The sequence below is a fragment of the Phaseolus vulgaris genome, chromosome 4 (assembly GCF_051622355.1).
Source record: "Phaseolus vulgaris cultivar YP4 chromosome 4, ASM5162235v1, whole genome shotgun sequence".
Lineage (NCBI taxonomy): Eukaryota > Viridiplantae > Streptophyta > Magnoliopsida > Fabales > Fabaceae > Phaseolus > Phaseolus vulgaris.
The window spans coordinates 11,752,029-11,824,117 of record NC_143501.1 but is presented as its reverse complement, the minus strand read 5'-3'; the positions used below and the strand labels follow the sequence as shown (position 1 = coordinate 11,824,117).

Here is a 72,089-nt window from a genome sequence, read left to right as displayed (position 1 = left end):
TTTCCATATAAATTGGACAGTGGCTTGCCTAAGGACCCTAACACTTTATCTCTCCCTATTTCTAACGCATATAATTCTGCTTTTATTTTTTTTCTGATACTGCACCTCCTGTCGAGCCATGTGCCTCTACTCCTGCACCCAATATTGTCCCTCCACCAGCCTCATTATCCTCTGATCTTCCAACAAATAGTGCCTCTACTCCTGCATCAAACATTGCACCTCCACCAGAATTATCACCATCTACATCTCCAGGAAGCACCTCACCCCAATTTCCAAGAAGATCAATTCGTCCTCACCGACAACCTGCCTATCTTGTGGATTTCCACACTGCAACCAACACTGTAAGTAGTAGATATCCTATTCATAATTACTTGTCTTACAATTTCTTATCTTCCAATTTTAGAAATGTTATTTCCTCTATCAATTATCATCCTGAACCTCGGGCATATAACGAAGCCTCCAAACATGCTTCTTGACAATCTGCCATGCAATATGAGCTTCAAGCTCTTGCTGCTAACAATACTTGGCAACTTACCCCTCTCCCTCCAGGAAAGAAAACTATTAGTTGTAAATGGGTATATAAAATCAAATACCATTCTGATGGCACTGTTAAGGGCCACAAAGCTAGAGTTGTTGCCAAAGGGTTCACCCAACTTGAAGGACTTGATTTCTTAGACACTTTTGCACCTATTGCTAAACTCACTACCCTCCGCCTTCTCCTTGCTATTGCCACTACCAAAAATTGGATTTTAAAACAACTTGATGTAAATAATGCATTTCTTCATGATGATCTCCATGAGATACATGACACCCCCACCTGGCCTCTCTCTTCCTTCTCCCCAAAATGTTTGCAAGCTTCAACGGTCTTTGTATGGCCTTCGTCAAGTTGGTCGCCAATGGTACGCTAAGCTTTCTACTTTTCTTTTATCAAATAATTACTCTATTTTTGCTGCTGATCACTCTCTTTTTCTTAAATATAATAACGATAAACTCACTGTTATTCTTGTTTATGTTGATGATTTGGTCTTAACTGGATGATGACACTGAGGAAATCAATACAATTACTGCATCCCTTCACCATCACTTCAAGATAAAAAATTTAGGTCGTCTCACTTACTTTTTGGGACTGCAAATTGCTCGCAACAGTTCTGGTCTTCATTTAAGTCAACGCAAGTATACTCTTGATCTTCTTCACGAAACTGGCATGCTTGACTCTGCACCTGTGGCCACTCCTATGACTCATACCTCCCGTCTCTCTCTCGATCAAGGCTCCCATCTTGATGCTGATGCAACTTCCCAATACAGAAGACTCCTTAGACGTCTAATTTACTTAACCAACACGCGACCTGACATCGTCTTTGTTGTCCACAATTTAAGCCAATTCATATATGCACCCACAACTCATCATCAACAAGCTGTCTCACGTCTTTTGTGTTACCTCAAGGGCACCCCTAGTGAAGGACTATATTTTTCTCATACTAGCTCACTTCACCTCTATGGTTTTAGTTGCTCTGACTAGGCAACATGTCCTACCACACGCAAATCTGTCACTGGATATTCCATCTACATAGGAGACTCCCTAATATCATGGAAATCAAATAAGCAACCAACTATCTCCCGCAGCTCCTCCGAAGCCGAGTATAGAGCCCTTGCCACCACCACATGTGAGCTATAATGGTTGTCTTACCTCCTTCAGGATTTACATCTTCCTCTCTCCCAGCTTGCAACCCTGTACTGTGACAACAAATATGCCCTTCAAATAGCGTCCAATCAAGTCTTCCATGAACGCACCAAGCACATCGAAATTGATTGTCACCTAGTTCGTGAAAAACTTAACTCTGGTCTCCTCAAACTGCTGCCCATTACTTCTGCCATGCACCAATCCTTTGAAAGGCCACCTAAATATCAAAATAAGGAAACCACTAGAGTTATGGTAAAAAAGGGGCCAAGAGGACACATTTTTACATGTCAAAAACTCTAGTGTAGAATAGTTTTTAAAGTAGCATAGTTTAATTTCTTTTTGTAATTGTGTTGAAACATACAAAGAGGCACCTAGAAGGCTAAATCTTAAGTTTAATTAGGATTTCCTAATTAAACTAAAGTCCAACCCACACATAGACATCATGGAGCGTAAGTTCTAGGCCTTTCCACACATGGAAGGATTCTAGAACCTACCTCCACATGTCTGCTCTCATTTAGGCGCCAACTTCATTTCATTTTGTGCACATTTGCCTCTCATTTGACTCTTCATTTCCGGCCTCCTAGTCCTATATAAGGAGAGCTTGGGTGCTGAAATTGTAATTTTATTTTGAGTAATGAAATGCTGCCAAAATGTGTCATTCTTACTCCTTGCCTAAAATCTCTTAGGATTTAAGTCTTAATCTTCCAAAACTGCACCTCAAAGAGAGTTGGTCGAACCTCTCTCACTTTCACACTCTTCATGCACCTCTAAGGCTTACACAACTCTTAGGAGAGCCTTATTCCACCTCAATCCATGGATGTTTTCGCTAATTCCACATCAAATACGCAAAGATGAAGAGCTCAAGCTATCATTTGGTATCTAGAGCTATGGTCTTCAAGAGATAAGTGTCTCTTTTCATTTTTTTGTTTGAGTTCTTATTTTCGTGTTGTTCATCTCTTGTTCATGTTGTCTTGTTGTTTTTACATTTTTAAATTGATTTAGATGTTGTTCTAAGCATTTCAATTGGTAGAAATTGTTCAAATTGTTCTTGAGCTTCTTATTTTCATTTTTTGTGTAGGAATCTGTGGTGAATAGAGTTGCTGTTTTGTTTTAGGTTTATTTGAGTTCTTATTGCAATTTTGTTCGGTTCATATGATGTATGTTGTGTTCTTTTAATTTTCTGAATCTATATGTTTTGTCTAGTCATGTAATTCCAAGAATGTCAACAAATCTTAGTAGTACTTTTCTTGATTCATTTGTTTCTTGTTTTGATTTGAGTTCAATTTGAATTCTGACTTGATTTGATCCTTTGGTGCATCTTTCCTTTTAGTTTGAGTTCATATTTGTATGATAGATCCATACAAATTCCTATAACATTCACTCCATTGTATTTTTGAAGTTTCTCTTTCTGTTTTTAATTCCAGAATTAGGATTCCTCTGTTTTTACAAATTCTGTATTGGCTGTTTTGTGTTATGAAATTTAAATACGTTAAAAGAAAATTCTGAGATTCTGGATTTCAGTGGTTTGATGTGTTAGAAAAAGAAGAAAAAAGAATTAGTTGAAAAGGAAAAATACAAAAAAAGAGATAAATCACACACAAAAAAAGTGTGCATTCTGGCGCTAAAATTGACGGTAGTTGGACAAAAAATCTGAAAAATTTATCACAATTAATTGGTGCATGTTTTTGGTGTGATTCCAACGCCAAAAGTTTTCTCAAAGATTGAATCGTTTCTGTTTAAATTTTCAAAAGCAAATTCAAAATAGCCAGCTCAACATAAATATTTTAAGTCACGCTTTCTGAACCTTAATTTTCTAGTAGTGCTGTTTTGGTTTTTCAAATCAATTCTAGTGCCTATCTTTAGGTTCCTTTTGTGTGTCAACCTTTGTTGAGTGCCTATTTTTTTATTTGCTTGTCCAATATCATTTTGATTTCCTTCTAAGTTGTGTCATATCATTAAATCCAGTTGTTGTGGTACTTTTCAAATTTAATTTGTTTCTTGCTTTCTTTTCTTGACCTCTAAAATTGTTGGTGGATGAATTTCAATTGGTGCTTGTTAAGTGGAAATTGACTTGAGGAGAGTCTAGCTCTACTTAGTAGGTACTGTTTTGGAGAATTTAATTGCTTAAATCATAAGAGGTTAAGGCAAGGAGCAGCAGCAAATACAAATACCAAAAACAAACCATACACTTTGAAGGGCACAACAAAGAAGAGCAAGTACAAGCCAAAGGAGTGCATAGTTTAGCAAGTTGTAATTAAATTTGTGCAATTCAATTTCTTTGTATTTCTTTGAGTTGTAATTACATTTCACCTTTGTCTAATACACAAGTAAATAAGAATTTCTTTCGTATTTTCTTTTCTCTGTTTTTTTCTCTTTTATGCTTAAGTCATTGTCTCTTTTTTATTTGCAATTAGGGTTCATCAGAACCTCCCTTTCTCTATTGCGATTTCATGTGATTACGTGCGCTTCATTTTATACACCACATCAGACAATGAATATTCATCTTCATTAACGGTAATACATACATTTTTCAAATAATAAATAAAAAATATGTATTAATATTTATAAAATATAAATTACTAAGTAAATATTATATGAAACAAAAACATCGCTTAGCAAAAATACAAGTAGTAGTTATAAAACATAAGATATAAAAACTAGTCCTAATACAATAAGAATATAATAATCTAAAATAATAGTATGTAGAAGAAAGATAAACGTAATAAACACATTATAATATTTTTTATCATAATTAATAGTAATATTTAAAAAATATAAATTATGGTGAATGAATTCCTCTCGACTTATTTTTCTTTTAGTGATCTAGAAGTCAGTTAACTTAGTGTAAAGGATATTATGTAGTGTGGAGTACATGTGTTTCTTCTTATATATAGCTTTCTCTAGTATGAACCAACTCACTGAAATTGCTGAAATAATATTTTCCTTCTTTCTTTATGTGTTCTCTTTCCTTTTTTCTCTCTAAATACACTGTTCACTTACATGGTATCAAGAGTTTAATTTTTTTTCCAACCATGTCTTCTTCTTCCTCATATTCAACCTCTGCGTCCACCGTTTCTTCTCCTTCCGCTTCCTCGGTTCATCTCCATACTTTTTCCACTACTCTTTCTCTCAAACACACAGATGATAACTTTCTTGTCCAAAGCCAACAGGTTCTTGCCAAGGTTGAGAGTCTCAACCTTCTTTCTTCCTTGGAGTCTTCTCTCACACCTCCCCAATTCCTGCCTGAGTCCACCATTGTGAACCCTGCGTTTCTTCTTCATCGGCAACAAGATCATCTACTTGTTGTTTGGCTCCTTGCCTCCATGTCTACCTCTATGCTCACGCAAATGGTTGGGTTACGCTCGACTCATCTTATCTAGGATAAATTGAAGGTCTATTATGCATCTGACACTCACGCCAAAATCTGCAAACTCAAGCTCCAACTCAAGACTCCTAAGCGTGAGTTCAATCTCTACCCATCTTTGTCTAATCTTGACCACTCTAAGCCTTGCATTCTAGGTACACCGTCCACTACACAACATCCCTTATGGTATCCTAACACTGGTGCCACTCATCACATAACTCTTGATAACTCTGTTTTTTCAACCAAAACTGCCTACACTGGTAATGACTTTGTCCAACTTGGTAAAGGTTCAGGTATGATGATTCGTGACTTTGGCTCTGTTATTCTTTCTACTCCTCATTCTTTTCAACTCTTTGAACTACATAATCTTTACATGGGCCTTCTATTAATAAAAATGTTATAAGTGTATCACAGTTTGCTCGGGAAAATGGTGTCTTTTTTGAATTTTTTTGCTAATCATTGCTTTGTCAAAAACCAAGTAACTAAAGAGATAATTCTCTGAGGCAAAGTTCTTGATGGTCTTTATGTTTTTCCGCACTTGCAATGCACTGTGCCACCCTCTGTTAATACTACTTCTTCTAAATACAATGTAAACAACTATGATATCTCTCACAAACGTCATGGACATGCCTCCAGTAACATTGTTTATCATGTTTTGCGTTTACAAAATATTTCATATACTAAAAATGCTAACTTTTGTGATTCTTGTGCTCAGGCTACGTCTCATTAACTACCGTTTTCACCTTCGAACACTATCTACACTACACCACTACAATTAGATTTTGTTGATAAATGGGGTCCTTCACATACTGCTTCCACCACGGGTTCCTTTTAATATTTTTCTTTTCTTGATGCGTGTTCCAAATTCACTTGGGTATATCTTCTCACATCTAAGTCTGAGGTTTCCACTATTTTTCTACAATTCAAACTTCTTACAGCAAATCAAACTAGTTTTTGTTATTAAAAGTCTTCAAAGTGACAACACAAAAGAGTTTTTATCTTTAATAAAAATGTTACGTAGTTTTGGCATTACCCATCGTCTTACTTGCCCACACACACAACAACAAAATGATTCCATTGAAAGAAAACATCGTCACATTGTTGAAACTGGCCTTGCTCTTCTTTTTGCATCTTCTCTGCCTCTCACGTTTTGGGTAGAGGCTTTAGTTTTGTTGTTTATATTATCAACATGTTACCTACCCCTGTTTTAGATTATCTAAGTCCCTATGAAAAACTGTTTTCTACTAAACCTAATTATAGTTTTCTAAAAGTTTTTGGGTTTGCTTGTTATTTGTTGTTGTGTCCCTATAATCACCACAAATTTGATTTTCATTCTTCATTATGTTTATTTTTTGGTTAGGATGCTAAGAGGCATGATTATCTTTGTTTAACGACCACTGGTAAGCTTCTGGTATCACGTAATGTGTTATTTAACGAATCTCTCTTTCTAACAATACCTTCACTCCCAATGACACTTCCACTGATACGTGTGTATCTTCTCCTACACCTCTTACTGTTGTTTCTTGTTCAAATAACTCTACGCTTGTTGCTCTCACTCCTTCACCTTGCCTCCCGATATCACCTCCTCCTCTGGATTCATCTCCAACTACCACTGTCTTTCCTCCACTTGTGCCACCTACTAATGTTCATCCCATGCTTACTCATGCCAAAACTGGTATATTTAAACCTAAACTTTTCACTACCTCTGTTTCTGATGATCTTCTTGAACCATTTATTATAAACAAGCCATGGCTCACCCTCATTGGTTTCGTGCCATGCATTTTGAGTATGATGCTCTCCTCAATAATCACACATGGACACTCACAGCGTTGTCTTTTGATGCCAATCTTGTTGGGTGTAAATGGGTTTTCAGCCCTGTTATCAAACAAGCCACCATTTGCATTGTTCTTACCATTACACTATCTTCCTACTAGTCCATACACCAAATAGATATCAATAACGCTTTTATTCATGGCGAGTTAGATGCTTTTGTGTATAAGCAACAACCTCCAAGATTCTCCTCTCCTGATTCATCTCAGGTTTGTTGCTTGCACGAAGTTATCTATGGTCTCAAACAAGCTCCACGGTCTTGGTTTCATAAACTCTCCACCACGCTTCTTCAAATGGGTTTTCTCTCTTCAAAAAGCAATACCTCATTGTTTACCATGTTTACTCCTTCTGAAACTCTGTTTATACTTATTTATGTTGATGATATTTTGGTTACTAGTAGTTCATCTGTGTTAGTCTAGGATTTTATCCGCCACCTTAGCTCACACTTTGCTTTGAAGAATTTTGGTCGCTTGCATTATTTATTAGGCGTTGAAGTGACTTGGTGTGCCAATGATTCCATTCATTTGTCACGGTCTAAATATATTCATGAACTCTTGCGCCGCACCAATATGCTTCATGTGATACAACCCAAGTAGCTACGACGGTGACTAAGGAAGCAAAAGACAAAGCACATGATGAACTATCATCTCAGTGACCAATTCATAACCCCACCAAGGATCACATGGACCTCATCAGAGGAGTTGAGCATAAACCATCACACCAACTATTCTTCCTTTTGGTCTTCTTATAAGATACAAATATGTTGTAAATAATTGGGCTCACTTTAGGGGTCCAAATAGAAAAGATAGGCTAGAATAAGGTGCCTTTAGCATAATAGGGGGTGTGGGTAGCATTTTAGCTTGTTCTTAGCCCTTTTGGAAGGCATTTTGACCTAGTTTTTAGAAGGACAGGCCTAGGATGCGGGTTTGAATTAGTCAAACCCTAAAGCTGCCCATTTTTCCCTTTTCCCATCCTACCCCTTTAGCTTGTTCTCCAAGGATCCTTCACCTATAAATAGGAGGCCTACCTAGTGTATTTTACAAGTTGAAATTAATAGAAGAAGAGTTACTCTGCACAAATTGTGTGAGGTGTTAGTGAGGTGTAAATTCCTCTTAGCATTTAGGTCTTATCTTGTGAGTAATTGAGAGCTCTCAAGTGGCGGCTAGCATCACTTATCTTGGAGGCCAATCACACTCCAAGTGGCGTGTTCCACTTCTCAAATCCATCAAATAAGCTTTCTCCTTCCTTCATCTCTTCTTCCATTGTCATTCCATTTTACTCTTTGTATCATGTTCTTGTTTTGTTTCCTTATTCCATTCGACAATGCTTCTTTATTTTTCCTTTTCATGTTCTTTAATTCCGCACCTATTAGCATCATGTTCACCTTGTAATTGTCTTTTCCTTTTGCTCTTGTGAAGTGAACCTGCACACTTACTTAACCACTTGGTTAAGTTCGTGTCCAGTGAGGATCTTCTTAGAGTTCTCACCATATTCTTGCTTAAAATCTCAATCTAAGTAATGTGTCACACCATAAAATGAACAATCCTAAAATCAACTCACATCATGTGGTTATCAAAGCTTAGGTTCTTGAGTTTATTTAGCTTTGAGTTGATTGACACTTTACATTTCTTGCAATTTTAATTCCTTGTCTTTACATTCTTTACTTTCAAGCACCTTTAATTCTTGTCTTTAAATTCAAATACCTTTAATTTCTTGCTTTTACATTCAAGCAACTTAAAAATTCAGCCCTTACTTTCTTGTTTTTATTTTTTCAGCACCTCTTTTATTCATTAGCACTTCTATTTCGCTTTTGAATGTTTAAATTATTGTCCAATTTTTTTTTCTTACCTCTTGTGATTGTGTCATATGTTCTTAGTGTTCTAGGTGTCATTGCTTTGATTCTACTTACTTGTTTTTAATTTTGATAGTTTGGGAAGTAATTAGAAACTTGTTTTAGTTGAAGTAGATTTAAGTTCCAAACAAAAGATTTCAAGTGTTCAATTATATTGAATCCCAAAATTTTTGTGAAAAGTCAAGTTATTGGAAATTATGCATGATTAAAACTATGGACATTTCATTTCCATAATTAAAAAACAAGAATAAAAAAAAGTGAAAACGTATATTTGTGCTATCAATTCTTAAAGAAAAACATTTTCTAAATTTGGATTCAACTTGATTGGCAAATTGATTTCAACCATTGTGGAATTTTTATCCTTTTGCTTTAGCAATTTCTAAAGAAAAAGTTTCATTATTAAAAGTTTAGTAAGTATCTTTGAGTCCTTTTTATGTGCCTTTTTCTTGATTGTCTTTCTTCTAGTTTTGTCATAATCTCTTTCTCAAATTTGGTTTGGCTTTTCTTGCTTAAGCTTTTCTTGTTTGTCTTTTATTTCTTTTCCTTAAGTTTTGTGGTGGTTTCCTCCAAGATCAAGAGTTGAAAGGCTTTTACCTTTTTCATTTGAAAGTTTTCAACCTCAAGAAAGACCTTGGTTAAGGGAAGAAAAATTTCTTTGAAGTTCTTTGAGTGTTCTCTTCTAGAATTTCACCAAAAGTGACGCAAATGTGAGGAGTGTTTAAATTGTTTTCACTAATTGTTTGTTCCTTTGTGCAAAAATTATGGGTCATTTGTCCACAAAGATGAGAAAATAAGCCAACTAGCAAAAAGATTGCAAAGACTAGAAGAAGCTCAAGCGAGGCAAAATCAAGAAAGGACATTGGAGCCGCCAAGAGCACCTAGACCATCCATGCACTATGAGAGTCAAGAACATGACTGGCGAGTCCACACTTTTGCAAAACAACACCATCATCACCACCACCAACCACAACATTCTTTTGATTTTGTAAAGTTACCTAGTTGTAGTGGGTCCAATGACCCTACTTTGTATTTAGAATGGGAAGCTAAAGTTGAACATCTCTTTAATGTGTATAAGGTCACCGAGGACCAAAAGGTTAGGTTAGCTTCCCTAGTTTTTTTAGATTATGCCAACCAATGGTGGCAACAAACTGTAATGAACATTGGGCTAAACAAGAAGCCAACTGTGGTCTCTTGGTATGATTTGAAAGCATGTATGCGCGCGGTTTGTTCCTCCTCGTAGGAAGGAACACTTGTTGAAGCTCCAACGGCTTCATCAAGGACCTAGGACGATAAAGGAATATTTTGAGGATTTAGAAACAACTTTGACTAAAATTAATATGCCTAATAGTGATGAGTCAAAGATAACTATGTTTGTGAGTGGTTTGAGGCGAGAAATTCGAGATGTTGTAGAAGTATATGAGTACTCTTCTTTAAAGAACCACACCAAAAATTTCTTCTCTTCGTCTTAGTGCTGATGGCTCCACCTTCGTTGAGAATCCAACCTTTTTTCGTTCCATTGTTGGTGCCTTACAATACGTTACTATCACTTGTCCCGAAATATCATTTGTTTCCTCTCCTACGATGTGCATCACTGGCTTCAAAGACTCTGACTGGGCAACTGACTTGGATGATCACAAGTCAACCAATGGTTACTGCATCTTCGTTGGTCCTAATCCAGTTTCGTGGGTTTTAAAAAAACAAAAAGTTGTTTCTCGAAGCAACACAAAAGCCAAATATAGCAGTGTTGTGGTTGCCCTTGCTGACATCATTTGGATTAAGTCTCTTTGCGTGAGCTCCGGTTCGCTCTTCCTCTACCAAAATTGTAATGTGATAATCTAAGTGTTAATCAACTTGCTGTAAATCCTATCTTGCACTCTCACTCCAAACACTTCAAGCTGGACTTGCACTTTGTCAGGGATCATGTTCTTGCCAAGAGTTTGATTCTCATTCATTTACCATCTCAATATCAAGTTGCAAACATCTTAACCAAACCTATCTCTAGATCATCTTTTCATTCTTTCAAGCGTAAACTTAGAGTGTTTGATCCCTCTTCTCTCCTATGTTAAAGGGGGGATGTTAGTGTAAAGGATATTATGTAGTGTGCAATGCATGCTTTCATTGAAATTACTGAAATAGTATTTTCCTTCTTTCTTTAGGTGTCCCTTTCCTTTTCTCTCTCTGGATACACTCTTCACTTACAAGGTAGAATATATTAATTGATTTTGTTGACATTTATATAAAGGTTAAAAGTATTTTTTTAAGAAATTTATATAATACAGTTTTTATAAATTAATTTTAGTTAATACAGGAATTCTTTTTATTTTAATTTATTTCATTTTACATTTTAAAGAGAGAAAAAAAGATAGAAATATCGCAAAACGAAATTAGGTTATAGTTTGAGACATAACTATACTAGTGTGGACGAGACCAGAAAACCTAGCCAAGACCATGGAAACTTGGGCGAGACAAGGGAAACCACCCGGTCGACCGACACCAACCATTCAAGACTCATCGGATGTATCCATCCTCGAGCCTAGGGGGCAACTGTACTGATATGGCCGACCGACATCATGACGTGTCTCGGCCTCTCTTACCGAGATGACCGAGACACACGTTGACGTGTCTCTGTCTCCCTGGCCAACCGACTGACACACCACGCACGACTAGACCGACTGACACGTATAACCGTTAACGCTCAAACGAAGGTTAGTGAAGCTAAGCCATCATTAAGGATTTGGTAATGCAACCCTAAGTGTGATCCATTCCACTAATCAGGCCCAATGAGGTAAGCCCATTAAAATAATATAAATAACACACATCCCAAGGAGAAAGGTACGTCATTTATTACTATGCACCTACCTGAATACCGATCACCCACTTTATTGACTTGAGCGTCGGATTGCCTTCCGCAGGTACCCCCCATTCGGTGTTCACCCAAGACCGAAAGCCGAAGGAGAAACACGAAGACGAGAAGGACTCCAGTCAAGCACCCAACAACCTGCCCGATCGAAGGAGGAAGACTTCAATAGTTTTGTAGGTCACATCTCCCTAACAGAACAATTCTAAACTTTTCTTTTACTTGAAATCCAAACTTAATTAGGAATCCCATTATTAAACGTGAGAAGAGGTAAAATCGATTTCTTTAGCTCCACTACTAAAACAATTGCAAATTGATCCAAAACCCCTATAAATTACAGAAAATAGAAAAGAAAATCATGAAAAATATAAATAAATAACAAGAATCCAAAAATTGTAATCAAGATTAAATGTTTATATAATTAAAACCTAAGATCTGTTAATTTTGGCAACAGACTTACCAAATTAAGAAGCAGGTTGTGTTGTGTGTTAAATACTCCATACTTACCTGAAAGTTGCTGCAACTTATCTCCAACCAAGTAATTGAAAGAAAGAAGCAATTGTACCTTCATTCGCTGTTTCTGGCTGTGTTTGCTTTGGTCATCTTTAGTTTTAGGTTTTGATGTCTCTTTATTTCACCAATAAAATTATGGTCATCGTTAGTTCTTGTTTTTTAAGGAATAAACAACTTATTCAGTTATCTATTAGTCCTTTAAATTAAAAAAATATATATAATCATTTAAGGATTTTTTCTAACCCCCTGAAATTATATATTCTTATTATTTTATTCTAAGACTTGAGATGATGATAATAATTATAATAATAAAATGTTTAGAGATCAAAAAAAATTTTAATATTAGAAACTTAATTGAACCCTTGTATTTTTAAAGAACTTTGATTTTCTTTAGTTTCAAAAACAAATATAACAAAAGTATAATCCCAAGAATTAAATTGCTCATTTGGTCTAATTGAAATATAAGAATAATCTGTTATAAAAATATGGCATCACAAATTGTAATGATAGTCAAACAGAAAGATAGATCAATGTCATACAAAGGGAAAACAATTATGCAAATCCCTTAGAATGGATTAGGTGTAGAAACAAAAGAAAAATGCATGGATATATCTAAAGAATACATGTTTTTTAGTACCTAACAACATAGCTAGTCTTCGAATTCGTAGGTCCCAATTTACAATTTTGTAACCTCACCAGTAATACATTGGAAATTAATAGCTAAACTGTCTGGCAAAAACCACTATCAAGAATAAAACTTCCGTACATTTTTTTTAAAATTTCAATTATGCAAGCAAAAATTTACAATATGTATATATACAATATACAACAATTCTTTTATCCTTTTCTTCCCTATTACATGAATGCTAACAGAGCAAATAAATTGAATTATGATGGTTTCGTATCTCAGCTATTCCAATCATAAAATAAAAGGAAAATCAAGGGAAAAAATGATACCGTGGGACATCCTTTGACTATCAACAACCTTTAAGGGCTAGGAGGAACAACTGAACTAGTATCAAGCAATTTCCCAGCATCTTCATCCATTGGGATCTTGCTCCAACCAGAATTTCTCATGGACAAAATTCTTGCTCGTTCAAGTCCGTTACCTCTGAATCCAGTCATTCTTGATGACATCATTGGCATCACAAGAACTGATGAAGCATTGATGGTATCCTCCCCAAAACCAAGAGATAGTGCGCAAGAAGTCTGCAAAGAGATAGCAAGAAGCTTGAAAATTCATTTATCATAACAAATGGTACAATTCGCAATTAATGTCAATGCACCTAGTAACAATACCTTTGCCTTGACCAACAAATCTGCAATCTTTATTAGCACTGCTTTGACAAATGATCTTGGGTCTTTGTTTTGTGCTTCTTCAGGAGACACTACCAGCCTATAATATACAGGCAATATGCATCAGGGAAAGCTACCAACATTGACAAGCGAGTATGATACTCGTGAAGAAATAAAGGACAAGAAAATATGGTGATATATAATTCTATCAACAAGTTTTAAGTCACCTTTGGCTGTTTTAGAAGGTCCATGCATAATTTATAATAATATATTACAATCTTCTTAACTTTTTTGTTCTCAAATATAAGCAAATTTTTAGCTCCTTTTACTTTATTTGTTGATCTCTTTCCTAAAATACTTAAATTTTAATTAATGTATAACTTTTGGTTACACCATCATAATATGTACTGTGCATTATGATAAGGGCATGAATATTAAGAGATTAATAAAATTTAATACAGTTAACTGGTTTATTTAATCAGTCTATGTGATATTAGTATTTTTTTTTCTTATAAATGAGGATGGAGGTAGTAATTTTTTATGTGGGATATTGTTAAGTTGAAACAGACCAACAGAATAAGTGTAAGATGATACCATTAAGTAGTAGTAGTAGTAGTACATCAATCATTTTTGCTATGATAATACAAAGAGATTATACTATACCTGTTCACTTCTGTTGAAGTGGCAGAAGACACCATGGAATCCAAAGAACCATCTTTCGGCTCAGGACCTGAAAAAAATAGTTACGTATTATCTCTGCATACTTTGAATTATATAAAACCTAAAATAACTATAAATTTATATTACCTTTTGATTCATCTGGTGCCAGTAAAGAAATGCCAATAAATACACACATCATTCCGAGTATAAACATTGTTGTCCTTAATGCATCAAATACCTGCTTTCAGGAAGGTAAGTTTTACATGACACCTAAATTCATTATGTAAACACATTCAGCATCATCAAAGTAATGATACAAAAACTCACCATACCAAGATAAAATTAAAAAAATACTAGTGATACAAAAGCCAAAGCTTGAGAAACATTTACTTCTAGATTCTAGAAGGTACTAGATGACTCTGTCTACATACTATATAGACCAGAGATCAGATAAATAAATGAGACAAGTTGCAGTTATCAGCTGCATATCTCAGCATTTGGTAGAAATTTTCGCAAATAGCTGTATTTATATTCTTCAAAAAAATTTCGTCTATTCAATTAAAAAAATAATAAAAGCAACTGGTTTCAAATTATTGAATAAAACCTGAAATGTTGAAATCAGTTTATTCTAAGGGTAAGGTAAGTGAGAAACACCAAGGGAATAATTCAAACCAAATAACACTGAATCTGATAAATGAAAAAACAAGATTGGACCCTTCAGGCGTGGTTAAGCAACATTTAATATTATTGGATCCTAAATAGTTCAGCTTCTATCAATTATAAGATACTCTGCCATATTTCTGTTTGAACATTTTGTAGTTTGATCACATTGAGCGTTTTCAATCTATTATTGGACACTGATGGTCTTTAAAAGGAATTTCTAAATCTAAAGCTACTCTGCTCTATAAATTCCTTCGTCTTGGACCAGAGTTGTTACATCACCAAAATTTTACACCAGATTTTTATCACAAATTTAGAGAAGTACAGGACGGTTTCAGTAGATATGCAACTTCATATCTCTAGAAGCCTCACTTTAGTGTTTCTTTCCCACTGAAGAAGATATCCATTTGTTTAAGGGTTTCTTGACATAGCCAACGTCCTTGTATCCGTTCCATTTTCCTTCGTATTATGAATGTCTCTGGCTGCTTACAAACCATTACAATTTTTATGCATATCTTCAGTCTTTTCTAACAGTTATGTATATATATATATATATATATATATATATAGAGAGAGAGAGAGAGAGAGAACAGCTTACAACTTATGTAAAAGAAGCTTAACCCTATTTCTTTCCCAATTAAAGAAACAACCTACATATAAGTCTTCTTCAGATGAATTTCTCCATAAACACTTAACGAATAAAATAAATAAATTTGCATATAAACTAAAATTATTTTATACATAAGCTCATTTTAGAAGCTTTCTTATATTAGCTTCTCCAGTAGCTGAATTTTAAATTATGCATTAGTTAATTTTAACTTTGAGAAACTTATTTCATTTTGCTTCCTACATTCTTTTGCTATGAATGTTTACTAATTCAATAAGCACGTAATTAAATTGGATACCCAAGCTTGTCCAAACATACCCATAGTTCACCATCCCATGGTGCTAAGATTGTATTATTTCGTATTTATATGTTACAATTTGTATTTTGCACAAGGTTTTCAGTGCCATGAGCGATCTGGATCTCAGTTGCAATTTGGTGAGATTGGGTGACATCACAGTGCAAGCTCATAGGAAAGCTGAGAGCTTGCAACCACACCACCTGAAATAGTTCATTGAGGATTTTGACCTGCTACCAGTGTTGCAACCCAAAATACCCAGGTTCTAAAACCCCAAATTGGCACGTTTTACCCCGATTTTCAGCCATTCTAAGCTGAAAACCCTGTCAATGCTGAATCCCTTTTCCTTCCATCTACATCTCTTCCATGGTTGTTCTCCTCTGCACCTTTGTTTGCTGAGTGGTTCACCTGTCTTTTGCTGGCAGCTCAGTTTTATGTTTTCCTATTCTCTTCACAGTCTAGATCCCTGGGTATAGGGAAAACCCAGCTGCCGCTGAACTGAACTGAAATGTTCTCTTTCCTTATTTATGAATTTTGTAGGATCTTACAATCATTTTTAAGATCCCAAGATTTGTGATATTAGCTCTCCCAATACGAGTAAAAATTATATTTTAACTACCTTGCAATATCCCCCTCCTTAGTTTCTGTTTTATTTAATTTGCACAGATTTTCATGCATTCTCTGCAGTAATTTTAGAACTTAGAAATTCACATTGCTCCTCGGCAGTAAGCTATGACCCATGGCTCAAAGCTCAACAAGTAAAAGCAGAAGATTAATTCCTTGGGTGTTGAAGTGTGAGAGAAACTTCTATAACCTAGATGGGAAATTTCATTAAATGTGCCAAGTGATTGAACTAACAAGCGTTACACTGTGACATACCCCTTCTTCACAACTTAGAAATGTACATAGAAGCATGATTAAGTTAATTATCTGAGATTGACTTACATTATCTAGACTAGGTCTGGTTTTGTTTGTTGATAGTCAAACCCATGGTGTTTTCTAAACAATGTAACAGATTGGATTTTCTGAAATATATACTCAAGTGACTCCATTCAATCAAAGTAGGAGTTGATATTTAATTATTAATCTTCAATAATATAATTAAAACTTCCACGGAGTGCCTGTGAAAAGCAAACGCTGCCTGTCTGTATCATGTGAAAGAGAAAGTACCTGATATTCCTGAAAATATATAAATCCTGTACAGATTGAGAAGAAAGTCCATGCTATCTGAAACATAGGAACAATAAGAATTGCATCAAACAATGACAGCCCTTCATTCAACCTGGTCATCTGCAGAAATTAGAAAAGGATTGGGTTATTCACAGTTGTCATCACTTAACTTTAAAGAATTGAAAAAGTCAAATAAAAAATCACTACCCAAGAAAAAGCCTTACCCAAAATCCAGCAGTACTAAGAAATAAAAGAAGCATGGAATATGTGAACCAGCTATGCAACTGATAACCATTGGACATAGCCAGTCGTAATAGGTTAGAACTGCAAAAAAGTTAACATTAGGTCCAAATTACATGGCAATTGTGTCTTGTCATGAAGCATGCCAACGTGTTGGAGTAGCTCACTTACAGCGATTTAGCAAACAACACTGAGCATGAACCCACGGCACCTGAAACTATGGCGTATGAGAAGGGCAGTAGCATGCTCCAATAGGGTCTGAGGTCATGTCCTGATACTGCGAGCAGAAGTTCTCCTCTCCTGCATATTCCACATGTTAATTACAAAGAAGAACAATTGTTTGATTAAACTAGCAACGAATATTTAAATCCTACAAATTACTTGTAGATGGAGTGATGCAACGCAACAATTGAGATCAAAGCTAGAAGGTATAGAAGGAATGCAATATTGGTATATTTTTCCGTCAACTGCTCTGGCGTATAAACTGAAAAGCAAGTACTTAACCAAAATTAGTTTGCAACACTGGAATCTATTGAAAGGATTTATAATTGTGTGTAGTGCACATACATGGGTATTCTTATTTATAATAAAGAACAGATACAGTAATAAGGAATAAAATCAATAATTAATACTGAGAAATATTTGCTAAAATATTTCCCTAAACCCTATATCATCCTTTTTCCCTTTTTAATGTAATCAAATCATATCTTTATACTCCCCCTCAAGCTAGAACATGTGTATCATGAGTCACATATCTTGAGTCAAACTTATTACTAATGTGATCAACAGAAGACCTGTCTAGCGAACATGTCAGTGAATTGGTTACTGGAGTTAACAAAGTTAATAATGACAACAGCTTCATGCATCAATTTGGTGGAAGTGTGAGAAGATGACTTGCCAAGGAGCTCATGGCACATGGTGGTCGTTGGCTGTGACCTAAGAAGAACAGATATGGATACACGGACACGAAAATATGATTAAGGGACACGACATATGTAGATATATATAAATTATATATTTGTATAAATTATACAATTATATGTTATATATTTACATGATTATAAGATTATTCAAAAATACTAATCATACTTCATAATCAAAGAAGTTAAGAATTTAAATAAAATCTTAAGAGTTTAATAGGTTTCTTTCATTTTTTTTAATTTCAAAAACTACTAAAATAACAAAATATTGCATTATATATATAAAAAGACAAAGAAGGGCAATAAATGTAAATAAAAGAGGAATCAGTGGGCAAAGGGATATCCAATGGCGGCAACCCACTACCACTTCTTGCTCCGACGACCCCCCCCCCCCCTCCCCCCACCACCACCATGAAGTCCTTGGTCCCTCCACCTTCCCGGACTTTGTCGCAACAAGTCCATTGGACACCTATACTCGGATATGAGGACACCACGCGCACGCCGAGAAAGCCACTACAACAGTGTCTATCGTTGATGACAAGAGGAGTGACAACAGCGCCACTACAAAAGCTCATTGCCATCACTTCTAGCACCGATACAAAGACTCATTACTTTCACGTTCGAAGCCACTACAACACATTCAAGAGTTGGGAAGCATCACTTTCTGCACCTTCAAGAACTAAACCGCATCACTTCCAACATGTCCAAGGATTGGGCTGCGTCAAGCCCAAGTTAAAGTATTTGATACCGTATCGTGCACCCACCCATAGCGTGCCCGTGTCAGCAGCACGTCGAAAGCGAGGAAACAGCTTCCCGTTGATGTGTCCGAGCTTCATAGGTTGTGACTCAGACAGCATGGTGGTTGCCATAAAAGGACAGCTTCAATCATAGGTTCACATTAGAGGTCAGAGGATGTAGCCACCGCCACAGAGTAAACAATGCTCCAAGGACGCTGCAGTGGCTGCCAGAGAGCAAAAAATGTTTGGAGAATGGGTGGCTGCCGGAAAGCAAAAGGGGTCCGAAGAACAACTATCAGATAGCAAAAAATGTTTGAAGAGCATAGCAACTACAAAGGAGCAAATATGGTCGAAGGGCAAGACAATTGCAGGAGAGAAAAAATGCGCAGCATCAGCCAGAGAGCACATACAGTGTTGGCTATCAAGAGAAAAAAAAATGCTTAGAGAATGTGGGGATTGCCAAAAAGCAAAAGTGCTAGATGGGTGCAGAGGCTGCTCGAGAGCAAAAATGCTTGAAAGACACAGCCAGTGCCAGAAAGCGTAGTGGCTCCAGGAGAGGAAAAATGTTGCGGCGAATATTGTTTACCCAAGAGTGAAGAGTGACATAGTCAGGGCCAATGCGTCTAGGAAAAAATCATGACCTAACAACGAATTAGAGACAAAACAGGCCTCGGAGGAGGGTATCTCTCTGATACAGTGATACCAAATTGAAAGGATTACTTGTAATTGTGTGTAGTATACACATATTTCTTACAATGAAGTAGATATACAATTAGAAGGAATAAAATCAATAATTAATAATGAGAAATATTTGCTAAGATATTTCTATATTTGATGCAATCAAATCACTTCATATTTCCCTATTTAATGCAATCAAATCATATCCTCAAGAAAATTGATTTATAATATGATTGAATTGTTTGAGAATGATTGACAATGATTGAATCTTAACATTCAGTAAGCATAGAGAACATATTAAAAAAAAATCAAATTAGGTTGCCACATAGTATAAAATGCTTCTTACCTTTTGAACATACAAAACCTAGTTGCTGTTTGCCAAATTAACAATTTATTTATTTGATTGCAAATAATACTTAATACCGTCTGTGTACATCTACCTATCAGCTTCATATTAATTAACATTGTTTCCACACGTATACTTATAAGTAAAGGTTTAATTGAACTAGACAAATGTTACATACCTGGCGATTGGTGATTGCCAAAAGCAACTAGAAAAACATTTCCAAGAACAATGAAAGCTGTGGCAACCAGTACCCTGATAAAAGTCCACCAATTAACCCACTAAGAATTCTCATCACTAAAATAGATTTGGTGAAAAAGAAAATTAAACTGTAGTCTCAGTTCAAATTTAGCATACTTGACTGTCACCATTTTATTCAAGACAAAGTAAGCGAAGGCAATGTTAGATACAAACTGAACAGAACCAAGTGCGGCAAGAAGTGACTGCACAACACACAGAAGATTAAGAATCAGTAATCACAATAAGTGGAAATACATCCATCAAAATCAAGCAAAAGAAATTGCAAATTTTACTACATCCAACCAAACAAAAGAAGTACAAGACTACTACATACTATCATAAAACTACACAATATGTTACTGAACAAAAAATCCCAATAACGTCATGGGAAACGTACCTGAGCAGCATATCCAAAGGAAATGAAATTAAGGCAATTTCCAAGAAAGAAAAATACGATACCTGCAATGAAAGCAAAAATCAGGAACCAGCCACCCAGATAAAAGGAGCAAAACCCATATAAAAATGCAATTGGAATATACCAATTCTCCAACTCTGGAAATATATAATAGGCTTCAACGTCATCTTTCCATTTACCCCATCACTTCCATGTAAATGTCTTTCTCTCTGCAAAAGAAAAATAAAATTCAGGTTTCCCAAATAATTTGATACTGCAAATTGCAACTTTCAAGAAATAGTAGTACAGATTGCAGGTTAATATTGACACTCAAAGATGTAATATGTCACGAAACTAAACTCTTACACTCAGAATCAGATGGAATTATCCATAAGTTTCAGTGCTTAACTATAATAACGTAAGTCCCTAACCCAAAAAATCATGCATACAATATCCAAAGCAATTATGTAACAAGATACAGATGAATACAACAAAGGTACATGAATATTACTTCAGTAAATATTTATCAAGTCAGCTGAAATCTGAAAAGGAATACAATAGCAAAGCAAATTTATGTACCTCATTAGTCATTATAAAATAGACAGAAACATGTCTCTAAAAAAAATTGACGTACTTAACAAACGGTTCCAACCATAAAAAAGACTTCAACCATACCTCATTGTGCCCTAATTTGAGAAGATTGGTCCCAAAGTTTATTGCAATACTTCCGAAGAGGTTGATCAAAGCTCCAACAGTCCACTCCCCCATGAATAAAACGGTGTTACACCACGAAGGAGAAACCACATGCAGCAGAAAAACCAATTCAAGCACTCTGTCTATCAGATGTTAGTTCTAAACTCTGCACACAATGCAAAACACGGGTAGAAAGGAAAACAGCCTTTCTTCTAGACACCAGAGTCAGGGCAACAATACTCCTGTGTCACCACCAAACACAAAAATCAAACCATCAAATCAAAATCCACATCTTCAACAGTATTATTAACTACTAATACTTCGGAGATCTATGTGCAAAATTAATGAAGCTTATAAAGAGGTGAAAGGAATAAAGGCATAGCACGAAATACATAAACTTCCATCAGAAAACACAAACCCAACAGATTCAACTTCAACCCATAAAAAGTAAGACTAATTTTTGTGCACTGAAAAAAAAAACTTTTACATGGGAACACAAAATCTAACCAATTGAGGGAATGAACGAAACAATGTAACTCCTCGATCTTCGGATCTTACAGCATTTCATTGGGACAAAACATTCCAACAAAACAATGAAAAGGAAAGAAAACCAAAAAAAGCAGCTCCTGACCTTGAAGAACCCAGATCTGCTATGTTTGCAAGAAAATTGAACCCGCGAGACCGATCCAACTAAACCAATGCAAAAAACAAAATTAACTAAATTGAATTAAAGTCCAAATGCAATGTGTAGGAGGGTCCATTGGGAAGCGCGAAAGCTTGAAAAGGGTTGTTGATTACCTGAGAGACAATCAATCAATTTCCTCTTCTGTTGGAACAGAAAATTGAAAGCGCGAGGTTGGACGCGTGGGCTGAACGGGAATAGAGAAGGAAAGGTAGATTCAGAGGGAAGGGAAATAAAATTTAAAATAAAATTATAATAATAAGGGTTGAAAAACACTATACAAATTGAAATTGTGGATAAAAACAAAAAATTATTATTATTATTATTATTGGAAAATATGCGATTGCTTCTGTGTATTCACGTGTTTTTTTTTACTCAAATTTTTACGATATAAAAATGTAATATATATATAAAAATAATTTTGGATAATCAATTTTTACATATAGAAATGATTTTTACATATAAAAATGTAATATATATAAAAATAATTTTGGTTAAGTCAAATTTAAAAAAGTAAAAAATGGAATATAAAGAGTGATTAAAAGTAAAAGTTATTTTATTTTATATATGAGATTTGTATGAAAGTATACTCTTTCGTAATATAAAAACTGATATTAAAAAATAATATTATTTTTTAAGTAATTTATATGAAATTAATTTATATGAAATGATAAAATATTTTATTATATTAATAAAATGAGATATAATAAAAGGTAAAATCAGAAGAAAAAAAATTGTATATTAAAAGATATTTATAATGAAAAAATACCTTATTATTATTATTATTATTAAAATAAGAAGGGAAGTGGGACTTTCGTTTCCTTGGTCCAAAATGAAGGGGGAGATTTGTCATACATTCGAGAAGCTAAGGAAGAAAAAGATAATTATGAAAAATAAAAAATGATAAAGAAAGAAAGAGAGAGGAAGTTGTCGGGTCGAGGTCATTAAAGAGAAACGGCGTGAGACTTGAGCGACCGCTCTTACCGCCCTCTTATATCATTTTAATTAATGACCAATCTAGTTTAACTTTAAAATTTTATACTTCATAAATATACTATATACTATTAACCTAAAATTTTTAGGATTAGAAAATAGTTCTAACATATGTAAGTTTTTTCTTTAAATATTTCAGTATACAATGCTGAGGTGAGATAATCAGTTAAAACATAAATGCTACTATTAATTAGCATATGACATAGTCAATTAAATAAGGAAATATGTTTTCTTTGGATTAAGAACGGATTTGAGTGAGTTGATTTAAAGTGTTTGAAATGAAAAGTAGAAAAAATAAGTTGTTTGGATTAAGGTAAAAAAAATTGAAAGTGTAAAGGAAGTTTGTAAATAATGTGATGGGTGTGATTTAAATTGTATTTTTTTTAATTGATAAAAATGTAAGTTTATAAATTTGTCCTTATATTTAAAAATTGTTGAAAAAATTAATTTGATTTATTATTTGTGGATTATAATTGTTTTTAATTAAAATATTATTTATGGTACTGTGTAAGAACTAACTTTAGAAAAAATATGAATTATCTGAAATTGTCGGAACATATTTATGATTGACAGAAATTTATTTGGTTAAATTAATTATTTTTTAATTGTGTAAAGGAAAGAAACGTTTGTGGAATATTGGAAATGTAGTTAACCTTTTTTATGTAGGAGGTGAAACTTATTAACAAAGTGTGTGCATAATAAATATTAAACACAGTACATTACAATTATGTCATCCTCCTGGTCATCCCTCCCATGTCATACATCATGTACTTGATGGATATTTAACTTCTTCATTATTGTTTTCCCAAAAGGGACCATCCGAGCTTGAGACTTGATTCTAGCGATAAATCGACTTCAAACGCATTCATCATTCGAGTGATGAGCATGACATAAGGAAGAGCCATGTTTTTATCTCGACATTTGATATGTGTTGCATTATATAATGGGTGAGCACACATGAAGTCATATTTCTTAAAGAAAAAGGAGGAGTTTTATCTATCTATAATTCCTTCATTTCTTTACATTAGTACTACTTTACACTAGTGGTGGAAATAAGTTGATTAAGGAGGTAGCGTGAAGGGTAGGCAGTAGGTAAAAGGAAATTGCAATGGGTCCTTCTAAAATAATTGGAGCATCCATATCTGAGACGAATAGCGGGCTGGAATGTCCCATTCCACGAAAAATGACCGAGTTATCTACAATATTAGTGTTCCAACTTGATGGAAACCATCCAGCCTAGAAATTTTTTTATGGAAGACCATCAAGCCACCACAACTTTGGACTACGAAGATAGAAGAAGATAGAGCTTTGATAAGAACATCCATTTCTAATAGTCTTTTACATCTTCTTATTCTTGTAATTTTTATAGAGTATTATAGGTTTATTTTGGCTTGTAAATTTGTGTATGTGTGTTTCGACCATGTATTGGGCTTATATTTCAGCCATGTATTGGCTTATATTTGGGCCATGTATTAGGCTTATTTTTGGGTCATTTATTAGGCCTGGTAAGATGCATCTTCATACTTATTTTGATATGTAGCTTAGTTATGGATTGTTGGAGGAGTTTTGTGACTTCAATGGATGAATTGAATCGTGGAGAATAAAAAGAATTGGAGTATGAAAGTAGAAGCTTAGAAGTGGTGAGGCCAACTTCTAAGAAGTTCCATGCTAGAAACTTCAAAAGTGCAATAAGGAAAAAGCAAAGAAGACAAAGGTTTGCTAAAAAATTGACAGCATTTCTTTATCAAATTCAAAGTTGAATTACATGGTGATTAGCACATTTATTTATAACCTAATTGGTGCCAAATATTCATAATTATTCCTCCACTCGTAACTTGATAAATGACTCTCTAAAATTGAAGCAAATTATCTCCATTCCTAATTTGACAAGTGGCGGTTTTACATTTGAGAAGGATGATTTCAAATAAGGTTTTGTCATGTGGAGATGCACATGTTTCATGCCATGTCCAGTAGTATTCCAACTGGCTTCACATGTCATATGAGTTGATTTAGTAGAACAACACATTGAGTTATTAATTTCACTTTGATTGAGATTTTGATTAACTAATAAGGTGATGAAAGTCTACCCTTGGTTCTCTAGGGAAATGTTCATATTTGGGCTTATAATAATCTTTTGGGGTGGTGGATAATAATATTCATTATGATGAGAACTATACCACCCTTCATTTGAAACTTGGAGTCATGAATCTTTTTTCTATGATTATACTTTTCATCTCTATGACTATACTCCTCATTTGTATGATCCTTGTTCATATTTTGATTTATTAAAAACTAGTTAATCATATCCTTCATATCATCAAATTTTCTATCCATATTTTCTGTTAGTTTTCCCACCTCTTAGACATCTTGTCTTATTTCTCCAACCATATTCCTTACTCAGATCCTTATTACTGCCTCGCACACTTAATGCATGAGAATGATCACTCATTTTGAAAATGCAAAAAATATTCACAAGATTTTTTATTCAACAATGAGTGATATTTTTTTTTCATAAATAGGTTTTAAAAGTTGGAAGTATCTCTCAAGGTTAAAGAGTTAATATTTCTCTCAATTCACGCCTAGGAAAGTGTGGTGAGTCACTAGGACTGCTTAAAAACAAATTTTCTAGATGTGTGTATGTGAGAGTCCTAGAGACCAATGTTGTCAAGATCGCGATCTAGATCTTTTGATCTTACGATCTTTTTAAAATAAAACAAGTTGGATTGGAGGTGGGATCAAAAAATTTCCGTATCGGAGCGATCCGACGATCCAAGGGTTGGATCAGACAATCTCTGGGCCTCAATGATCCATGACCCGACCCAAAAAAATTTGAAAACCCAATAAAATCGAGAAACCCTAATTTGAATACCAAGAAACGCTAATATGAAAACCCAACCCTAAGTTCATAACTTGTGCCTCTGTCGCACCGCCGCCGCTCGTGCTCGCCATTTCGTCGCCATCGCCCGCGCTACGTATTGCCCCTGCTCGCGCGATTCATTGCCTCTGCCACTGCTCCACTTCATTTGGGTGATAATTTATGATGGCAAGTCGAATTTAGTTATGTTATATATTTGGACCATTTAGTTATGTTATGAATTTGGACCATTTAGTTATGTTATGTATTTAGACCATTTTATGAATTATGAATCTATGTTAAATTGTGTTGTGTATTTTGACCATTTCATGAATTATGAATCTATTTTTAATTATGTTATGTATAGTAGTTACTCGAATAGCAACTCTTCCGAGTCGAGTTACGAGTTTTCATACCCTTTTCAATCTGCCTCCGAGTTACGAGTTTGACAGCATTGCTAGAGACCAAAGAAAGGTCAACTATAAAATTTGAGAAATATACCCTAGATATCACAGAGACTTATAAAATAAAAGATAAACAAGAAATTAACAAAAAGAAAGTAAAATAAAGCAAACAAATCTAGACGAAATTCTTAAGTGAATATGTAAGTGACACTTTAAGTCCACTGACACATTTCTACAAGACTAAGTGTTGACTATTACAATGTTTTTTAATGGGATTTCTTTGGAAGCATTTTCCCAAACAAAGCAAACAAAATTACGAATGAAAAAAATTAACACAAAGTACCGTGATAATATGAAAAACAAAAATTTGATGTTTTGATCTTTGTAACTTGTCAATCTCCCTCTCAAGTGTTTATCACTCTTCCTTTCGAAATTCCACTTGATTGTTCTTTAAAGAGAAGTCATCCTTAACTTGATCTTTTTCTTCTTTAAGATGCTACATAGCAATGTTAGTCAACTTTTTCAAAGATCACAACTCGGAGATTAGAGGTTAATAAAAATTCAAAATTAAGAAAACTAAACTCAAAAGATTAGAGATGAGACTAACTCAAAGATTGTCCAAAAGTTCTAGACAAAAAAAAGAGTTAAAAGCTATCTAAAAAAGTAGGCACTAAAAATGAATTATCTAGAAAATGATTCTAGAATGGATTAAAAACAAAAGTTAAAGAATATCAATATTTCAATGGGGCATAAGACCAAAAAAAAAAAAAAATCGTGGCCCAATGTGGTTGGGCCCAAATATTTGACAGTAGTTAAATAGTCTGCTTCTTCCTGCACTTCCATACCTTCTTGTGCCACCCCATACTAAATATGAAAATACCATTTTATCCTTTTTTTTCACCCCCTTGGATTTGAAATAATAAGTCTATGGATTATGTAATCCGGATAAATTCCGGATTACATAATTTGGAAGTCAATTTCATATTTAGAAAAGACTTCCAGATTATGTAATCTGGAAGCTAATAACACATCTGAAAAAAAGACTTCCGGATTACATAATTCGGAAGCTAATCTTATGTATAGAAAAGACTTCCGGATTACATAATCCGGAAGCTAATTTTGAATATAAAAAAAGACTTTCGGATTATGTAATCCAGAATATTGAAAAGGATATTTTTGGAATAAGAAAAATTTATGGGGGGTTGATACAAGAAGGTATGGAGGTGCAGGAAGAAGCAACCTTCTCTAGTACGTGCAGTACAGTCCAATATTGTTTTTAGCTCAAAACAGTGAAACACTATTGTTTATTTTTTACTGTTTCTTCCTGTACCTCCATAACTTCTTCTGTCACCTCCATACAAAATATGAAAATATCTTTTTATCCTTCTTTGTGCCACCTCCATAGAGTAGCTTCCAGATTATGTAATCTAGACACATTTGAAAAAAGACTTCCGCATTACATAATCTGGTAGCTAAAAAAAATTTACGAATTATGTAATAAAAAAACTAATCATGCATCTGGAAATATTATAAAGGAGTATTTTTGAAAATACAAAAAATTGTGGAGGTGAGAGAAGAACATATAGAAGTGCGGGAAAAAACAATCTTGCTTTTCATGCTCTTCTGGTTTCATTAGGAGGCTAGGATTAAATTTCAATTTGACTATAATCATGGGCCTACCACAAGATTGCAAAAACAAAATCCAGCATCTCAATTGTTTTTATAAACTTGAATTACTGTTTCGTGCAAAACTTGTTCCAATTTTCACAAACGGACCCCACCAATAATCTCCAATGCAACAAAAATATTTGTCCAGTTTCTCTGCACCTTTATTTTCGATTTTGTGCCAAGATTCAATCAATTTCACCAACTTCACTGGGTCTCACTAGAACTCTACAATTACTAAGATTTTCACCTCAATCACGTTCACCAATTTGACAATTTCCAAATCATGGACCCCACCGTGTCAATACAAAAATTCCATCAGCTTACAATGTTCACGCCAATTTGAACTTCGAATTCAAACTCCAATTTCACTTCAACCACTTGTTGCACTTGCACGGTTTTTACAATTTCAATCACAATCCAGCACCTGCCAATTCTATATTGTCTTTTCTTTTAATCAAAACCAGTGAACGTCCTGCACCAATTTATTTCTAACACCAGATCATCCAAAATTAACTTTGCCAGTGAAATGCGTTCCAGCCAAAGCACTGTTCCACAACTAATTCAACTATTTAAAATAGGTTTACAGAAAAACAGTGTCAACGAAGCTATTGTTGGGAAAATTCAGAAATTAATTGTCCAAGCAAAATTAATAAGCAAATAATAGAAAATAAAGCAAATAGAATAATGACAGATAGCATTTTTAATGTGGGAAAACCTTTCTCAACTTGAGAAGTAAAATCCACGGTACTTAGTTCAAAAAATTCCCCTACTATGAATCCACCACTATGAAACAACTATGAAAGTAGAATTACAATATTTGTTTCTTCCCACTATGAGGATAACACTCAATCTCATCCAAAAAGATGAAATACAACATCTCTCTAATATCTCACTAGGATTTCTAATATCTCACTAGGTTTTCTAATCTCACCATCATGGTGTATATCTATTCTCTCTTTTTCTCTATAGGTTGCTTCATTACATTTTCAGAAGAGAGTTACAATTTCAAAAAAACTTTTAAATGATCATCTTAAATATATTCTATGAATCGGTTACCAATATTAATTGGTCACAATCTCCCATTAAATTAAGGAAAGATTCTCAATAATTCTTCTCCTTAACGGATTTAATTGAGAGTATCAATAATTCGGCTTCCTCACAATTCTCCCCATTAATTGACTTAATTGATGGTATCAATAAATCAACTCTCTCACAACCATGTTACCAATATTCATTGGTCATGATCTCTCATTAAAAAAAACAGAAATGCCAAGAAATTTCAACTGTGAACAATCAACCTGCAAAGTACTGCACAATGTTAATTTGACAGTTCTAATGTAAACTGTTTTCAGATTTATTTTTTCAAGCACCAAACCAGAAAAATTACTTCAGCTGCTACCAAAATTTCTCTAAACTGCACCAGCAAATTTTACTTCAAACAACAGCACCAAAATCAAATGAAATTCAGAACCACAGTTCCAATTAGAAACTGCAACAGCATAACCAGAAAATAGTTCCAGCAACAAATACATTGACTGCAGTTTCAAAAAAAAAAAAAAAACTACACAGAATCGAAACTTTTCATGTTGACGCACTAAAACTGTTTCAATCAACGCTACGATTCACCGTTTAAACAATTCCAAAACCACTCCACCGTTACACCAAACAGCGAAAAAAATGAATAATGTTTGCACAAGAAGAATTTTAATTTTTAGTTTTAGAAATTTACCAAACCATACAATTTTAGAACAAAAAGCGTTCTGCTTCAACGAAGAACAACAAAAATTTTCCAGTGAAGAAACAACAAAAACTGTTTTCCCCGTCTGAAGGCGAACCACAGTTCACTTATTCTCCGCCGCTGAGATAATTTCGTTTCGCACTAGCACCAACAAATTGCTTCAATGCTTCAACGATCCAGTACAGAATCGATTCAAATCATAGATTTCCAAAATCGCTCCAAAAATAATGAAGAACAAGATGAAGAGCACAACACAACAATCTCAACCAATAATTTCAGAACCGAAAAGGAAGCGGAAGAGGAATTGTTCCACGAAAATGAAGAACAATGAATCGGGAAAAGAAACCTCACAAGAACTTTTGTAAGAAATTTAAAATAAAACAAGATTCGAAACTACTATTCACACCACTAAATTCTTCTTTTTCACCACAGATCCGATGAAATTCACAAACATATCCGTTTGATATTCTCACCTCTCGATTCTGTGTTTTGCACCACGAAATTTTTTTAAAATGAATTTTAAAGAAAATGATAATGAAACCTAACTTTAAAGAAAATTTCTAACGATCTTATAGAAATTTAAGAACTCAAACATGAAGATATTTGAAAAAAAATTCAAAAAGTTCAATTAGTGGAGTTTATGACAATTTTGGATTAAACATAACTTTAGACAAAACATATATGACTTTAAAATCAAAACACTCAAATATAAAAAAAAATTCTCTGAACAATTTTGAAGAATTTAAGTGAAGTTAGGCCAACATTTAGTTTCTAGAGTGAGGTTGGGTCAACGCTACTAGGAGGAGCCTAAGCGAGATTAGGTCAACACTTAGTTTTTAGAGTGAGGTTGGACTAACACTACTCGGAATCTAGAAATTTGTTTAGCAAGAAGACAACTCTAGAGATAACTTGGATAAGTAGAAGTGTCTCAAAAATTGGACAATAATTCTTTATTGAAATTAAAGTTGAAAATACATGTACAAGAGACTCCTATTTATAGGAGAAAGTGTATCAAAACCTCTCAAATGAGAGTGTGACAAGTGTCACATCCTTATTGGTGCAAACTCTCTCCATTGGGATAGTGACCAGGGGCATGTCTTCATTGGAAGAAAATCCTCTCCATTGAGGAGATCACATGATACAAACCGACAAATAACTAAGGACACAACAAGAACTTCCCAAAAGGGTTAGTCATCTCAAGATACAAAGTCAAGCCCCACCAAGCCTCAAGAAAGAATCAACAAAAGAAGAAGAAGCTATAAACCTGAATATCAGAAGTTCTTCTTTTTGGTCTTCTTAAAAAAAGATAATATGTTTGTAAATAATTTGGACTCACTTTAGGGGTCCAAATAGCAAAGATAGGCTAGAATAAGGTGCCTTTAACATAATAGGAGGTGTAGATATCATTTTAGCTTGTTCCTAGCCCTTTAGGAAGGCAATTTGACCTAGTTTCTAGAAGGACAAGCCTAGGGTGCGAGTTTGACTTAGTCAAACCCTATGACTGCCCATTTTTTCCCTTTTCCCATCCTACCCCTCTTGTTTGTTTTCCAAGGCTCATTCACCTAGAAATAGAAGGTCTACCTATTGTATTTTACAAGTTGAATTTGTATGAAGTAAAGAAACTATGCACAAATTGTGTGAGCTCTTAGTGAGGATTATGTCATCTTAGGTTTGAGGTCTTATCTTGAGTTATTTGGGAAGTTCTCAAGTGGCGGTCAACACACTCATCTTGGAGCATATCACCCTCCAAGTCGCGTGACATTTCTCACCCACCACCATAAGTTTTCTCATTCCATTTTCCTACCATTCCTCCATTCCATTTATGTTCTTATCTCTTTTTCTCTTAATTGTTGTTCTTGGGTTTCACTCATAATCATGAGTATGGTGCATCATTTGGGAGGCCATGACATGTTTACCTTGTGCCCATTTCAATTCTGTAATTGAATCTCATCCTCACCATATCTTGTTTTTCATCTTTGCATATGTGAAATGAACCTTCACACTTACTTAACCACTTGGTTAAGTTCGTGTCCAGTGGGAATCTTCCTTAGCTCCTCACTCTTAATTGTTAAAATCCCAATCTTAAGTAAAAGTGTCACCATAAATGAAAACATCTAAAAATCAACTCACATAAGCACATGTGGACCTTCATGTCATTCTTGCCTTTTGTACTAGACAAGAGTGCTCGTGTGCTCGGGACCTCGGTCTAGGTATCTAGGTATGATGAACTCGGCTTTGGACCCAAAAGCGAGTCATGGGCTCGACCCAGTTTCGTTGGTAAGCCCGGTGGAGAATAATTAAAATAGAGAAAATAATAATTTTGGTCATATATTAACATAAAGTTGTTAATTAAATATATATGTCGATATATATTAAGTTGTTAGAACGAAATATATGTGAATATATGCACAAAATTGTTAGTTGAATATATGCACAAAGTTGTTAGTTAAATATATGCATTAAGTTGTTGTTTGAATATATAAAGATGTTAAATAAGTAGAGAGCACTCGAGAATAAAAGTGCACTTTTTTCTGTTGTTAGCACCGTGAGTAAAGGTGCATGCGAACATAATATTTTCTTGTTGTTAGCACCCAAACATGAAAGGAGCACGTGAGCAGGTGATTTTCTGTTATTATTTTATGCTTTCACTAGAGATTATATTCTCGTGAGTGAAAGTTGTTAAAGGAATAACTATAAAAGGGGCTTGAACCACAAGTAAAGGTATGTTGTTTCTGAGTGTTAGAGACTGAAACTGATTATTGTTTTGTATGCGCTCACTGACTTAATCGTCGGAGTGTGATCAATAGGTAGAGTCCCCTCTGTCTCAGCGGAGCGTTGTTCCAGTGCACAAAGAATAGGCACATTAGAAGTGGAGGTTGCCAATCCAGTCAACCTGAAGGTCAACCGGTGAGAACATTTGGCACCCACTGTGGGGCCCGATAAAAATTGATCCCATCCACATTCGTGTTTGAGCTTTTCGACGTGATGAGAAACACTAGGCAAGGACCACAAGGATCTGAAGGAAGCGATGCCCCCACCTTACAACAACTCACGGAGACCAAGAGGGCTCTCCAAGAGGCCAATGAGCAGTATAAACAAGAGCAAGAACGAATCCGAGAGGAAGCCAAAGCTGAGCAAGCACTTATGCAGAATTGGATGATGGCAGAGATCGAGGCCTCCCAGATAGCCAAAGAGGAATTGTGCAAGTCTAATGAGGAATTACATAGAAATCTATACCAACGTGACCAACGTTCCACCAGGGAACGAGGTCTGAACTTGCCTTTTAGAGATAGTCCCAAACCATTTTCGTAGGCGATCATGGATGAGATCGTGCCAGCTTATTATATCACACCCAAGATTGCCTTTGTCATAGGGGTAGAGGACCCTGAAAATCATCTCACGACATTCAATGCCCAGATGATTGTCTCTGGAGGAACGAACGTCATCCATTGTAAGATGTTTGTGAGTACTTTTACAGATACAACCTTACAATGGTTCAGTGGGCTTCCCGATGTTCACAACACCTCTTTTGTTTAGTTCTCCAAATTGTTTAGAGAACAGTTCTCTGTCAACCAGGTCAAGCCTCCTAAGTTGTATGACCTTTTCAATGTAAGGCAGAGGGAGGAAGAGTCGTTGAAGTATTATCTGAATAGATTATGGGCGCTTACGGTAAAACTCCAAGCGCATGATGAAGACGTGATGATCACCGTTTTTGAACAAGGGATCGCGGCAGGACAGTTCAGCGATTCGTTGATCAGAAATCCAACGAAGACATTTTCTAAGATACGAGAATGAGTTGTTTGTGTTCTTACCGGCTGACCGAGTTGCTGGTTGACTCGAGGTTGAATTCCCCCTCCTGAATCTACCTCTTCTGGAACCGAGTTCGTGAATCTTTGTCGCACTAGAATAAGACTCAGTTGAGACAGAGGGCGCCCTACCTGTTGATTACACTCCGACGATCAAGTCAGTTAGAGCTCACCAAAAGTAACCAGTTAAGAAAGTGCGTAAAAAATAGCATACCTTTACCTGGATACTCACTCCCCTTTTATTTTCGCACATGCAACATGCAACCATTCTCTCTGGAGATAAGAAAATCTTAAATGAAAATATTCTAAACACATTAATCTTTTACCTGTAACAGAAAAACTACCTACCATGGTCACCACTGATCTTCAAGTACCATCCGCAGACCCTCTTTTGTTACTACCGCATAACCCTATTTTAATAGGGTTACAATAACTAGCCACGTGCAACAGATATGCAACAAAAAATATGTAATGGGAAATATTGCCATATATCCATAACAAACATGTAAAAATAACAACATTATATTTACCGTCCCAAATAAAATCTATAAGTAGGTGTATATATAAAATTACTCTTCATAACAACCCTATCACGTGCTTTGGGCCTTCCCTAAAAAGGGCCATCTGCACAGGTCTCATCTAAGGCCAACGACCGAGCTAACCTCTCACGCCTCAAAGAACCGAGCATACAAAATAGTACCGAGAGCCGAGCATAAAAAATAGTACCGAGAGCCGAGCACTGGTCAGTACAATTTGTGTCAATTTTTTTTTCCTTACCTATTTTTCTGGAGTCTTATGTTCTTAGTGTTCTAGGAGTCTTTAAATCCATTCTTCTTATTTTGCTTTTAATTGTGAAGAACTAAAAGTAATTAAAGTTTATTTAATTGGAAGTTGAATTAGTTCCAAACAAAGAATTCAATTGATCATATGAATTGAATCTCAATCTATTTGTGAAAATTTGAGTGCAATTCACTTTTCAAGATTAAATAAAGTATTAAGAGGATTATTTTTATGTGGCAAATTGTTTTCACATTTGTGGAACTTTATCCTTCTTACTTTTACACTTTCTAAGAAAATTAAAACTTCATAGTTAAAAGTTTGAGTTTCTTTGAATTTTCATAAGTGTTTTTCTTGTTTAAGTTTTGTCATCATCATACTTCCATTTTGGTTTAGCTTTCTTTCTTTAAACTTTTCTTGATTGTCTTTAAAATTTTCTTAAAGTTATGTTGGAGTTCTTTGTATGAGCAAGTGATAAGAGTTTTGACCTTTTTCACTTGAAGTGTTGCTACCATGTGTAAACCCTTTGGAAAATATGCAAAACCTTCCTTGAGTAAAGTTAACCTTTTTCCATCCTTTACTAAATAGCCGAGTGATACACATGAGTGAGTGCGTCAAATTGTTATTTTTCACTAATTTTTTGCTTCCATTTTTGCAAATCATGGCTCAATTGTCTTCGATAGAATCTTCAAAACCTCTATCTCCTCAAAAGACACGTCTTTTGGGGGAACTTGAGGATACCAAGAGGAGCTTGGCCCACAAGGAAGAGGAAATGTGGCAACTAATTGAAAGAATGCAAAGTCTAGAGGATACTCGAGAGAGAGACAATCTAGAGAAAGCACGCGGGAGCCTAGAAGAACCACAAGAAATTACATGCGCTATAGAAGTCAAGAAGAAGAAGAAGAATGGAGAGTGCATAATTATGAAGCTAGGCACCATTATCAACATCAACCAAAGAATTTATTTCCTTTTGTAAAGTTACCTAGTTTAGGTGGGAAAAGTGACCTTAATGTGTACTTAGGATGGGAAGCTAAGGTAGATTTTTTTTTTAATGTGTATGAGGTTGAATAGAACCAAAAAGTTAAATTAGCTTTCCTATATTTTTTAGACTATGTCATGCAATGGTGACATCAAACTATAATGGACTTTGGGCTAAACAAGAGGTCATTCGTGGTCTCTTGGAGTGATTTAAAGTTATGCACACGCACGCGGTTTGTTCCTCCTAATTATAAGAATGAACTCTTGTTGAAGCTCCAACGACTTCATCAAGGATCTAAAAGTGTAGACGAGTATTTTAAAGATTTAGAAGTAACTTTGACTAAAGGTATAAGTTTGGACAATAGTTGTCCTCTCTTGATTTTGTGTATGCTCAAATATTTTCCAGGATGGTTGTCTCTCAACTTCCAGACCCAAAACCTGAGGCCCTGGTCCGGGTGGTGGTCTTCTTACTTCCAGATCTAACATTCAAGGTCCTCTCCCGGTTTCGAGCATGGCTTCGGCTAGTTGTCGCTTCATCTGGTCTTTTTGTTCTCGAAGGACTTGTACGTCCTCCTCGTTCTTCTGGTGGAGGGCCTATATCTCCTCCATGTTCTTCTGATGCATTTATGTTATCTCTCTTTGCAAGGTTTGGAGCATAACTGCTTGCTCGGCCTCTGTCACTTTCTTGTTCATCATCTGTCTTGTCAAAACCATTTGTTGCTCTCTTGAATTTATCTCGATCTCACGGTGGACACCAATTGTACTTGTATAGACTGATAGGGCCTAAATAGTATTTGATATCGGCTGGAACAATTGTCTTTGATTCCTCAGTCGCTCCTTCGTCGCCTTCCTTCACGTACTCGCTCCTTCATACTCGATCTCTCCTCTTTCCTCTTCTCGTACTCACTCCCTAGTACTCGGTCGGGAGTTAACCTGCAAAAGGTTCTCCAACGATTAAGTAAGTGCTCTATATAAGAGTGAATGATGTATTGATAAAAACGTACCTTACTCTTGTGTAACAATGCTTATTTATAGTGTTAATAATAAGTTATCTCACTTATGGGATGTATCTAACACTTATCTTTAATAAAACAATATTAGCTTATTTATAGCATGGTTATCAAATTTATAGGGTGTTAATCAAATTTATAGGATATTACCGGATTTATAGGATGTTATCGGATTTGTTGCATATGTCTTTCTTTGCTATTTAATATAATCAATTTTTTCAATCGATCGATCACTTATATCGCATGACGTAGTTCGTTCGATTTCGACCGGTACATAAATGTATAAAAAATATTATTATTAAATTATAAAATAAATATGAAAAAGATGTTGGATGCTAACGTATCAAGGTTCATAATGTTATTTTTGAACCTGATGTGCTTGCGGGGTCTGTTGGCCAATCCAATGTCATTTTTGGTGAAGCATTCCTTCCCCACAGATTGCGAAGAAGCGACAACAATAAGACGGAAATCGAACCAGAGAGAGAAGACTTTGCCGTATTTTTCCGACAACTATAAGTTTTTAATTCTATCAATATCAATTTAATTAATACTATAAAATACTAACCGTCTGAAATTCAAATAATTATAAAAATTAAATTATTAAATTAATAACTACATTTATATGCCTATTAATTTTCATCCAATAATTATTATTACATATATATCTATCTGAATTATTAATGTTTTATCTATCATAATTCTATAATAGAAAATAATTAAAATTAAATTACAAAAAAGCTTATTTTTATCATCATAATATCTATTATAACTAAAATCTTAAATTATATTTATATGCTTTATCAAATGAATTATCATATTAAACAGTATAAACATGATATAAATTTATTACAAAATCTAACTTATCACACACAAAACATAGTACAATCATGTTTATTCTCCATACATGAGAATATCTTTATTCCTTAAATAACACTAGCACATCTGAAATCAGTACACATTCAAATCTTTATTCTTTAAATAACACTGATTGGTGGTGATTGACGGGCTTTACACATAACTTCCAATGGATTTTTTCTTGATATAGTGATGCCTTTTGCTTCAGACATATCAACTTGTTCTTTACCAATTCGTTTCCACTCAAAACATTGAATCAATAAGGCCAAAGATAAACCCACTGTACGTTGAGCCAAGTTTGATCCAGGGCAAGCCCTCCTCCCTAATCCAAATGAAAGTAAACTACTTGCCTCACTTTCCTTCTCAAACCTTTCAGGCTTAAATTGTGTTGGCTCACTCCACAATTCTGGATCATGATGAATAGCCCAAGCATTCACTAACAGTATTGTTCCTTTTGGGAGATTATATCCTCCTATGCTGCAATCTTCTGAAGCCAAATGTGGTGACCACAGTGGAGCAGCAGGATGCAATCGAATTGTCTCGTGAAAAATGTTTTGAAGATAACTAAGTTTTGACATATCAGATTCATCTACCAGACGATCTGAACCTACATGACTGTCTATTTCCTTTTTTGCCTTCTTCATAACTTCTGGATGATTTAATAAATTAGCCATTGCCCATTCTAAAGTTAAGGCTGATGTATCTGTTCCTGCAAGAAGCATACTCTGTAAAATCCAAAACAAAAAGTATTAGTACATCTCATAAGGAAAAATATCCTTCTCAATTTCTTTATCATGATAATCTTTATTTTTCAAGAATGAAATAGTGATATGCATTTAAAAATAAAAAGATATATTTATAGAAATAATTACCATGCAAAGTCCTTTGATGATTTGATCGGTGTATTGTTGAGGTTGTGATCGTTGTTGAAGTAGGAGTTGATTTATCATAGTATTGTCACTCTTATTTGCAATACGACTTTCGTCAATGAGTGATTGTAAGAATGCATCGATTCTCTTACCAATGTTTTTCAGCCTCTTCTCCAAATTATCGAAATCAAACCACCTCATGAAAGACAAGAAGTCTCCACGATTATTTACTCCTGCTAATGCCACCATCTCTCTAAGAATATCTCTGAATTCTTTTGCTTTCTCCACATCACTCACATCACAATCATCACCGTAAAATCTCTTTCCCGACACGATCATCATCATAGTGTTAAACGACGTTTCCATAAACCTTAATTTAGAGATGTTATTTATACATTAGGTCATGTATATAATAGGACTAACCCCCCATATATATATATATAAAATGTAAGAAATTGTTTTGCTAACTAATTGTTGAAAAACCAGAAAATATAAGTAGTTTCAAGAAATCTCAGTGACTGACCAATATAATTTATCAATAAATTTAAGTTATTTCTTAATTAGTATTACAGGAATACTAGTTTACATTTTCCGAACATACTATAGGAATAAAACTATATAAAAAAATGCTAAAACACATGTTTAGCCCTATATTACTTTTAATATATAATTTTAACCTCTTTGTTTCGAAATAAAAAATATTTAATTTGAATTTCCTAAAATGGGTTGTTTTTTGTTGACTTCTGTATAAGCTTGTTTAAAATTGAGTGATGCAATATATGTAGAAAAAGCTTATTTGACTTGATAAGAACTCACATGGTTTTGAGATCGACTTTACAGAAGTCATTGCGCGAGACGTGAGCGAGCTTCTGCATGAGCTTCATGAGCTCGTCCCTTCGGATATCGTAGGAAGCGTTTAAACGGTTCGTTGAGACAACCTCCAGGGACAAGATACGGCGGAGATGGCGCCAGTGCTCGCCGTAGCAGGAGTGAAGGATGGTGCTGTTGTTGTAACTGATGTGCTTGCCAAGGAGAAAGTGGGGTCGGTTGGCCAATACGATGTCGTTTTTGGTGAAGCATTCCTGCACCACGGATTGCGAAGAAGCAACGACAACGAGACGGGGACCGAACCAGAGAGAGAAGACTTTGCCGTATTTTTGAGACAATTGAGTGAAAGTGCGGTGGAAAGGTTGTTGGAGTTGCAGGAGGTTTCCTACTATAGGGTAAGAAAATGGTCCTGGAGGAAGGTTTCTGAACTTTCTTGTTGGGAAGAAGAGCTTAAGAGAAAAGAGAAAAAGCACAAATATGAAACTGAAATACAACAGAGCCATATTGAACTTCTGCTTCTTCTATTGCTGTTCATTCTGATCTCCCATACTTCTCAATTTATAAGGCTCGAGAAATTATGAGAATGGCAGGATCTGGTACGCTAAGCCGGAAAGTGAAACAAGTGAGCTGGCCTGAATTATTTCCAGTTCTTTAAAAAACATGCGCGAAACGCTTATGGTAATTAAACTAAATACAACTTAATTTATTACTAGTACTTTAAACGTGTTTTAGAAAATTACAAATAGGTAGTATTATAATTCAAATTAGGTTTCAATAACAACCTCATTAAATATGTTTTTTATTATTTATTTTTTAAAATTAGTTTTTTTCCTGGTTAAAATCTTATATATGTGATATTTATGTTTTTTTTTTTCCATGTACTTTAAAGCAAATTTTTTTTTTCGTGTGTATAGTTCAAATCTTAGATATATGTTAAATAAGTAATGTACTTTAATGCAATTTTTTTTTTTTTTGTGTATGTAGAGTTGAAATCTTAGACATATGTTAAATAAGTTTTTCGTCTTTCATTCCTACATTTTTAAGCAAAATTGATTTTTGTCTTTAGTCCAAACTTTAGACCTCTTAGATACTTGTAGTAAGAAAATTATTAAAATAAGTTATTACCAGTTTTTTTTATGATAAACTGATTTTCAATGCGAACTATGATGTTAAAATATTTTAAAATGACTTATTGTTGACGTAAATATTATAATATTATATTACAGTTCACAGATAAAGTCGTTTCTTATTAAAAAAAACATTGGTAATGACTCATTTCAATAGTTCGCTTACTACAAAGTCTATTGTTTAAACTCTAGGAAAGTAATCAATTTTACCTATAGTAATGAAAAAACATATTTAATCCATAATTTTATAGTAATGAAAAAATATATTTAATCTATAATTAACATGTAAATAACAATTTTTCAATTTATCTATACTCTATCAATTCACTCATTGTTGGAAAAACGATCTGAACTTCCTTGAATATGAAGGACAAGCTCGCGTTCTGATTTATTTTTGACGACCTAAAAGCTGGGGGAGGCAAAACATATATGACTAATCCATTTTAACAATTTTGCTCTTTTTCAGATACCCAAACATAATTTAACCTTTTATAAATTATATTAAATATAAATTAATTGTAATTTAAAAAAAAAAAAATTTAAAAACAAGAAGAAAGAACAAATTTCTAAATAGATCAGGTAATGGGTTTTCACGTAAATACAATTTTAAGGGATCTGAAAAACATAAAAATCGCAGTAAACATGTTACTTCACGTGGACCCGATGTAGTGCTTGCATGAGTGAAATCGGTAGTGAGATTTCTTTAGCTAACAATAGCAAACACACTTTTGCACGTTGGCTTCAAGTGGTGTATGCATTAATGGAGTCGTTTTTAAACATTTTTTAATATAGTTTTTTTATATTTTCTTGAATCATCATTCGAACCATTTGTTTTTGGTTAGCATTCGTCATTGAAGTTGATACTCTGTATTTCTTTTATATTGTTGACATTGAAATGATGCTTGATTCTAGGAATTTCAATCAATCGAGGACAATGTATGAATGTACGTAATAAATTGGAGCCGATAAAAAAAATGTAATAAATTGGAGTTTATTATTTCATGTCGATATAAATTTTTAAAAAAATAATAATTTAGTTTTGTAGAAGTAAATATATAATTTAGTTTTTTCAATATTGAAGTAGGTTGTTTTTATCTATTTTTATGTTTTTTAATTGTGCGATTTAAAATAATTTAGTTGGTACAAGGAAATATTATGTAATGTAAACTGTAAAATTATATGTTTGAAATATTTTACAATAAGGGGACTAATTGGGAAAAAATTATACATTGATATGTAGATATAAATTATAAGATTGAAAAAGTAATGTTATTTGAAATATTAGTACATAGGAGTAATTACTTTAAATAATTTAAAGCATAAGAACAAAATTGTTCTAGATCAAGAAACTATCAATGTGTACTCCCTAATTTAAGGAGTTCCTAATTTCAAGAAATTATTATGTATTAATTATGTTTAGAAGAGTATTGATGTTAGTCTCCAAAAAAAAAAACTCACAAAAAGACTAAAAGGAACACTATACTCACTCTAATTATCATTTAGTGTCTCCCTTTAGTCTTTGTGTGGGTTTTTTGAGAGATTAACATCAATATTTCTTGTAGTGTGATTAGCAAAGTTAACTCAGTTTCATTGTATCTTCTCCTTCTTAGATGAACTCACCTTTTATATATAAGGAGGTCTCTCTCATTTGTAAACTTACACTATAATAAATTTGAAAATTGTACATAAATTATTACTTAGGATATATGTTTGTACGTAAATTCAGCATTATATACAAATATTATTTATGGATCTTTATTTGTCAGTATCGTGGATAAATTCAATATACATATGAATTATTATTTACGGATAGAGATTTATATTACGGTTAACTCAGCCTATGTTCAAGTTAGGAATGATACAGTTGAGGAGGTCCCTCTAGTTTACAGTAAGTTGTGGAGGTGCAAAGCCTTGCTTTCTTCTTTGTTCACAGCTTGGAGGGTGATAGAGAATAAGGTTTCTACTAGGGTAAATCTGGAAAGATGCGGGGTGCTGATTGAGAATCCCTTGTGTTGTCTGTGTGGGATGGTGGAAGAGTCGTCGAGTCATCTGTTTTCCGTCTACGACTTTGCTTGGCGTGTCTGGTGTCTTTGTTTTAAGTGGCTAGGCGTGTCGTTCGTTATTCATAAGGATCCTTTGGCAAACTTTTTTACAGTTCAGGTTAAGTCAAGCTTCAGATTCGGTTAATGATGTTTGGGGTGCAATTTGGGTTGGAGTTGTGAGTGGTATTTGGAATCATAGGAACTGCGTGTCCTTCGATAGGGGGTGGTAGATGCGCTCGAAGTATTCGCTTTGGTACAGGTAAAGGTTTGGTCGTGGATTTACGCAAAGTCCCGTTGTGCTTCCTTCAAGTACTCTAATTGGGTTTTGAACCCAGTGAATTGTATGAGGATGGTTGTTTAATGTTTTTCTGTGATTAGTTTGGTTGTTCCTTAGATAATCAGGTAGGTGTTTCATGGTAGGAGTATGATAAGGTGTTTTGCTCTTTATGTATAAGGGTTGAACCACGCCTGAAGTGGTTCCCCTATTTATTTTTTATTGCCCATAAAAAAAGTAAATTATCTGCAAATTTATATCCATGTAAATTCAACAACAAGAACGTGCACCTTTATTTTCGGGTACTATTATTATTCAGATTAGTAATATTAGTATTATTATATATTGTTAACAATATCAATATTATTAACACTACAACTAATATTATTATTATAACTAATGATAATAATTATATTAATATTATTATTCATATAATTATTAATATTATTATTCATATAATTATTAATATTATTATTATTATTCATATTATTATTAATATTTTAATATTATTATTTATATTATTAATATTATTATTTATATATTATGAATACTATTATTGATATTAATAATATTAATATTATTATTAACTAACAAAACACATATGTGAGGCGTTGTCCCACACGTGTTTTGAGTTTTTATTAGATTAAAAAATATGTATTTTTATTATTTTTAATGAATAATTAATTAAAAACAATATAATTTAAATGTATATAATTTTGTATAAGTAGTATTAAAAAAGTTGTATAGTCATTATTATTAAAAATAAAAGTTATTTAATTAAAACAATAAAAAATTATTTTTAATTTATTAAAAGATAAAATATTCCAATTATAAATAATTTTTCTTATTTTTTAGACAATTTTTCTCATTTTGAAGGTAATTTGTTTTATACATATAGCCGTCCTAGTTTAAAAAACACTTATTCAAACAGTAAAACAAATATAAGAATTTCATTTATTAATGTTATAGATATTAATAGTATTAATATTATTATTATTATATTATTATTACTATTATTAATATTATTCATGATCCATACAAAATTTATCTATAAACATATATTCGTAGGTAATTTATTTATAACTTACATATGTGAATAATTACTAGTACAAAATATCAATATAACAATCCTATATAAAGACGATTTTTATATAATCATCGTTAAAAAAAGTGTGGTAGCAAACTTGTAATTATTTTGTGTTTGCAAGTCAAAATAACGACGGTTCTAGCATGAATCGTTGTTATAAGTGTGACTGAGGTTTTTAACGACGGTTTTAGCATGAATCGTTGTTATAAAAGTGGCTGGGAGTTTCTTAATTGGTCGGTTTTTTAATCTTGCCTTCATTCTCGTTTGCACCTTCACTATTTGCTTTACTCCTTCATTCTTCCGCGCCTTCAGTCTTATTCACTCCTTCATTCACCCTCTCATTTCTTTTTCTTCTCTTCACTGCCTCTTTGTTGCACCACCGTAAAGCACTCACCCATCGCGCTGCTGCACCTTGCGACAGAGCCACTACGCTGCTTCCTTTTTTGACAGAGCCACTGCACCATTGCTCCCCGTGATCGCACCGCTCCTTTGTGCCGCCAACGACCGCACCGCGCGCCAACACCATCACCTGTCTCGTTCGCCCTTCGCCCGCAGCGCCGCCAGCAACCGGCGGCTGACATGATATTTCTCACAGAGGGTAACTGGGCATGGTTACCGAAGCATCTCATGAAAATACATTTCACCTTACTAAATGTGGAGCGTACACGTGGCGCACGCATCGACATTGGGAAAATCCTACCGTTTCACCTTTCCTCTTTCAAATATATCCTTCTCTTTCTCTCCAGAACCATCGTTGTGCTCAAGCTTTTCTACCTTTCAAAAACTTCTCTTTCTTCTTCGCGCCACCACACACCACCGTCTCTCACCGGAAAACCAGGTATTGACTCTATCCACTCGACTCCGTTGGGCAATTATCGTTTATTTTATTTATTGTATCTTGAAGAATGTATCTTAGCTTACATTGATCTGATTCATTCAACATATTCCTCGCCTTGAACTGTGTTTCGTATTTAGTTGTCTTCAAGGATGGATTATAGTTTTGCGTATCCCTGGGCTAAAATGGAACTTCTTAAAGAGACCTCCGTTTATACCACCCGTTTGAAAATTAGAAAGCTTAGGGAATTGGGGGGTTGTCTAAGCAAAAAGCATGAAAGTTTAGTAAAAGTAGTAGAGTGTAGGGAAGAGGAGCCTATATGTAGTGACGATTAGTTGGACCCTGATGCTCCATTTTACTTCTTCTAGGCCACATTCTTCACCAAAGTCGTACTTCGCCTTCCCTTCGAAAAAAGATCTATTAACCAAGCTGAACGTGGCACTCACCCAGCTACATCCGAATAGTTGGGCGTTCATCCAAGGTTTCATCATTTTCTGTTCCCAGCTCGGCATTTCGTTGACTTTGAAAGTCTTCCTCTATTTCAAACATTCTAGTTGTCAGTTGTGAGTTTCTCTAAATCGTGCCCCTGGGAGAGGCCAGCTTACCCTATTCCAGTCATCTTATAAAAAAATTTAAAACCGTTCATCAAAGTCCACGCCTCGGCAGGAGATCCATCCCTACTGGACGACTTTCCTTTGTATTGGACACCCAATCCCCAGTTCCAGAGTGCTCGACGCCTAAAAGACCTACCCTGATGTGAGTTGATTTTTAGATGGTTTCATTTTATGGTGACACTTTACTTAGAGTTGGGAGTTTAGCAATTTATGGTGAAAACCTAAAGAAGATTCCCACTGGACACGAACTTAACCAAATGGTTAAGTAAGTGTGAAAGTTCACTTCTCAAAGGCAAAAATGAAAATCAATACAAAGTGGTAGATGGAATGCAATGAAGAATGGAAATAGCAATGAGGTAAACATCAATGGTGGTCATGGCCGAACCAAATGATGAACCATAAGCATTTAGCAAAAGCAAAACAAAGACATGTATGAAATGGAAATGAATTGAAAAGAGTGGAAGAACAGTAACTTATGGAGTGGTTGTAAGAGGGATTCACGCCACTGTTGTGAGAGGGATTCACGCCACTGTTGTGAAAGGGATTCACGCCACTTGGGGTGTGGTAGCCACCAAGATGATTGAAGGGCCGCCACTTGAGAGTCTCACACCACTCAAGATAAGATCTAGCCAGGAGGATTCAAACCTCACACACTTCTCACACAATTTGTTCAGAGTAACTTTTCTCTTCAAAATCCAAGATCCATACATGGAATAAGGCACCCTATTTATAGGAATGGGTGCCTTAATGGCCAAGAAAGGTAAGGGTAGGGTGGGAAATAAGGGAGGGGCGGCCTAGGAGGTTGACTAAGGTCAAAACCGCACCTTTAGGCTCTCCTTCTAGAAATTAGGTCAAAAACCCTAAGTCTAGGTGTCTTGTGTTGAAAAAGTGGGCTTAGATCAAGCCCATTTCACTATGAACACTCATATTTATGCTAAATGCACCTATTTTATCCTATCTTGCTATTTGGACCCCTCAAGTGAGCCCAATTTATTTACAACTTGATTTATTCTTAAGAAGACCAGTAGGAAGAACATAAGATGCTCTGGTTTGTGTCCATTTCTCCCTCTGATGAGGTCAGTTAGATCCTTGGTGAGGTCTTCACTTGATTGTTGGGATGACTTCTCATAGTGTGCATCCTTGGTCATCTCCTTGTTGGCTTGGTTTGTATCATGCCCCCAAGGGACCAAGGCATTTGTGAATTTTTGGAGAATTTGAAAGTCGTTTTTGATACTCCGACACTGACTAAAGAATATCTCCCCAGTGCTCTCAAAGCCTATAACGGTACATCTCCTTTCTTATCTTGAATGGAAATCTTAATCCATAACCTCTAAGTATTTATTCGTTTTTTAAGATAGCATGCTTTCCAACATTAGCAAGACTGAGCTGGCTGAGCTCACCAGGAAAATGAGGGCAGCTGCAAGCTTGCACAAGGATTCTTTACAACAAAAGAGGAAAGTTTCAGCTGGTGTTGCTTAAGTCCAATTTGACCAAGACGAGCAGACCACCTCAGGTTTCGTCTTTAAAAGGAAGAGATTGGGAGACCCTCCTACCGAACATTCTCACTCGAATGGCCAAGCCCCCAATCAGAAGGTCATCACCATCCAAGAGTGCGAGGCCGAAAGCTCGTAGAGGGAAAGCTTATGGGACCCCAATTTCGACATCCCAACTCATGGTGATTCGTTGATTTTGCCTAGAGAGGATAAGGCTAGACTAATGGCTCATGACGAAGACCACCTCCGTCACAATGTCGAGAGACTCCTCGGCTAAGCATTTGCTCTGACTTGCCTAGCCAATTTCAAGGTAAAAGATCGGAAAAGAGCTAAGGACCAAAGATTTAAGCAGAACATGGTACTTCATCAAGAGGTGGAACGCCTCCGAGACAAGGTTAACCATTTGGGTGTGGCTTTGACCGACAAGACCCAAGCGGGACTAGTCTTGGCCGACGAGAAGAGAAAACTCTCAAAGGAGATTGAAGACTTGAAGAGAGAATTAACTCGCAAAGAAGAAGATTTTTCCAAGGCCACCAACTCCTTCAAAGAAGATGTTGCACAGACCTACCTCATTGGGTTTGAAGCTGCTTTGGAGCGGCACACAATGTGCTTCCATACAAAATATTGACTTTGTGAGAAATTATTTGTGCAACCGACTCAACTTCAATCCACTTAGTAAAATATTCTATGGCGACGATGTGATAATTCATCTGGAGTATCGCTAAAGGGAAAAGGCTCAAAATGTCTATCCCCTACGTATGGAAAGGTCATGATCTATAAATCGATTGCAACTCTTCAGCCGGTGCATGACACCAATCAACGTGCTTATGACATTGTTCACATCGCTGGATATATTTCCCGCAATCTTCCTTCATTGTCGGCCAATAGTACCATGCTCGGACGATTTTCAACGAGAGAGCTCGTCTACCAATGTGGCTGCCACAAACACCTTCGTGAAGCTCTTACATTATTTGGGTGCATTGGTCTCCACTTACATAGGTGAGGAGTGGGTGAGTATAACCGTAAGGAAATAGGTTCCCATCTATCAAGGTATACTGACCCACGTTTCTCTTGACAATTTTGGCCTCTGCGGGCTCGAAGGGAAGTAATCCATCGGCAATATACCGCTTATAAGGTGTTAACCAAGTATCTATGGTGTTGATCTGTAAGACCTTAAAAGGTTAATGTTTGGGCAGCTCATGAACGGTTATTCTTGGGACTTTCAGGGTTTCTTGGATCATTGATCGATACTTTCTCCCTTTTCTGGGTGATCTGTAAGACCTCCAGTTGGTCAACCTCTGACTGCCCTTCTATGGTTGTCCTGGGAAATTTCAAGGTCTCCTGAATTACCGACCTTTGCCGACCTTCTTTTCCCGAGCTAGCCAACTTAGACAACAGGTCTGCTCGACAGTTTTGTTCTCTGGGGACATGAACAAGATCGAATGCAGAAAAAACCGATCTTAAGATCTTAACATACCTGAGGTACAAGGCTGCGGGTCCTTGGCCTGATACTCGCATGTGACTTGCTCGGTTACGAGCAATGAGTCACTTTTCACCAACAAGCATTGAGCTCCCAATTCCTTAGCCAACAACATTCCTGTTATCAAGGCCTCGTACTTAGCTTGGTTGTTGCTTGCCTTGAATGTAAACTTAAGGGCTTGTTCGATTAAGAGCCCATTTGGTCCTTCTAGAATGACTCCAGCTCCTCTCCCTTGTAGGTTGGAGGACTTATCAATTGAAAGGACCCATTGGAAATCATTAGGGTCAGGCAGGGAGTCCTCGCGGTTCGTACTGTATGTCAAACTCAGACAACTCAACCGCCCAACGCACCATCTGACCTGCATTGTCAGACTTTTGCAAAACCTTACGGATGGGCAGATTGGTCATTACAATCACAGTGAAGCTTTGAAAGTAAGGACAAAGTCTTCGAGCTGTGAACACCACAACTAGATCATCTTTTTCAATAGCTTGATACCGAACCTCTAGTCCTTGTAGAACCTTGCTTACGAAATAAACTGGCTTCTGGATCTTCTCCTGCTCTTGCAAAATGACCGAGTTGATATCCCGATATGTTATTGAAAACTATAGACGAATAGGGATTCCCAAAGTCAGTTTACCGAGAATTGGGGGACTAGTCAAGTATTCCTTTAACTTGGCGAAAGTTTTTTCGCATTCATCATTCCATGCAAAACGGTTATTTTTCTTAAGACATTGGAAATAAGGATACCCTTTATCTCCACTGGCTGATAAGAAACGAGTCAAGGCGGCTATGCATCTAGTTAGTTGTTGCACTTCCTTCACATTAGCCAGACTTCTCATTTCTATAATCGCTACACATTTATCGGGGTTTGCCTCTATACCTCTTTCGGTTACCAGGAAACAAAGAAATTTCCCTACTTCTACTCCGAAAAAGCATTTATCAGGATTAAGCTTTAGATTGTACCTTGTTATAGTGGCGAATAGTTCCTCTAGGTCGGTAACATGCTAGTCAACTGGTTGTTTTTATTAGAAGTTTATAAAAACAACTTTAGAACAAATATAATAGAGATTAGGGAAAGAGAGAATCCCACAACCAAATCTATATTGGTTCACTCTTACACCAAGAGCTACATCCAGTCCCCAGAAACCACTTGTTATTCCACTATGTAATCAACCACATATTACAACCACACACACAACAAATAAGTGATCTTGAACTGCTCAAGAACACACACTTCCTTTGACAATACAACACACCACAGATCAAAATACCCCCTGACTCTGTGAATCACAGTTCTTTATAGAAATACAAAGATTAAAAGAATAGGAAAGAATACACATGGATCAATTCACAGAACTAGTTTTTACCATGTGATTTTAACAAAGAAATTCAACAAAATCAGTGTGAAAAACCAGTATAAGTAAGATGCACAATCAGAGTTTCTGCAGCAGCTTTAAACCAAATTTAAAACAGTTATAAACCAGCATACAAACCACATAAACTGCAATAGTACAAAACTGAAAACCAGATTATTCTCCGCCTATTTGGCTTCACAAATAGAGTAAGAAAAGGGATAAAAACATAAGGGAAGAAACTCATTTCTTAAGAAGAAAACCAGAAAACCAATGTGTGTGGCAGCACCATTGCAGCAACAAATTTGTGATACCATATCAGAATTGCAGCAGAAATCTATAGTGTATCAAAGTTATGGCACCAGTGGAATTAACGCACCATAGAGCCCACAATTTCTCCCCTTTCTTTTCTTCATTCAGCAATTCTCTTTCAAGATAACAGTCAATATCTCGACCCTTTTCCTTTGATCTGGAATATCAATTTGAAATGCTTGAAGAAGACGTCAAAGTATTGTTTCATCAAGTTCCAAAATGTTGTTTAACTTCATCAATGAATATGATGGCAGGCAGCAGTTTATGACCTAGGCTAAATATGGCAGATACAAGTTTGGGCATCTCCAAACCACTTGGTCATCAAGTTTGATATCCAAACATTAATAAAAACTGATCCAGACAATAGCTTTGGAAAGCATGATCTTCCCCGTGTTAGGTGGTCAATAGGACACTCTTCTGTAAAACCTTACATCTTGGTCCCCAATATCAAAAGCCATCTGCTTTGCTGCAACAAGTTCAACCTCACTAGAGCACACACCATATGCAGTACCAGCAACAAAGCACTTCAAAAAAGTTCATCTTCAAGTTGGTCTTACCATCTAAGTTCATATTTTCCACACAGCATATTATCGTTTTGCACTTTTAGCACATCCCCAACCAAGTACACCCAAATCTTTTGAACCATCAACAAAATATAGTTTTGACTAGGAAGCTGGTATAATATTTGCTCAAGCAGAAACTGAATTTTGTAGAGCCACATATATTCAATTGCAGTAACTGTAACAAAACCACTTATCCTCGGGCAACTTTTCCAACTCACAACTCAATGTCCCGCAAGCAACCAACATAATAAACCCAAGCAAGATGACGACTCCAAATGTAATCACATTTACAAAAATTCATCAACCTCATGACCACTAATGTGATTGCCATACATAAAAAGCTTTTAATTTCCAAGAAAACAAAGAATATATCCCTTGATTATCTTATTCAAAGGCCTAATAAATGCATACTTGACACACAATGGGTTTGGAAAAAAACAAATAGTTGTAACCATGCATAAGAATCATAACAGCTTTATTCAGATGTGTCAGAGGGAAAACAATCGGTTGTTTCGTGAAAATAATCAGTTGTTTTTGTGACAACAATAAAATGTTTTTCAAATAAAATAATCTTTCAAAGTGATGGGAAATGCATAATGAAATACATTCATACATTTGCACAAAGAAAACCTCAACAAGTTTAACCAAGAGAAACATGTTTAGAAATTCATTTGCTCATATGAGGCCAAAAGCATATGATGAACATAAACAACTTACTTCACATAAGTCATGAATTTTTTACCTGTCAAGAATCTGAATAAGGTGTATGCTTCAGAACCATAATAATAAAAATCACTTTGATGAGTTCACCAGAACACTTCTTCTTCAACCCAAACTTTTCTTGATTTTCAAGAGTACCTTTCTTGTTGTTCCCATATTTCTCATGATTTTCTTGCTTAAGGAATAAATTTTACAAACTTGCATTTATCCTTTGTTATGTGCTTTAGAACAGCCACAATCCAGGTATCATAAGTTCTAGTTTGGTGTCAAAGAAACCTGCAAAAAACAAGATCAAGTAGCAAAATTTGGTCCCCAATTAAATTTGGGTCCATGGGTATTAGTAGGAACATTAGGAACCTTAGAATTCTTAGGAACCCACTTTAAAATACCTTTGGGAAGAGAAGTTTTTTGAATTTTGCAGTACCGAACAGAGTGGCCTCTTTTCATACAGTAAAAGCATGTAACAACCGGTTGTTTCGACTTTTCAATCGGTTGTTTTTCAAAAAAGTAGAAAAAAAGGTTTTTGAAACTGATTTATGCTTGCTATGATGATTAAAATCCAATCTAGCTTTACCAAAGACACATTGTTGAGAAGAAAAAATGTTTTCAAAGTTAGATTTGCCCTTGGAAAGCTTATCCACAGTTTTAACAAGATAGTTAACCTTCTTTTCAAGAGATTCACAATTTTCACAAAATCTTGAGTCACATTCACAAGAAGAATTCTTGTAGATCAACTCTAGATTTTCAAAATCATTTTTAGAATTAAGAAGCTCTTCTTCTAATGTTTTGACCCTGTTTTCCAGCCAATTATTAAAGTCTTTCAAACGGTTGTTCAAAAGAGCCAATCTATTAGCTTCTTCATGAGTTTCTTTAAAAAGCCTCAAGAAGCGGGCTATAGTTTTCAAAATTTATAGAAGCGCTTGAACTTACACTGCTAGATTCGGATTCTCCTTTAGCCATAAGACACAAATTTTCCTTCTCATCTTCACTTGATGAAGAGTTTGAAGAAGAAGCATTATTATCATCCCAAGCAATGTAGACTTTCTTTGATTTTCCTTTCTTTTCAAATCCCTGCTTGATTCATTATTTTTTTTGTCTTTGTTGGGATAATCAACCTTTATATGCCCCTTTTCACCACACCAAAATCAAGTATACTTGTTAATGTTAAAATCATTAAGTTTCTTGGTGTTATACTTGTTTGATGAGTGACTTTTGTTGTTCTTCTTCTTTAGGAATTTACTAAATTTCTTGGACAACAATGTGAGTGAACCTCTTCTAAATTTCAGCAAGGGTTTCCCCTTTCAGCATTCTGAACATTTCATACTCTTGTATGAGAGTGTGCTTCCTTGCTCTCTTCACATAATTTGTTCCCTCATGTGTGACTTCAAGAATGTCCCACATTTCCTTTGCTAAGGCACACAGTGATACCCTGAAAAATTCATCAAAGTTAAGAGCAGATGTTATAATGTTCTTGGCAATCCAATCAAATTTAGCCTTTATACTTTCAGACTCAGTCCATTGGGACCAAGGTTTTTCAACAGAAACATTATCTTTTTCAATAATTGGAATGAAAGGACAATTTTCAATACCATCCCAAATCCATTTATCTAAGATTCCACAAAGATTTTCATTATAACCTTCCAAAACTAGTAATTCAATCACAAAACAAAGGTGGTATGTTAATTGATGCACCCTCCCCAAAGGGTAGTTTTTTATCCATGAAAACAAATTTTAGGATTGAAAGACTTGAGTAAATTTCCAGAACTTAGCTTTTGATGCCAATTGTTAGAATTGTAGGCCTAAAATAAGACGGGGTGAATTTTTTTGAGACGTTTTTTGCAAACTTTGAAGGTATGGAGAAAGTCAATGAAGAGTCAAAGACAAAGGAATGAAAATGCTCAAGTTGAAAAACTGTTTTAGTTGATTTCCAGAAAATCAACCGGTTGTTTTTGCGATTCAACCAGTTGTTTTTATCAGCAGTTTATAAAACCAACTTTAAAACAGATATAATAGAGATTAGGGAAAGAGAGAATCACACAACCAAATTTATACTGGTTCACTCTTACACCAAGAGCTACATCCAGTCCCTAGAAACCACTGATATTCCACTATGTAATCAACCATAGATTACAACCACACACGCACCAAAGAAGTGATCTTGAACCCCTCATGAACACACACATCCTTTGGCAATACAACACACCACAGATCAGAACACCCTCTGACTCTGTGAATCATAGTTCTTTATAGAAATACAATGATTAAAAGAATAGGAAATAGTACACCTAGATCAATTCACAAAATTGAAAAAGAATCACAACAGTCATATTCCTCTTGAAGAAAAGTCCAAAGCCATAGGCAATATTGGAAAACTAATTTAAAAATGCAATTTGAGTCTCTTGTCAAATTACTTTCAACTAGGAGTTTAAAACCCTTTTTATAGACTCCAAGTAGCTATTAAACTTGTTAAAAACAAAAGCAAAAGTAGTTTGAAACCCTGGCAAAACAGATTTAACAGACTTAACAAAAATCTGTTAAGAAATATCAAAAACCAATTGGTTGATTTATCGAAACAACCGATTGAATTGGTTTGACAGCAAAGTCAACCAAAGTCAAATTGTTTCAACTCTTTAAAAAAATTCTAAGTGTAAAACAATAGGTTGAAATGATAAAACAACTGGTTGTTTTTCCACTTCTCTTTGAAAACATATCTTTTTTAAAAGGTTTCAAGATCAAATGACCTTGGATCAATTCTTGAAGTGGATTACAAATTGAAACACTACGAAATACCCAACTAAACAAGCAGTAGCAGAACTCCACACAATTCTTTAAGATTTGGACTCATCAAAGCTTTGTTCAACACTGGCGACCATTCAAGTCGTCTTACTCTCTTCTTTAGGGTGCATTCGGATCTGGTTGTACCCTAAAAATGCATATAAAGGTTCAACAAGTGACATCCTGAGATATTGTCAACCAAGGAGTCTATGCTTGGTAAAGGATAGGATTCCTTGGCACAAGCCTTGTTCAAATCAGAGAAGTCAACACACATCCTTCACTTCCCATTCACCTTTTTCACCATTACAACATTTGCCAACCACTCAGGGTATTGGATTTCCCTTACGTGGCCAGAAACTAGGAGTTTCCGAGTTTCTTCTCGGATGGCGAGACGTTTTTCTTCATTGAATTTTCTTCGTCTTTGAACCACGAGTTTAACCTTTTCATCCATCGTTAGCCGGTGGCACAAGAAATCTGGATCTATTCTAGGCATATCCGCGGATGACCATGCAAAAGCGCTCATATTCCCCGAGATGACGTCGGTTATCTTATCTTTAGCTCCTTACAAAGTGAGGCGTTGAGCTTGAATTTTCTTCCATTTATTTATTGCTCTTGAACTTTTTCAGCGGGCCCAGGTTGCCTCTCGTCATTGATGTCAACCTCAACTATTCATTCTAGCTCTTCTGGTTGGACAGTAATCGTGTAGGTACCCCTACGTTTTTTCAAACTACTCTCGTAACACTTTCGTGCCATCTTCTGATCGGCTTTTATCATGATTATCCCTCCTTCAGACGAGGGCAACTTCATCTTCATGTGAGTGATTGAGGTCGTTGCACCCAACCTATTCAAGGAAGGTTTCCCCAAAAGTAGGTTGTACGCGGAAGATGCATTGACGATGATGTACTTGACAATAATCGTTCTGGCTGCACCTTCATCAGAGAAGGTCATCCTTAGCTCGACATATCCTCATAGTTCCACTTGGTCGCCTACGAAACCGACTAAGCAACCATCATAAGGCCTTAACTGGTCAGGGGATATTTGCAAATTTGTAAACATTCCCCAAAGCATCATGTTGGTCGAGCTTCCTTGATCATTCAGGATTTTGTGCACCTTTCATCCTACCATGATAACGAATATTACTACTGGATCATTCTCATGGGGAAAGACATCTTCCAGGTCGGCACTTGTGAAACAAAGGGAAGGCTATGTGGGATGATCAAGCTTCCTTGTATCTAGGGACATCACTGTTTGGGTATATCGTTTGCATTTAGAGGCTAAGTTTCTACCTCCAAAGAATCCTCCTACGATGGTGTTCAAGTCCTCATGAATCAGAGTTTCATGTGTTTGTGTCAGGGATGTAGCTTCCCCTTTTGATTCCTCCTGGCCGACTTCGAGATATTCCTTCAAGAAACCATCTTTGACTAAATTAGCTAGTTGGTAACTTAGAGCGATGTATCGTTCAATGTCGTGCCCATATGCCCTTTGAAGGTTGCACCAAGTATCTCTTCGCGATCCCAAGAATCGATCGGTCTTTTGTGGGAATTTTAATCTATTCGTTACCCTGCCATGCCTCTGAGTGCTTTACAGGGTACTCAAAATTTAAGCCTGATCGTCGTCTCCTCCCTGGACTTTGTCTTAGGCTCGTTATTTTTGACAACATACGAGACATACCTTGGATTTGTTCTCTTCTCGGTGGATGCTTCATTGCACTTGGCAGAACGATATCGGCTGTTTTCCTTGGGCCTGGGCTGTTTCGAACGTGAGCTGCCATTTTTCCTGAGCACGGCTTTTTTAGCCTCGGTATGGGCTGTAGCTCGTTCACGCACCTTAGATAACATTTCCACTGGATTCCTGATTAATGAAATGAATGGGCTTGTTGTCATCCCTTGTGCGAAAGCAGCTACCACCATCTCTTCATCCTGAGTTTGAAGTCTTACTGAGAGTGCACAAAATCTATTCAAGTATTCTTTAAGTGATTCCCTTTTCCCTCTATTTGACATTGAAAAGATCATACAATTGTGGGGGGTTGACCTTATTAGCCGAGAACTGCTCCTTAAACATTTTAGAGAACTGGGGGAAAGAGGTGATGTGACCATCCGAGATTCCACTAAACCATTGCAGAGTTGTTCCTGTGAATGTACCCATGAACATCTTACATAGGATTGCATCCGACCCCCAGAGATGATCATTTGAGCCTTTGAACGCCTTGAAATGACTCTCAGGGTCCTCTACTCCAGAGAAAAAAAATGATCTTGGGTGTCATATAATGGGGCGGCACAGGCTCTTCCATGATTTGCTGAGAGAATGGCTTGGGGTCATCTCTCGATGACAAATCTAGGGAGCGCTCTCGGGTAGGAGTCGACCATGATGGTTCATGTTCCTCCGCAGTTCCTCGTTGGCATGTGCATGTTCTTCCATAGTTCTTCGAGAGGCTTCAATCTCTGCCATAAGGCGTGCCTGGTTCAGTTGTGTTTCCTCACGAAGGCGCTCCTGGTCAGTCCGAGCTTCGGCTTGTAGCCACTCCTGTTCGGCCATAGCCTCTTTCCGAATTTGCACCTGCTCACGTTGGTATTCCTCATGTGCCTATTGGAAAGCTATCATGGTCTCCATAATTTGTTGTAAGGCTAGGGCCTCGCCTCCTCCGGATCCTTGTGTTCCTTTTCTAGTACTTCTCATCACGTAAAATTACTCAGTTATAAAGCGGGTGGGGTCAAATTTTACCGTGCCCCACGGTGGGCGCCAAATGATCTCGGCTCCTAGCCTTTGTCGGACTTGGAAGTGGGCTCCGAGTTGAAGCGAGTTTGCTTGGTATGGTTAAACCGAGATGCTAGCACTTTCTGACGAAGGGGGCTCCACCTGTTGATCATGTAAGAATTAATGTCTTAAACAAGAGGGGGTGAATTGTTTATCAAAGATTTTCGCAAAGATTGATTAAGAATGAAGCTTTAACACAATTCACAAATAGAGCAATCATTGGAAGCAATCAAACAATGATTAAGAAAATGTTTACAAAATTTCAATCGGTTGAAAATACGTTTTAACCGGTTGTTTATAGCAGCAGCAAAAGCAGAATTAAAACAAATAGTTATAAGGAGTGAGAGAGAGAGAGATTAACTCAGCCAATTTTAAATTGGTTCACTCAACCTTGAGCTACATCCAGTTCCCAGAACAACCACTGGGTTCCATTAGTAATCACTCACAAATTACAAGAACACGACCACAAAAAGGTGATCTTGAAACCACAAGAACCACTCACCCTCTTTGCAAACACACACCTCTAGCCAGAACAACCTCTGACTTTACAAGATTTCACACACACTTACAAGTTTATGAAAGATCAAATACAAGAATCATGAAAGGAACAGAATACACCTGAGTTTACAAGAATCAAAAAGCTCCTATGATCAGACCTTGAACCAGTGCACAACTAAACAACAATCTTGCAAAACTTTTGAAAAACTTATTTCAAATCAATCTCAATCTCACTGGGTTTGATATAAAACTTTTGTATTTTGTTTTGAAAGAAAGGCTATATTTATAGCACACAAAACTAGTCGTTCAAGGCAGCATTTATTAGCCAAAACAGTTTTGATTCACATCCAAAACAGATTAACAGGTTTTTAAAAAGTTGTTATGAAATGTCACAATCAACTGGTTGAAAAGTCGTTTTAACCGGTTGAATTGGTTAGGCAGTTACTTAACTAAGTCAAAAATAGTTTTTAAAACCTTCAAACAAGCCAAGATACAAACAATCTATTATTTCGATAATTCAACCGGTTGTTTTTCTCTTTGCTTAGAAAAACACTTTTCTTATAAAAACAAATTGAGCAAGCTTGTGCAAGGAACTAGGAAAGATCTTACAAAGATTTTAAACACTCTTAAACTAAACCCAAAACAAAGAGCAGCACAACTTCAAGCTTCATCATGGATTTGAAACATCAAAGCTCCCATGTTCAACACAAATAGCTGAAAAGAAAAGAAAATTAGAAAGATAAAACCATATTTTTGCTCAGTCCCCTTTTTCTAAGAAGTCATCTAGCTTTGTTTTAAAGTCTTCGTTTATAGCTGTAGATGGTCCTACTTCATTTGTTGGATATGCTCCCTTGAATAATAGAACTTGTCCCCAGACCGAGAAACATAGGCTTCAAGTTGATCCGGATGCATGTAAGGATTGGGTTGTCTTTGAGAACTTCTTCTTTTTTGTAAATTTCGCCCACGCGAAATTATGTGCAAGAAAACTAAATTTTACGTAGTCAAACTCGCTCAGGCGAGATTTATCTCGCTTGAACGAGATTCCCTGTAAGAAAACTCAATTTTATGTCGCCAAACTCGCCTAAGCGAGATTTATCTCACATGGGCGAGATGACTCTAGATAGCACCCCTTGTTTGTCCTTCTAATTCGCCTAGGCGAGATATACTACGCCTGGGTGAGGTTCCATGTACAAATTCAAACTTTACAATGTCAAACCAGCCCAGGCGAGACATATGATCCCTGGGTGAGTTTCTTTGCATAAAAACATGGTTTTTAGAAGTCAAAATCAAAACAAAAATAATAAATCATAAACTAAAATGTGTATTGGGTTGCCTCCCAATAAGCACTCATTTAACATCATCTAGCTTGACACCTGTTTATCTCAAGGTGGTGTCTTTGGAATATGATGATGTATAACTTCCTCAAATAAATTTGAAATATTCAATTTCTCTTTAGTGTCAGGAAAGGATTCCTTTGGTGTATCTTTTTGTAAACATTTCTTCCCTGCATTAGAACTTTTTAAATCATAAAAAAGATTAAAAGTTACCACATCATCTTGAGCTCTTAGATTAAGTTTTCCCTTATCAACATCAATTATAATTCTAGCAGTCTTCATGAAAGGTCTTCCAAGAATCAAGGGAACCTCCTCATCTTCTTCGATGTCCATCACAACAAAATCCACAAGAAATATGAATTTATCCACTTTAACGAGAACATCTTCAACCACACCATATGGATACTTGGTTACTCTATCAGCCAACTGTAATATCATCTTGGTGGGTTTAATCTCCAAATTACCTATTTTCTTCAGCATTTCCAAAGGAATTAGATTTATGCTTTCTCCCAAATCCAGTAAGGCCTTGTCCACAAATAAAGCCCCTATAGACATGAGAAGATTAAAACTTCATGGGTCCTTGTATATTTTAGGCAAGCCATTTTTAATAATGGCATTATATCTATCCTCCATCTTTATATTTCTCTCCTCAATATAGCTTCTATTTTTCATAAATATTTCAAATTTTAAATCTTGCTTCACATTTCCTGCAAAATAATTTTTAGGGAGAAAATTATCAAAAACAATTATTTCCTTCTCTTTTGTTTGAAGGAGCACGAGGATATGATAAATCTTTTTCAATAACATATCTCTCCTTATTTTCACTCTTTTTCTTTATCTTTTTCTCCTCACTTCTTTTGTTCTCTCTTTCTTTCTCATATCTCTCCTCCTCAGTCTCATTTTTTTCTTTCTATTTCAGCCACTACATCCTTTTCTCTTGCTATTCTACCACTTTCAGAGACAATTTTATTGCAATGCTCTTTTGGGTTGGTTTGGGCGTTGCCTGAAAACTGACCACTTTGTCTCTCTGCTAATTGTTTCTATATTTCTGATTGTCGCCAATATTATTCTTTTGACTGGCCATAGTAGCTTTCATGAATTTCTCCAAGGTATCTTCAAATTTGTTCAGTCTTTCAGTAATAGAAGGATATAGGGGTTGTTGTTGCTGTTAAAAAGGACCTTGCTTGTTGGATGAACCACTATCTTTATTCCACCCAAAATTTTGATTCTGATTGATTCTCTAACCTTGAGAATAATTATTGTTGTTGGAGAAACCACCTTGCCTTCCCTGATTACCCATGTAATTTACTTATTCTTTAGATGAATTATTTTGATAAGAACAATGACCATTGGGATGATCACCTCCACAAAAATCACACCTGATTGGTTGACTTTGGCTCTGAGATAATTGAACGGCTTGTAATTGTTGGGCAATTTAGCCATTTGTGCAATTAAAGTCTCAATTTGCTGTGTTAGAATTTTATTTTGAGCCAAAAGTGCATCTAAAGTATTCAACTCTAACAACCCTTTCTTTTGAATACCTTGTCTATCATGTTGAGCTTGATAATCAGTTGATGTCAATGCATCAATAATCCTTGTCGCTTGTTTTACATTAACAACCATCATTGTGTTGTCACCTGCAGCAACTAGGAGCATCTTAGTATCAGATCTGAGACCATTGACAAATATGCTCAGTTGTGTAATGTCTTCAAACCCATGATTTGGGCCTTTTCTCAGCATCATTTTGAATCTCTCCCATAACTCACTGAAAGGTTCATCTGCTCCTTGTCTGAACATAGAGATTTTAGACATTGCTTTGATGTAATGAGAGATTGGAAAAATCATTGCAAAAATATTTCCTCTACATCCTTCCATCTAGTAAGGCTCTGATTTGGATGTGATTTGAGTCATTCTTTAGATTTTCCTACCAATGAAAAAGGAAACAAGAGCATATAAACATTTTCAATATCACCTAATTGAAAACCCATTGTTCCCACCAATTCATAAAATGTAGCCAAATGCGTATATTGATCTCATGATTCATTGTTGTAAATTCATGGGTACTGATGAGACTAAGGAAAGCGGGTTTCATCTCCAAGGCCCTGGTGGTAGCAGGTATTGCAATACTAGAAAAATGCCTTGGCCCCTACTGCATGGCATAATCTCCAAGTGTCCTCTTAGGAGACGGTGCTTGCTCTTCTGCCATGTTGTTTTCCTCCTGAAAAATATTAGTGGGAAAAGAATAAGTGGTTGAGGATTCCTCTTTAGTGTCTCCTTGTCTCTCTGTTATCTTTGTCTTTTTGTTTCTTTTGGCTACCCTTTCAATCTCTACTTCAAATAATAATTGGTCTTTGAGAATTTGAACCTCTCAATATCATATAAGACAACTAATTCAAGGATTAGCGCAAGGATTCACTAGCAGTAAAAAGAATTTTTTTTTTAAAAAAATTAAATTTTAAATCAAATAAAAGAAAATAAATTTAAAATCAAATAAAAGAAAATAAATTTAAAATAAATATAAAAATAAAATAAAAGAAAATAAATTTAAAATAAATATAAAAATAAAATAAAACAAATATGAAATTAAATAGTATAAAAAAATAAAAACAGTTAGAATATTCACAATATTTAAGAATTTGTACTAAAAAATTCAATTGTTCATCGGCAACGGTGCCTAAAATTTGATGACTTTTCTATGACAAGTGCACCGTGTTGTCAGAAGTAATAATTTGTTCCTAAGGACGAATATCAAACCCATAAGGAACAATTGAATAATAAAGTAAAATATTTTATTATATGTTGTTTTTATTGGACAACTTGGTCCGAGTATTGTTTAAACCATATTCACTCTATGTTGTTTTGATCAGACAACTCGATCCGAGTATTGTTCCTACCATATTCATTTTGTGTTGTTTTGATCGGACAACTTTGTTCAAGTATTGTACCAACCAGATTCATTTTGTGTTGTTTTGATCGGACAACTTGGTCTAAGTACCATTGGTAACCATTAGTCAAAATATATTTGAAAATAGCAGTTTTATTAAAGTATGACCTAGTTAAAAACCCTTGAGAATTTTTTAAAAAAAAACTCAAGGAAAAGAGTCTCGATATGTTGCTTTAAAGTAATTATTCCATATGAAAAAGAAAACATTACATACTCAACTGAAATAGAACCTAAGATTCGAAGCGTTCCATGTTCTTGGGCTGATACCCTTGTTGGCCGCAAATTGTTCTTCAAACAGTTGAGAAAACTCTCGGAATAAGTTGATTGTCCCATCCGGTATTCCACTCAACCACTTTAAAGCATTTTGCATCGGACTGAATCTGAGCCCCCCAAGATCAACATCTAGTCTTGAAAAACCTTGAGGTGGGTCTCGGAGTCTTCGTTTCCAGAGAAAGGGGGCATCTTGGGTATCAAGAAATGTGGGGGAATAGGTTCTTCCATGATGGCTTAGGCAAATGGCCTAGGATTTTCTCGCCATCCTCTTTCGAATAGGTTGGCAGCGGTCCTTGCCTTGACTGCTTGAAGCGTCCTTCTTAACTCCTTGTTCACTTTCTATAGTTCTCCATCCGCTCTTATGGCATCCTCCATTAATTGCCTTGAGGCATTGGCCTCGTCCCTCAGCCTCTGCTACTCTCATTGGGACTCTCTACGGATGCACTCCTGCTCCATTCAGAACACTTGATCTTGTCTCCTTGATTCCTCATTTTTGCGCTGTAAAACGTGCATCGTCTCCATGAGTTGTTGTAGAGTAAGCGCTTCCTCGCCATTAGGTGCGGTTGTCGATTGTTTAGTGTTTCTCATGATTCTGACTTTTGTTTCCTCTTAGGAGAAAAGTGGTGGTAGGAACAGTTTTACCTGCCCCACGGTGGGTGCCAAATGTGCTCACCGAGATGAGGTCAGTCGAAATTCGGGTGGGCTTTGAGTGTCTCCTTTCAAGCTTCAGTGAGTTGGCTCCAAGGGAATGAGGGGGCTCCACTTGCAGAAAATAGTTCGACGCTCAAGTCAGTAAGAACATCAAATCGATGTATATAGCGAGTATTTTGCCAAATATGAGTTGAGTCTAGCCGTGTGAGTGGTAATCTATTTATAAGCCTTCATGGGCTTGGATCTTTGACACTACAGGTAAATTATCTTCTATATAAATCAGAATATTTTGTAATATAGTCAGAGCATTTATGTAACATAATAAGGGATATTGCGTAAGTAAATCAGAGTTTTTATTCAAAGATGTTGTGTCAGTAAACCAAATTACATTAATTGTCCATTGAATTCACGTTAATTGTGCATTTTTTTTTTGATCAGCAATGAATAAATAAAATTAAAGGGATACTTCAGGGGTATCCCAACCCATATACAGTAACCAAAAGTGGACTTCCTATATCATCCACAAAAGAAGCTCTCCTTTATGGTTGGAGCAGAACAACCTTAAAGTGAGAAAACCATACCCAAAATTATAACCAACAGGTTACCTCTAAGCAACACTCAACTTTACCGAAACTCCCAGGACCGAGGCCACCTACATTCACCTCGCCACGCGACTACACACATATGGAGGACGCCGCTACCTCGACCGGCGATCTTGTTGACCTTTGCATTACTTCGGCGACCACCGACTACACACATATGGAGAACGCCGCTTCATCGATCGCGATCATGTTGAACCATGGTGAACGCCGCTTCATCAACCGGCGATCATGTTGATCTTTGCATACCTTCGGCGACCACCGACTACGCACGCATGGAGATCGCCGTTTCATCGACCGGCGATCATGTTGACTTTTGCATTCGACGACCACCGACTATGCACGCATGGAGATCGTCGTTCCATCGACCGGCGACCTCAACTACGACGATCACCGACTACGCACGCATGGAGATCGTCGTTTCATCGACCGGCGATCATGTTAACCTTGTATATCTTCGACGACCACCAACTACACACATATAGGGAACGCCGTTTCATCGATCGGCGATCATGTTGACAACGCCGCTTCATCGACCGACGATCATGTTGACCTTTGCATACCTTCGACGACCACCGACTACGCACGCATGGAGATCGCCGTTTCATCAACCGGCGATCTCCAAAACCTGCGAACAGGGATTCAAGGTACCAAGAGTCACAACTTTATACCAAAGTACCAGGACTGCTCCATCAAGCCAGTCTAGGGCTAAAGCGCAGTTTGCAATCTTGACCTTCCACCACCTAGCAGCAGGTCACCTTCTGTCAGAAGGAGAGTGCCCATGTTAGGGTTATGGCTGTGCTTCCAGAGGCAAAATTCATGCTGCCCGCTGAGAGCTTCTCCAACTTCAGACTTAAGATTCTTCACAGTTTTACATAGATTGAACCACCTCAGCCTGACTAATCCTCTCTAATTCTTGTGTTAGGAACTCCAGCGTCAGCGCCATCACACCTTGACCTACTATGTTTCGAACCACATACACTGCCATCCTCTCACACATTCGATTACTGGAGCTCCTTCCTGAGATCAACTGTCAGATAACTGTGGAGAGACAGTGATTGGGATTCAGGAGCCAATCTGAGAACGCATATGTGAATCCATTTGTCTTGTGTTTTAACCACAACCAAGACCATAGCTGAGCATTTTGAAAAACTTCGTCCGCATCGGGGATCCCTCCTCTAAAGACTACCTGATTATGCTGTTCCCAAATGCTTCTAACAATTGCCGCCCATAATCCTCTCCATACCTGGTTTTGTGTACTGGATAGGTAGACTAAAGAGAAGTTTACGAAGTGACTCCTTATGTCCTTGTTATTGGCCCCCAAAATGTCGATCCAACGATAGCAACGGGACCATACTCGTTGTGCCTGTGCACACTCAAGGAAGACATGTTGAGATGATTCGTCTGACAAACCACACAGAGCACATAATGGCGAATTCACCTGTATCCCTCTCCTTATAAGGTTATCATTGGTAGGTAGTCTGTCAAGAAGGATTCTCCAAGCAGTAACAAGTATTTTTGGCGTGGCCTTCGACTGCCATAAGAGGCCAAAAACATTATCCGTAGCTTCACGAGTTTGATGCTGAACTAGAAGGGAGTATGCTGATTTCACCGAGAACATTCCTTTTGGATCTTCCTTCCAGAAAAGATAATCTTGGGCATCCTGGTATAATCTTCCCAAAGACAGCGATGAAATTAGCTCCTTCTCCATATTCCCTTCCCATTCAAATCTGTCCCTCCTCCAACTTAACCTCCATCGCCACCTATCTTCCTCCCATCCTCCTAGCTTCCCCACCGTCTTACCTTGGTCCAGCGACAGAGTGTATAGTCTTGGATATAGGGATTTAAGGTTGCTGTCCTGTAGCCACACGTCTTCCCAGAATCTGGCTTTACCCCCGTCTCCTACTTTCCATCGAACAACTTTCTGGAACCACCCTTCCTCCTCACCTTCATCACACACTTTGGCTAAGTCCCTCCACCACCAGGATTGATATTTCAGACCAACTTGTCTACCACTTGGTTCTAAAGCATATTTGGACTTAAGGATGTCTTTCCATTTTCCTTCCTCGTGATTCACAAGTCGCCATTTCCATTTTGCCAATAAAGCTGAGTTAAACCTCCTAATCTCTTTGATCCCCAACCCGCCTTCTACAGGAGGCTTGCAGATGTTGTCCCAGCTTACCCAAGAGATGGATTTATTCTCTCTCCCCCAACCCCAGAGGAATCTTCTTTGTATACTTGTAATTCTGTTACAAACTGCTATTGGCGCTTTATAAATGGATAGATAGAAGAGCGGGATGGTGGTGAATACCGATTTCAGCAAGCAAATGCGGCCTGCCATAGATAAGGATCTGCCTTTCCAGGAACTGAGTCTAACTTCTAGTTTTTTCACCACCGGCTCCCAAAACTGTTTCTTCCTTGGATTACCACCAACTTCTACCCCCAAGTATTGAAAAGGAAGTTGCATAGTATGACAATTAAGCGTTTTCGCATAGGTGTTCAGGACATAGCTGTCCATGCTTATTCCAACCAGCTTTGATTTGTGAAAGTTGACTTTCAAACCTGAAGCAATTTCAAAGCAACGAAGAATGGCCTTAATAGCAAAGATATTATTGAAGGAGTCTTGGCAGAGAAAAAGTGTGTCATCTGCAAACTGTAGTAAACAACACTCAGTGTTGTTCCTTCCTACCTTTATCCCCGTAAGCTCCCTCATACTCAACGCTTTGCGCACAATCCCAGCTAGCCCTTCCGCCACCACTAGAAACAGAAAAGGGGCTAGAGGGTCTCCCTGTCTTAAACCCCTAGATGGTTTAAACTCCTCTGTAGGACTTCCGTTAACCAAAACAGACACTGAAGACGAGACCAGACACCCTTTAACCCACATAATCCACTTTTCATGGAATCCCAGCCTTCGTAACATGTCAAACAGGAAGCTCCACCTGACAGAATCATACGCCTTTTCGAAATCCACCTTAAAACAAACACCTCTCCTCCAAGTCCTCCTACACTCCTCAAGAACTTCATTAGCCATAACTACACTATCCAAAAGACCTCTGTCGCTAAGGAAGGCAGATTGACTATCATCAATGACCGTAGACATTACTTCCTTCATCCGAATTGACAGGACCTTTGTAATAACCTTGTATATGGCTCCAACAAGAGATATGGGTCTAAAATGTTCAAGCGACGATGGGTCTCTTACCTTAGGGACAAGGGCAATGAAGGATGCATTACAACCCTTGGGAAAAGACCCCATAGCCTGGAAAAATCTCACAGCTTCCATAAGATCCATTTTTAAGACGTCCCAACATTTCTTGATGAAATTAAAGTTGAATCCGTCCGGACCCGGACTCTTTGAACCTCCACATTGCCATACAACATCCCTTACCTCTTCCTCGGTGAAGTCAGATATCATTTTCCTACTAACCTCCATAGACAAAGACTTGAACTCCACCGATCCTAAGGTAACACCATAGTCTTTTGTGGTCTTAAATCTGTTTTCAAACAAAAGTTTTGCTTCCCTGCGAACGACCTCCGGCTCCTCACACCACTGCGAGTCAATCTCAATGCCTTTAATCTCGTTTTTTAATCTTCTCCATCTAATTGCAGAGTGAAAAAACTTTGATTTGGTGTCCCCATATTTGGACCAGTTCACTCTTGCTTTTTGTCTATATATAGAGTCCAACTTCTTGTCAACCAACCCCAGCTGGCTAACCAGTTCCATCCTCCTCAAATTGCCAATGCCGTCCAAGGCATCATTGTCATCCTTGGCATCAAGCTCCTCAATTGCCAAAACAATTCGTTTCTTACTAGTTTCCAAGCAGCCAAAGGTATTTCTGTTCCACACTTTGAGGTCAGCCTTCAGTAACTTCATTTTGTCTTTGAGAATGGACATACTATCACCTTGCACGTGATATGAATCCCATTTACTCTTTACCATCAGCTAGAAATCCGGCTCCATAAGCCACACGTCAAAGGATCTGAACGGTTTAGGGCCCCAGTCTTTTTCCCGCACCTTCAGCACTAGGGCACAATGATCCGAGATCGTTCTCGGTTGTACATACTGCTTAGACGCCAGCCAAATTTGGAGCCATTCATCTGACACCAGACATCTGTCTAGTCTGCTCTTAGCTGTGCCATTGGTTTTTGATCCTGCCTGTTGACCGGAACGCTGGAAACTGCCTCGTCAAAGGATCGACATGTGCACCGCTCCACACCTCCGTTCCTCTTCGAGATCCACCTCAAGAACCTGCAAAAAAACAGAGCGGCGCCACTGCGGCCGATCGCACTCCAACGCCCAAGTCAGTGACCGAATCACCAAATACTAAGAGAACAAGAACCGTGCAAATCCTCTCTCACAGTAAGCTCTATAACTCGCAAGCGTAAAGAATGTACTCTGAACGTGCGTACCTCAGAAAGTTCGTTGAGAACTCTTATATACCTGGTTACTTTCTCTCTCCTGGCAGTTACAGACTTGGACACGTGGCTCGCATCCAACTGTACACGTGCCATCATCTGGAGCCTCCTTGACTTGGGCGCTGCTTCTGACTCTCTTTTTGGCTAAGTTATTTATGCATGGTGCTGCCCAGTACATAGCTAACTTGGGAGTGCGATCTCTACTGGAACTGGCGAGTTAGGGTGCCTTCATACACCTTCCCTGTGGTCTCGCCGGCCGCCTTCATAATCTGCACCACCTTCATCTCTGGCGATGTGCTTGCTCTGGCGATCTCCAATCACTAGGTCGCATGAGTCTACATCTGGCGACTTCATCTTTAACCCGGTGATCGCCGATTCTGGTATGCTGGAGATCGGAACACGCCAACTTAATAATTGGCGACTTCAAGAGCCCCCCGACTTCCTTCCCTTCTGCCAACCTGGCGCCTTGTCAACACGCCTATACTGTAGCTTGATGCCACGTCATCACTTCCGACTACCAGGGCGGTACACAAGCCCCCCAGTCTTAAGCGAAGACTTGTCCAGCGAAAAGACTGAAAGAGTCACGTCAACACCGATCTACGTGGCACTGACGCAGAATTCCAAGCGGTTGTACCTTCTGCTTTTCTGACGCTCCACCAAACCCCTCTCCCATCGCTCGACACGTGGCTTCATCAACGGCTCTCTTCAGTTGCCGTTTGCGCTTCCTAAACCTATTTCGAAAAAACCCTTAAACCCATTTTCACTCCACACTGTTCCATCACTTTTCTTCGTATCTTCAAACGCTCTCACCTTCTCCTGCAAAAACTCTCTCAGCGCTCTTCAACATTCCGAATCACCATCATCCTTCATCGTCTTCCTGATCATCAAAAGGTACCTACTTTCCTTCTTCTGCTGGTCTTCCTTGCATTTTAACCGATTCGCATCATCCTGTAACTGCCTGGTGCATACGCTGTGGGTTGCTTTTTCCATTTCTCCTTCTACGTAACTTAGGGCTTCGTCAATCATCGCAACGAACCTACGTTCGTTCGTTTTCCACCTTCCTTCCATGATCGAGTCAGCCTCTGTAACCCTGATCATTTTTCCTTTTCTTCTTCCTTTGCAGCTGCAACAATGACTCGCACAAAGATCACCCCGAATCCTCCTCCTTCATCACGAAACCCCCCTTCACAAGCACACGACCCACCACGAGTTCGTGGCGCTTCATCCTCCCAGGCTGAGAGGCCTGCGTCTTCCCGCCCTAACCTGGCCCAGGCGACTCCACCTATCGCCGGCGGAGCCCCCGTTCCCTTGCCAGACTTCAAAACCCTGTATCCCTGGGCCAACTCGACCCTTCTGAGGGAGACATCGTCTGTGAACACTGCTGGAGCAGTTTTGCGGCTGACAAAGGGGGATGAGCCCAACCAAACGTTTCATAAGGAGCACGATGAGAAAATGATAGTGCTGCCTTGCTCCCCCGATCTGCCCGTTTGTGCTGATGACAAGGTGAGTGCTGACGGGCCCTTCTGCTTCGTCTACACAACGCTATTCAAGAAGGTGAAACTGAAGTTTCCCTTCACCCGATTCGAGAGGGAACTCCTTACCGAGCTCAACATTGTCGCCGCTCAGCTTCACCCCAACAGCTGGGCGTTTGTTCGAGCATTCCAAGTGATGTGCGACCACCTGGGGTTGCCCGCATCCGTAGACGTGTTTTTATTCCTCTTCGAAGCCAAGCACCCGGGAGACCGCCTATGGGTTAGCTTGAACGCGATTGCTGGGAGGTCCATCTTTGCTATCTTCCAGCAATCCTATAAAGATTGGAAAGGGAAATTCGTCCAAGTACGCCCTAACGACAAGGACGCCTCCCTACTCGACGGCTTCCCCTTGTACTGGGTGGACAAGGGGAAGAAAGAGTCCAAGAGCTGCTTCAGGAGACCTAGAAGTCCTGACAGCATGGGAGCGTTGGACCGAGATCTCTGCCTTTTCTGGAAAAGGGTCGCGGATGCCAACATTACTTTCCTTACCACCACCCTGATCTGCTTCGAATTCTACGAGGACCAACTCGAAATTCGAATAGGTTAGAACATTTAAACTGTTGTTTTAATACTGCTACTGTTTAGCTGTTCCTGGGCGTCTTGTGCGTTATGCGCAAGACTTTGGTTTTATTTTTCTGCATCACTCATCTGCTTTGCTGCATACTGCTTTATGCACTTTTTTCCTCTCTGAGTTAACCCATGCATTTTCATTCCATGCAGATAACATGTTGGGCAAAGGCATGCTCGCTGAACTGAGGGCGCTCGCCCGAAACCACGGGCTGGCGACGGGCTCTCAAACAGTGCCAAATTCGGTGGTGGAAATCGCCGTAGCCCAGGGTCGATCGCCGCCTAAGGGCCCAGCTCCCTCCAACATCCAGCCCGCCGCCCAACCGCCCAACGTAAGAAACTGGTTCTCAAAAGGCCTAAGAGGAAAGCTCCTCAAGTCATCCACGAGGAGGAAGAAGAAGATGACGAGGTCACCGAGGATGGCCTCGTTACAAAGAGGAAGAGGGTGGCACCTTCTTCTCCACCTGCACCACCCCCTCTTCCCACGTCGACGCCACCATCCACACCTGCTCCTCCTCCATCATCGCCACCCCCACAAGCTCCTGTTTCACCAGTCCAAGCGATCCCACTGGCCACTGCGCCACCTGCAGTGGAGGCCCAAGAGCCAAACTTCATGGAGGACCCCCCAAGCGCCTCCACGCCATACGTATCAGCTGGAGGGGGTCCTCCTTCAAATGCCTCAGCTGCAGAGGTTACTCCAATCGGGAATGAGGTTGCCCCCACCTCTCCGATTCTAATCACTGAATCCCCGATGTCGTCACCACGCCGAGAAGTGCCCATTGAAGAACCAGCTAAGGAAGGTGGCGACGAAAACCCACAACAGGCCCCCACAGCGCCTCTAGTGCCTCTACAAGCAACAAACCTCCCCCTTGAGGTCACGAGGATGTGGGAGCCTCTATCTGCTAAGCTAAAGACGATAGCAGAAGACATCCCTGCCATCATCACCAGAGCTGTGGACAGCTCCACCAGGAGGCTCCAAGACGACCTCTTCAACCTCAAAACCGAAAATAGCACCATCAGGGTCAAGGTGGAGAAGTTGTCTGCCAATCTGACACTCGCGGAGATTGAGCACTCCCGAGTAGAAGACGCAATGAGCACCGAGCTCAGATTGGCGCGCAAGGAGGCCACTGATCTCCGCCACAAAGTGCATCAACTTGCTCAAGAAAAGATCGAACTAGAGAGCAAGATTGTGCCTTACCGCGTAGGGGTGGCTGACCTGGAGGCTCTCATGAAGGCCGACGCCGTCAAGGTGCAGAAATTAGAGAAAAGGTCAGCTGAGCGAGAGACCCTCCTTGGGCAGGTGGAAAAGGCAAGGGACGACGCCATAGCTGATCTCGCCGAAGCCAACGAAGAGAAGGGAAAGATAGCTGCTGAATTGGCCCAAGTGCAAGCGGAATCCAAGAAGGTTACTGAAGACCTTCTCCAGGCTCAAGAGACCAATGAACAACTCAAGAAGCAGGTTGAAGAGCTGGAGCAACAGAATAAGGAGCTGAAAGAGCAAACTGAAGATCTCAAGAAGCAGATTGAGGAACTTCAGAAGCAGATCGACGAACTCAAGCTGAACTCTGCTCAAATTCTGGCTGCTGGATTCGAAGCTGCGCGGGAACAGTTCGCCTGCTTGTTCCCTGATTTGGATCTCAGCATGGTGTCTCTGGATAACGAGGTAGTGGATGGAAAAGTCGTTCCTGCTTAAGACTAATCAACTCTTCTTCATCTGCTACCTTCGTGCTTTCCCTTGTATACCATTTTGTAATAAACTCATGTATACGTACCTTTGACTGATACTTATCTTAATGACAAAGTCTGGGTATTCCCTCTCATGGCTTCTTTCACCGCTTTAACCTTCTTTGCGTGTTTAACTTCAACGGATTTAACTTAACGATTTTGTAAACACGACTTTTGACTTAACTGCTTCGAACCACTTCAACCTTAAGCAACAATCACTTTATCAATTCGTGAACTTAAGGCAATTAACCTTATCGTAAAAGCATTCCTTAAGCAACAATCTTTGACTCAGCTACTGGTTTAAACACTGCTTCACCCGGTCTGCTCCATCAAAACGGGTCCTTTAACTTTCTCGCCACTATTTGAACCTTTCCTGGTCGCCAGAGACTCTTGGCGATCAGCTTCTTTCTGGCTTCACGCCTTGGCCATCGTTCTTTGATCTGGGGGTAGAGGCGCCTTTCGGATCCTCCTCTACCTTCCTGAACTTCAGGACCACAGGCCGGGTGGCTAGGCGCTCTCTTCGAGCCTGCCTTAGCCACCTTCCAAACTTCGTCCACCCTTAACACCATACCTGAACTCGTTCGAGACGAGAAGGATTTTATCTTGCCTGAGCTCGCGCATAGGCGAGAAGGTCTTTAACTCGCCTGAACTCGCTCATAGCCGAGAAGGTCTTTAACTCGCCTGAACTCGCTCATAGGCGAAAAGGTCTTTGAATCATGCCTCTACATTGCCCCAGGGGTTACATCTTCTCGCCCCCAGAAACACGGAGGACTTTCACTTGCCTCTACATTGCCCCAGGGGTTACATCTTCTCGCCCCCAGAAACACTGAGGACTTTCACTTGCCTCTACATTGCCCCAGGGGTTACATCTTCTCGCCCCCAAAAACACTGAGGACTTTCACTTGCCTCTACATTGCCCCAGGGGTTACATCTTCTCGCCCCAGAAACACTGAGGACTTTCACTTGCCTCTCCATTGCCGCAGGGGTTACATCTTCTCGCCCCCAGAAACACTGAGGACTTTCACTCTTTCTCGCCTGCACTCGCTCGACGGCGAGGAGGTCTTTAACCTGCCTCAGGACGCGCGAGGGCGTTGAGGTCTTTTAACTGGTGCCTCCGATCGCCGAAAGACGATGAGGACTTAACAACTTTAACTGATGCCTCCAATCGCCGAAAAACGATGAGGACTTAAAACCTTTTTAGAAAGCATGCGATATATCTTTACTTGCCTTAAATCACGTACAAGTGACAAGGTCTTTCTTCAAAACTTTTGGAAAATAGCAAACATGCAATCTAAAAACGCCTTATACTTCGAAAACTCTTCTTTTATTGGGTGGCCTCATTAAAAACCCTTCTTAGGAAAAAAGAGTGCCCCCTTCAAACTGTTTCATCAGAGACATTGTAATATGACTTTTGTGTTTGTCTTTACTTACAAAGCTCTTAACTATAGTATAACTTCAGGTGCGTGGCGTTCCAGGTGCGAGGAATCGCCCCTCCTTCCAGCGTCTCTAAGCGGTAGGCGCCGTTCCCGAGTGCCTCGGTTATTCTGAACGGTCCAGTCCACTTGGGCGACAGTTTATTATCCATCTCATACTGGTGGGCCTTCCTCATCACCAGGTCGTCTTCTCTAAA

General features: G+C 37.3%; 2 protein-coding genes across 5 annotated transcripts; both read right to left on the bottom strand.

Moving 5' to 3' along the window:
• Positions 1–12,840: 12,840 nt before the first annotated feature.
• Positions 12,841–21,963, bottom strand: LOC137837233 (magnesium transporter, putative (DUF803)). 4 transcript variants are annotated; one of them, XR_016520411.1, is made up of 15 exons: positions 21,829–21,963; positions 21,662–21,720; positions 21,013–21,272; positions 20,483–20,567; positions 20,341–20,402; positions 20,061–20,146; positions 19,885–19,958; positions 17,407–17,509; positions 17,197–17,325; positions 17,010–17,109; positions 16,786–16,905; positions 14,201–14,323; positions 14,057–14,123; positions 13,397–13,493; positions 12,841–13,306 (listed from the first exon to the last, which is right to left on the bottom strand). XR_016520411.1 is itself a non-coding variant. In XM_090301316.1 (15 exons), exons 3-15 carry the CDS (start codon positions 21,103–21,105, stop codon positions 13,085–13,087), a joined length of 1,329 nt encoding a protein of 442 aa, XP_090157442.1. In that variant the 5' UTR covers positions 21,106–21,272; positions 21,538–21,720; positions 21,829–21,963; the 3' UTR covers positions 12,841–13,084. The 4 variants fall into 4 exon arrangements, 3 of the variants coding, with proteins under 3 accessions (XP_090157442.1, XP_068502272.1, XP_090157443.1); XM_090301316.1 differs by having other exon boundaries at positions 14,201–14,291; positions 21,538–21,720; XM_068646171.1 differs by having other exon boundaries at positions 14,201–14,291.
• A 14,794-nt stretch (positions 21,964–36,757) lies between these two features.
• LOC137837234 (cytochrome P450 81E8) lies at positions 36,758–39,169 on the bottom strand. The gene is made up of 3 exons (XM_068646172.2): positions 38,481–39,169; positions 37,668–38,034; positions 36,758–37,520 (listed from the first exon to the last, which is right to left on the bottom strand). The coding sequence occupies exons 1-3, from the start codon at positions 38,993–38,995 to the stop codon at positions 36,915–36,917; spliced, it is 1,488 nt and encodes a 495-aa protein (XP_068502273.2). The 5' UTR covers positions 38,996–39,169; the 3' UTR covers positions 36,758–36,914.
• Positions 39,170–72,089: the final 32,920 nt, after the last annotated feature.

Bases quoted from the DNA above. Each gene is read 5' to 3' on its own strand.
- LOC137837233 (XM_090301316.1), bottom strand. From the start codon at position 21,105: ATGGGGGAGTGGACTGTTGGAGCTTTGATCAACCTCTTCGGAAGTATT. The intron at 17,510-19,884 runs GTATGTAACATT...CTTGCTTTTCAG, and splicing joins TGGCAATCACCAATCGCCAG to TTTATACGCCAGAGCAGTTG. The intron at 16,906-17,009 runs GTAAGGCTTTTT...TAATTTCTGCAG, and splicing joins TTAGTACTGCTGGATTTTGG to ATGACCAGGTTGAATGAAGG.
- LOC137837234 (XM_068646172.2), bottom strand. From the start codon at position 38,995: ATGGCTCTGTTGTATTTCAGTTTCATATTTGTGCTTTTTCTCTTTTCT. The intron at 38,035-38,480 runs GTGAGTTCTTAT...CTCTAAATTAAG, and splicing joins AAAGTCGATCTCAAAACCAT to GTTTATGGAAACGTCGTTTA. The intron at 37,521-37,667 runs GTAATTATTTCT...TGGATTTTACAG, and splicing joins TCATCAAAGGACTTTGCATG to AGTATGCTTCTTGCAGGAAC.